At 44.2% G+C, this 61,813-nt stretch overlaps 1 protein-coding gene across 1 annotated transcript; it reads left to right on the top strand.

Annotated features, from left to right (window-relative positions):
• Positions 1-32,977: 32,977 nt before the first annotated feature.
• On the top strand, positions 32,978-60,947 carry LOC146780136 (extracellular calcium-sensing receptor-like). Its single transcript, XM_085637121.1, has 6 exons — positions 32,978-33,273; positions 44,539-44,542; positions 47,681-48,529; positions 48,802-49,029; positions 50,315-50,444; positions 59,656-60,947. The coding sequence occupies exons 1-6, from the start codon at positions 32,978-32,980 to the stop codon at positions 60,600-60,602; spliced, it is 2,454 nt and encodes an 817-aa protein (XP_085493247.1). The 3' UTR covers positions 60,603-60,947.
• Positions 60,948-61,813: the final 866 nt, after the last annotated feature.

Genomic DNA, 61,813 nt, shown 5'->3' with positions numbered 1-61,813 from the left:
TCTCTAAGGATTTCTTCAATAGCTGATTAAATATTGAAGGGCTTTATGTGGAATTCGGCACCAAGCCAAAATACGTTCGCCAAAACGAAACACAGAACATTTGCTGACTGTCATGGTGCAATGGGATGGAAAAGAAAGCATGGCATAGATCAATGACTGTATACCATTCTGCATCATGGGGAATCTGATACAAAATCACAGATGGATTTGGTACAATGGGACAGCAAGATACAACAATTTGGTTTATCTTTCTCAAATCTTGCACTATCCTGAACTTTCCATTAGGCTTTTTCAGTCCAATAATCGGGGAATTACATGAACTACTCATTATTTCCCTCAGAATGCCTTGTTTTATCATCTTTTCAATAACAGGAGTAACTCCTTCAATTATCTCAGGTGTCAATTTATATTGGGGAACATTTGGATAGATTACTCCTTCCTTCACTGTTATTTTTACGGAATCTATATTTCTCATTAGTCCTACATCTTCTCCTGGGAAATCCCAAACTTCTGCTTTTACGGACCATTTCAATTCTTTAGGTAATTCATCAGGGTTAAATACAGCATAAGCTTCAGTATCCTCATTTTCCCTGTTTGCCATAGTCATTTTATACAACACATCTTCATCAGGAGTTTCAATTGCTATCCCATCAGGGGTACAGAATATAGTGCAATTCATTTTACACAGCAAATCCCTACCTAACAAATTCACAGGACTTGTATCGCACATGACAAAGCGGTGCATTTCTGAAAGTTTCCCTATGCTAACTTTCACTGGTTTTGTAAGATAAGTTTTAATCTGTCTGTTGGATACACCAACTACTTGGATTGTTTCATCCGAGAGAGGAAGATTCTTAACATCAGCTGACCTAACAGTTGATCGAGTAGCACCAGTATCGACTAGGAAAGTAATACTTTCATTATTTATTTTCCCATCCACAAATGTGCCTGTCTGGTCTACTTCTAGAGTTGCGCCAAGTACGCACTCTTCTTCCTCCCTTCAACACCGACAATAACCCTCTTCTGAATCGCTCTCATTGCGTTGTAGCCAATACTGCGAAACAGCGCTAGCGCGCGGCAGCTTAGTTACCTGTTCTTCGTTGTAGAATCCTGTCTCATTACTGTATTTCTGTGAGTTTTTGTTTTGTGGAAAAGGCGGTTTTGGCACCTGATTCTGTTGGGTAACAACCTGCTGCTGTCGCTGCGGTTGACCACTCACCTCATTCTGCACCTGTGGATTCAATGATGCATTTTCATTGTTAGTACTTGGGGGAAATTTACACTCGGATTTCCAATGCCCTACTCTACCACAATCATGACATGGGAATTTCTTTTTAGCTTCTTCTATATTAAAATTTCCCTTACCTTTCCCAGGAACTAATTTTTGTCTGGGGCCTGTATTATTCGCTTGTTCCGCTAACTAAGCTTCCTGCCTCTCTGCTACTTTTACTTGTGCCCACATAGCCTTCTCTTTTAATTTACGTTGTTTTGCTTCAATCTCATCACTGAAATATTTTGCATGTCTCAATACTTCATCTATTTTCTTATTTTGCCAATCTACAGTATGTTGTTTGATCATCTCACTAATCTCTGGACGTAGACCATATAAATCTGTTTACAAAATGACTTACATCCTTTTCACCTAAATTTTCATCACCGCTGCACTGTTTAAAGGCCAAAATCAGCCTTTCATAATATGCATGTACCGATTCCTTGCTTTCCTGATGAGTTCAGTCTATTTTTACCCAATCTGTTTCTTTAGGTGGTACTTTATTTTTCAGAAAGGCAAAAACCTGTTCATATTTCCTTCATAACCTCTGGATCAGGGGCTCCTGTCTTTGGATCCCTAGGATATTTATGTGTTGGCCAATTTATCATGAGCTTACACTCTGTCCATAAATCTGCTGGTACTATTATGTCAAATAGGCTATTCAGATCAATCCACAATACTTTAGATAACTTCACAAATCTGTCCACTTGCCTATACCATTTGACAGGCTTTTCGCGTAGTCGAGGGAAATCATTTGTAAATGACAAAATATCTTGTCTAGTCCATGGAACATGTACATATCCTCCGCCTGGAATTTCTTTCATGGGACATTCTGTTACTACCTTTTCCTTTTCTCTCACCGGGAATGCTGCAAATGTTTTATCTGAGGCATCATCTCGTTTTCGGTACCACCTGCTCCTCCATTTATCTACATCTCCCCATTTTACTCAATAAAATAATAATCTCCTTGATCTGATTTATCCGTCCTGTGGTGTTCAAATTTTCAATATCTTTTTCAGTGAAATCTATTCGATATGGTTTTTGTAAAGCCTTCACCTTTTCAATATCTATACCCATTTCATTTGCTACTTCTTCTAGTCTTTCATGCAAAATTTTCGCTCTCCATGTTCCACTTTTGCATAAACATAGTAACTCTTCATCCTGATAAGTTTTTAATTTCTCTGTGGGGATAGTTCCTACTATTAACTCTTCCAGTACCATTTGTAATTTGGCCACATCTATTGATTGGGATTCTTCGTCTTTTCTCTGCAAGCTTCTCAACCATTCACTCAATTCTTCTGAAGATGGACCTACTGGCTTCTCTACATTACTTCGTTCTGAATCCCTTGGTGTCTCTAATATTGACTCCATTGTCATTGTATGTCTTTCTGCTATATTTGGGCCTATAAATGGGTTACTCAAAACATTTGGTTCGATCATACTCATTGTCTGTCTCCATGGATTTTCATTTAGGCTCTGTTTTGGCTTCTCAAACTGTTTATTGCTATTATAAGGAACTGTTAAACAATGTTCACTATGTTTCTGTTTATCAAAAATAGGCATCACAGGACCTATAGTCACTGGAACGGTTACAGCTTCAAAATTTTTAGTTAATTCTCTTATCTTCTCAGTTAATTCTAAAGTTGTTTTTGCTAATTCTGCCGAATTTTCACCACTCATTTTATCTTCTGATTTTTTCTCTATCTCTCTGATGGCATTGTTTTTTCCTAATTCTTGGGGAACTGGTCAGTCTTAATGATTCGCAAAGTTTCTCTCATTGGGGCACTTGGTGTCAACATTTCAGATTCTGGTTGATACGCAGGTGGATTTTTATAAAACATGTCATCAAGAACATCATCCTCCGATTCATTCACTCCATAGCCTCTTGATTCAACATTATGTCTTTTTTCCGTACATTTTCTACCTCCAACTTCTTCAGCAGTTCTTACGGGAAACATACCTTCAGTCATACTCGCATTCTGCCCCCTTCTCATTCTATCATCATGAGTGTCATGCCCATATCTACCAAACATGTACTTATATCTTCCACCACTCCTCTGTCGTCTCTCTCTGTCATGCATTTCATCTTCCCATTCGGTCAATGCTTCAAACTGTTTCGGCCTGGGTCTTGGTTCTAGATTCATCATTCTTTCTCTCAAATTTCTCAAAACTGCTAAATTGAACGAACCATGCTCTGGAAATGCTAAGACTCTGTCGTCTCTAGTGTATTTTACCCAATTGTCTAACCAAATACAAGTGTGATATCCGTATTTCGCAACCATTAAGGATGCAGGGGTTTTCGGTGGAGGAAGTAACTGTCCTTCCCTAGTCACAATCGGTTTGTCCTTTTTAAACCACTTCTTAATTTTCCCAAACCAAGACTTTTTCTCCTTTTCTGGTGGATCGTAATCCATCTTTTCTGTCTTCCGTGTATCGCTAGCCTCTCCTTACGACTGTACTGTTGTTCTTGACCAATCGAAGCGCGACTCACTCTAACGCACCAATACGGAGCGTCTACGACACTTCTGCAATTTTCCAATCTCAGCGTGACTCTCACTAACGCACCAATCCGGAGCATCTACGTCACCCTGTATTTCGCCACTCCTAGCGCGGCGTATACTAACGCACCAATCAGGGGCATCTACGTTTCTAACTGACTGGCCAAACCCAGCGCGGCCTTTCTGACGTCAGCTCTTCTCGCTGTCGCGGCTCCTACTCCTGCTCCCGTTGACCCATCCTTTACAAAATTTTCTCTGTAAGTTCTTTACGTTCTTCAAATTCACAAATCTGTTAGTAACAACATAAAAACACCACCATTGTCCGCTTCGCTAACCAAAGGACACTCAATTACATTTCTCACAAGAATTCCATCTTTCCCGAGAGCAGCGCTTACCTCTGCCCTATTACAGAATCGCTACTTCCATTGATAAAGTAGCACATCCCTCTACCTTACCCTTCTAGCAAGCATTAGCTAACTGTTTCTCCAGAATGAAGACACCTAGTTGGAGACCCAATGATCCTGAGAAATAAAACTAGAGTTTCACAATTAACCTGAATGCCTTTTCATTCACGCACTTTCACACAGAAAAATGTAGTACATTCATACAGAATTCTGTCTTTCCCGAGAACAGCGAACAGTCTGTCCTACTACAGAATTATAACTTTTGTTAACAAAGTAGCACTTCCCTCTACTTTATCCTTGTAACAAGCTTAGGGAACACCTATTACCTTTCCAGTGATAAGCGTTATCAGAGTTCCTTCTGGACTCCTGGTACTTAAGACCAAAATTTCACAGGTGACCTTTGCTACCATACACTTCTTTCATACAAGAGATATTTCTAATGGTAACACACGACAATGTCACCGAACCGAACCCAGACAATGCGTCGTGCAACTTCACTCGTTACACGTTTCCCCTGTGTACCTACAGGGCGACAACAATTCCACTTTTCCCGAGAACAGCGCTTACCTCTGCTCTACTACGGAACCGTTACAAACTTCCGACTTCCTACATCCCAGAAGCCGTGCAAACAACATAGAACCTGACGCAACTCAACATAGAGTGTTAATACATAAATCAATACCAATCAATAATCAATAAGCAATGTACAAGCAATAATCACCAAACCAAAACAATAAAAACCATCATCCTGCTACCAGAAATACTGATGCAGCGTGGAAACCTGGGTAACGGGGATCAAGACAAAAACCCGAACCTAATATCCTCCCTTCGTCACAGACCAGTCGTCACGTTAACACATTCTCTCATTCATTCATTGGTGGGGCCCATATCACCATCATTCATACTTCACATTCACTGGTCTGCACCTACAGGAGGAATGAACGTTCCAAGCTCGGACATGAAAGGAATACCTTATAACCTATAGAGATAGAATTATTTACACTTCTAAACCCTAATACCTTTATCACTGCACATCATGAACCTAAACATTAAGATACTCCTCCCACGTAATCGATGAATCAATTTAGTTGATTTGAGTTTGATGATTTAGTCCAGCTAAAGTATACTCAAAAATCGTAATCTACTCCTTTTCAATAAACAACCAAACAAATTTTCTGGTTAATCAATAAATTTTGTTTATCTAAATAATGCAAGAATTTTAGTTCCATCTAGTAAATTTTTAATCATCACAGTACACCATATTTACGTATTCTGGCTATCGGTCGTCCTCTAAGTCAGCAAATTTAGTCGTCAGCACGCTCCAGTCCCAAAAATCAGGTCAAGGACCAGAGACGTGCAAATATCGATCAGTGCCCATAGATTTTCAGAAATCCATAGTTCATCAAGAGGTAGGGCAGCAGTTCAGTCTGTCAAAGATTCAGGAACACTTCCGTCACGTAGCGTCACCGTTGTCTCCGCCAGCATAAAGGAAGTACGAGAAAGAGTAGAACCCTCCTTTCTATTCTAACATCATTTATATAATAAAATAAGGTTCAAAAGATACAAATGAAAGAATTTGGGCTTATCCCATTGGTCGGTTGGAATCGTCCGGTGAAGTTTCACACAACTCATGAGGTCATATTGTCAGGCATGATCCATCCGGTTCCTTGCATAAGTCCTTTGTGTCAGGCTCACCTGAGGTCTCTGCGGGGCCAGGAAGCAGGAAACAGAAGACTATTCCCCACGTCCCTCCACCACTAGTCCGCCCAACCAGGTCAAAGCAGAATAAGTGGATGGGGGGAAGAGGGGAGATAAGGGAAAGAGAAACAAGGCAGGGTCAGCATACATCCAGCACCTCGAGAGCCCACTGAGATCCGATTGAAGTCCTGCAAACAAAAGGTCACTTTAGCAGACAGACAGTTTAACAGGCAGACTAAAAAATGACTCAACAAGTGTCCCAGGTTCTACCTGTGATTCTCCCCTCTTCCTCGGATGTCCGAACATAGGGTGATAACAACTTAAATGACCAGTGTGGTGCTCCTATATATAAAAGAACAATAAGGTAAGTATACACACCCTATGAACAGTAAACAATTTGTATGGAATGTGTCTCGACACTTCTTACCCTCATGAAGCAAGCGTTGGCAGAGACGGACACGTGAAAGGACTAAACTCCAATGGTTGTTAAAAGCACAACCAGTAATGTCCACTCATATACTCTAATGTAGGTTGTTCATACACAACCAGTAACGTCCACTCATATACTCTAATGTAGGTTGTTCATGCCACAACCATATGGGACTCTAACATCTATTTGAGACTTCTAGTCAGAATAAGTAACATAGTAGAGAAGAATATCTGATCAACAACAAGTATAACTAATACCGCAATTCCTCATGGTACACAGCGAGAATAGGAGGGAGGTGCAGTGCAGCAGCTATAAGGAGAGGCAGATGACCCAACGCCTAACAACAAGCCCCTAGTGCCCACCACGGGAGTTTTGGGAATCAATGAAGGGTAACGGGTTAGCGATATGAGCTCCAATTAAATTGAAGAGCCTCTACCCTTCTACTGCGCGCCAGCGCGTTACCGCTGTAGTGAAACTGCAGTTCCAGCGAAGGACCGGATCGGGGTGATTCTAAGGACTCCGGTTTGTTAACTCCCCTCAATGCTCCATAACCGGCAGAACAGGATTTCAGCTCCACGCGTCTTGTGGACGCGTTAGACGACCCGGAAGTGCAAGGGAATACCCGGAAGTGACGTGGGGGCTCAACAACTAGAACGCGAAGCATCAGGCTGTCCGCTACGGTCCATTTTATGCAGAAGACTGCGGAAGTGCGAATGCGGCCGCTTCCCCTTCGCAAGCACAGTCATGACACTTTGTTTGAACATTTGGCAAGCATCCCATCGTGACCTTGCTAAGGCACATCGTGTCTGGGGTCATGTTGAGGCTACTGGTATGGGTGGTTGGCGCAAGCGCACTTGGTCTGAAACCTCGTGGAATGGTGGCCATCACGTCGAGTATATCAGGCAGCCATCTTGTTTTTAGGCCCAAAGGACTAACTTAAGCTAAACAAACACAAAAAGTAATTAAAACATAGAAATAACGACTAAAATGTTAAACCCTCACTAATTCCCCTATGTGCTCGTAATTATCTAGCATATGGCGACATTTAAATCGTTCATATTCACCCATTGATGTCATCTGGTGCAACATACGATAACGTCACAAAAGCAACATATATCGTACGATATTCTATTTTTCTAGTATTAGTATGCATACATAGGTTAATTACAAATTATTTTAGCCATGCAAAATGCTAATCCCACGTATGTTTCGTACATTAGTAATATTGGTTAAACTTCACACAAACACTATAATAGTATTATAATTAATAGATTAATCTAATTAGAATGAACGTACAGAATGTGGGGGTATACAAAATTTTGTAATACCCGCTCCATCACAATCTTGAAAAGTATCTAAGGAGGTAAAAGACTTTGGAATTACCATGGACACCAAACTGTCAATAAATCTACAAGTGGATAAGGTAGCAAAATCAAACTTTCTCACAATGAAAACACAGTGACGCATGATCCCGCACCTAGGATTCCCACACAAGGTTCAAGCTATCATCTCTCTTGTCATATCAAAACTGAACTATGCTAATGGGCAGTATCATGGCTCAACTTTGTCAACTATAAGACTACAACTGTAAACACCCAAAACGGGTTATCATTCGTACTCTCATGCTAAACGTTTAAATGATTATTCCACAACCCTGTATGTGAGAACTACGAGAGTTATGTACCACTGTATCAATTGCTGTGGTGCTTTATCAAGGTGCCACATTGTGCAAAATCAATAAAATATGTTTTTTTAAAACCTGTAAGACTACAAAGAATTCAGTAAGCTGTAGCTAGACACCTCCTATATATAAAGCTACAAGCGCACATCTCCCCTGCTGTGAGTGTGCTACACTGGGTTCTAGTTGGCATGGCAAATGACCACTCTTCATCAGGAAGAAAATCAACAAATACATGCAACAAAGGAACTTCCGCACAAGGATGGCTCCCCGCCCCTTAATTCCTACATCCAAGGGGGAAAAAACATGCATGGGACATCTTTCTCTGTTCAAGCAGCCAAACTATGGAACTCCCTACCCTCAAATATAAGATACATAGACAACCATCTCCACCTCAGAAGATTAGTCAAGAGCAGGCTTTTTATGGCATGACGACTATACTCATAACCCCAGAATATACCACAACAGTATACACAGACATGACAAACTATACTTCTCACAGTAGGGAAAAGAGATGTCTATATACAAATACAAGTCAATGTACTTTTAACTATGCCTCCTGTTATAAGCAGACACATTTATATAAGCAGAAAACTATATATTACACCAATAATGTCAAAATTGCTGCTTATATGTGCATATATAGAGGGTTATGCTTGCAACTAAAAACTACAATAAGTGCCAATTGTATATTTATGTACTTATAAGTTGATTACATTTATTTGAAACTATAAAAAACTGTACAAGATGAATTTGGACAGCAAACCATATAAATAGCGTCACTTCAATGTACACAAGTATTTATATAGAGAGGTTTAAACAAGTAAACAAAACTTTAGCAATCGTGTATACATACATTATTTACATTTTGCTATAAAGAATACAAAAAAACCTTTGCATCCTTCCCACCTTTCTTCCCTTTGTCTCATCCCAAACCTTTCTGACTACTATGAACTACCAAATATCCTTCTCAAATTTTCACCCCTCCTTTTTAGCCATAAAACTTAATTAACAAGCACACAAGTTTACTAATTACAACAAAAAACGTACTACTTCCCCTTTTCAATGTCATTTCTATAATTCCACTCCTACTTCAACTTCTAGTTTTCAAATCCATTCCGATCATTCAATCCTTACTCCAAGCACTATTAAACGTGCATGAAATAAAGATCACAAAACCTAACACAAGTAATACACAAGGAAAAAGAAAAATGTACCCACCAACAAACTTCAAATCTTGAGTTCCGGAGTAGCATGCTACCCGACAAAAAAAGCTTTAGTGCCTCGTCATGGGTTGTAAACGCTATACAAATACATTTAAAATTGCAATTTACAGTTAAACTTATTCAACAATGATATAGGTGTGTCCTATAATGGTGATCATTCACAGTTATGTAAGAATTTTACATTGCACTTTTTTTCAAAAGCAACTTAACTGGTGTGTTTCAGTAGTTTTTACGGCTCGTAGTGTGCACCCTTCATACGCTTAACCACTGCTGAAATCTGTATATTAAATTAGTGGCAAGGGTGAGCTATGTAGTGTACAGTTTGGTGTTGACTAGTCTGACAATGTAGGTGTCCTTGCTTTTTTAGTATGGGCTACCCCAATATTGTTTTCCTGAAGGAATAAAGCTTCTTTTATGCTCAATTGGTACATGTTAAATACCATTTACACAAATGCAAACCAAACGCAGATTATAAAGAAACCTAGACATCTTAATATTATCAGCTCAAGTACGCAGTTACTGCTTGCATTAATGGGCTGATGGAATGCTAGAATTGTCACCACTAGAGGTAAGGCTACTAGAGGCTTGAGTGGCCAAAAATATCCCATACTGCTGACATTTACCACCTTAATGGTCCAGACACAAAAAGAATTGGAAGACTCAGTGCCAGATGGAGAAAGCCATGGAGGTCAATAGAAAACAGGTTATGGGAGGAAGCATTTGCATACACCTGAGAGCTATCAGCAAGATATGGTTTCCGCTTGGTCCAACTGACAATGCTCCAAAGAGTCTGCTACACAAGGGTTCAGCTGTGGATATTTGGGTGAATTAATACCGACATGTGCCTATGAGGCTATGTCCAAGAGGGTACCTTTATCCACACATTGTGGAGTTACCGAAAGTAAGTTAGTAGGAAGTTGGAGGCAACAATGGGGTTTCCTAACAAAGTCAAACATAGCACAATGATAAGGAAGCGCATCACCACCAGCCATTGAGGAAATGACCCACAATATGGACTGGTGTGTGGCAGCGCACAAGGTGAAATGTAAAGGGAGGGGCTAGCAGAAGATATTTTAAGAAAACTTGGAGGAAATGGGAGGAACATAATGGACCTGGATAAGTGAGAAGAGCAAGACATGGAGAATGGGTAGCAATGTGCCACAGAGCTGCTAGCAAAATGATTACTCATTACAAGAACTCAAAACTACCCTGTAACAAATATATTGTAGAGGAAACCGCTTATAAGTTTACATGTGGATTATCATGCCATTTTGCCTGCATTAGTCCCATATTTGGTCATAACTGCAATATGTACCTCTCGCAAACATTCCACATGTTCATTTAGCAGTATTGTCACAAACGATACCACTTGTTTCAAATGAAAATAAAAAAAATAAAAACCCACTTAATTTATGTAACACCATCCCACTATAAATAAACTTATTTCAAAAAATGTTCCAAAAAGAAGGTGGAATTCCACATATATTCAATATTCAATGAAAAAGACACAGTTAAAAACTGAGTTTTGGTTCTGGTGTTATAATTCTCAATGTACCCCAATTCAGGCCTGGATAGTCACCTAACCTTTCACCTACATTTACCCTGCCATTGTACTACATAACGGTTTTGGTGCTGACCTTTTACCTAGGTAGGTGCGCATAAATGTTGTGTGGTTTTCTCCGAAAACTAGCCTCATTTATTATGCATGAGGATTCTCAGACTCACAGCAGGATTACCATCTTCTGCATAATAACTGTATAAGGTTCATCACTGTCATCTTTGGCCGACATGACACAGCAAGGTAGAATCCCTGAGGGTACCTTTTGGGTATATTAGCATCCTATCTTCGCTGGGCCAGGCAGAGGAGAAAGACTTTCATGTTGACAGGAGACCCTGAGGTCCCTGCACGGAGATACTCCAGCACGCAGTGGTCTGACCTCCCTTGCGGGGTATCCAACTAGAGACAAAGACGTGGTCCTTTATTCTCTCACTTCAGGTAATGGGGTTGGCTCTGTCCTAGAGGGATTCTTGACTATACACCTACATATATGCTAGGTACACTTAGGTACACCTAGTTAGGGTTAGCATCGTAGGAGTACGCATTATTACTGTCATGTATCTATATACCTGCATAAACCGTTTGTTTTAGTGCTATGGTAGAATTCTACCATTAATTTACTCTGCTGGTGCTCATAACCGTATATATATCTATTTCTGTCTTATGGTTGTTGCAGCACACGTATTTTACGCTAGAATGACGCTGGTTTAATAAATGCTTATTGAAAACATCCTATTGTTTATTCTGTGTATCTCTCTGAGACAAAGTGAGCACGAGTGACTGAGCGAAAAGTACTGTACTCTTTCCACAATCCCTGAGGGGTCAGGGTTGTCATGTTCAATAGTTTCCAGAAACTATTTTGTCCTTGGTAAGAGGAGTTCATAGTGGCACTGTGAGCTAGCTGGTATACAGGCGAACATATCCGGTGGGGGTGTCTGGAATCCGTCTGGACACCAATCCCACAGTTTATGTTATCTAAATGGGCAGAACCTATATAGATAGACCTACACAACACTGGCTCAAATGCAGAAAATCACAGCTATTTGCCAGTAATGGTTAAAAATGCACACAACGCACAACTCTTGCCACGCGCCATGTTGTTCTCAGTATAGATCTTTATTTTGTTGTGCTGTGTCTTCAAGACGTGTTGTTTATTCTGAGTGGGCTTAACTGCCGTCCATTACTTATCGATGGTGGGATTTAAAGTCACTCTCAATTGCTTGCTTCCTGCTGGTCAGCTCTGCCGTCAGCACTTTCCTCTTCTTACATGTGCCCCTCCCCTAGAGCATGTCCCAAGTACGTCTGTCCTTACACTGCTTGCGATTTTCCAAACTATTTTTTCTTTTTTTGAGCCACTCTACAGAGAGCATGTTTTGTAGCTGGCTCTGCCATCTGCTCTCTCCGATCATCTGTTTGCTGCTTCCCTCTGTGTCGCCCCTCCTTCTCATTGCTGTGTTGGCCTCCCATCCAGGACACAATAAATAATCCTTGTCCTGTCCTGCTTCACAAAAAGCTTTGACTTGTTTTTGCTGCTGTTTTTAGATAGCACATACTCAACCCCAGGGTAATGGAATGCTTTACCTAAGGAGACATTCATTCAATACAGCTGGCAAGTCTGCAACTGCTGAGACCCCTTCGTCCCACCCTTCATCTCTTTGCACGAACCCCCTTAAGCATCAGACTTCACTCTGATCTTCTTTTCTTCTACACCTTTTTTCAGTTTCCTGGCTTCCACTTATTTATTGAGCATTGTCACCTTCATCACGGATTAATTCGACCCCCAATGTCTCCAAACCAGCCATGCAACGCTCACTGGGCTAAAAGGGATTTAAGAAGTTAATGTCACAAGTGACAAGCTGTTTCCTGTAATCAATATGTAACTGCTAAGTAACTTATTATTTGACCTTTTGTAATAAGCATTGTTCATGTTGCTATATAAGTGGCTGCTTGTGGAGCAGCAAATTGAGATCGGCTGTCTACCCCCGCAGCATAGATCATTGCTCATTTTTTATGAGGTAAGCAGACACCGTGTTGCATAAAGTTCTGCCTATTCATGGGGCGGTTGCAGTCTTTATGGTGACGATAATAGGGACTTTGTTCCATGTTTTGTATCCTATATGACTTGCCTCTTTGGCAATGGTAAATGTGGATGTAAAGTAAATATACGTTTATTGCATGTACCTGTGTTGCACAATATTAAGTTAAAGCGCTGTGGAGTCGGAAGAGTGTTTTTCCAATATAAAGTTGGAAGTGGTCAACGTGGTTGATTTGAAGTTGGGTTTCCAAATATGTGTTCCAATATATTGACTTAGAGGGACAGCTGAAAGGCCAATTTCGCTAAACTTTACCTCCAAGTTCGATCTGAACACTCAAATTACTGTCCTGGACCTAATGTCCAGAAGTCATCCCATGGTCTATGAGACTCACGGTTTGAGGTTTATCCTCTCTTGAGCGTGGAGGGAAGTGGTCAGTTGCTGCCAACATTATTTACAGTTTGGAGTCAAAACAATGGTGATTAATATGTAGAAGTAATTGAAGTGTTCCTATTTTAAATATGTTGACGGTGAATGCATGTAAATTGAAATATGTCCACAGAGTGTTGTTGTGTAAAGTTGTTCACAATGTTATTGTAAACGTATAATGTTTAATACATGACTGAAAAGACAAATTGCTGGATTTCTTGTTTATGAGGACAAGTGTAAAAAATGTTTCTAAAAAGAAATATTGAGTAGACCGATAAAAGTTACATTGCAAAAGTTGCTAGAAATACAGGGGATTATGGAGACTCTCTTAGAGCACATGCAAAAGAACTCTTCAGGTGACCAGAAAAATTACACAAATATTGTCAGGAGTGGTTTAAGGCTACTCAGAAGCTTACGTATCTCTAGCCAAAAGGGCATTTGATGATCAAATATTAGAGCACAATATTACAAACCTTAAGAGTATATACACAGAAGCTAAATTACAGAAGCGAGAAGCTACCTTAGCTTTATAGCAAGGTTTTTGTGAGAAATCTAAGGACTCCTCAAATGTTGATACCCCTAGCCACCCATCTACTTTACCACCTCACTATGACTCAATGACTACTTCCCTTAAGATACCTGGTATGTATCTACTGACACAGCTACAGGGAGTCACATTGGGATTTGAGAATCCTGAAGTTGAGACCCCTTCACAATCCCCAAAGGGACCCCCTAATGTTGCCCCACAGATGTCAAAGCCAAGACACATGAATACTCCCAGACAGCAACTATGGGTGGGTGACTCATAGTTTTCAGGACAGCTAGAAGCACAGCTTACACTGTATTTAGATAAAGCTTCTCCCCAGGAGTGTAGAGGTAAAGTGCAGGAACCAGGAGACAGTAATGATCAGTCACATATTTAATCAGAAACAACAAATCTATTACAGAAAAAAGATGCAATAGGAAGGGTAGTTAGGGAGCAAATGTCTACCCTGCAATGAGAGATGCAGATGACACTAGATGGAATTATTATGTAGACAGGGCTCTTATTATGGCGCGATGGCTAGTATCCCAAGAAAGAGATGAAGATTATAGAAGGACTGAAGATAATCCACCACTTTGGCAGAAGGAGTAGGGGAGTGTAATAGTTTACCCAGAAAGCGTTCGGGAATGGGTATCACAAAGTGCGAATAGAAGGGATGCGAGGGAAGCAAGGACAGAATATTATTGGGATCTTTCAGGACAAATTCAGGGAAGTTTCGGAAGAATGGCAAATAGAGTAGAGTCAATACATAGACATGTAGACAAAATGAGTGAAATACTCTAATCTCCAGATGCTAGGCACTTTTGACTATGCAAAGGGAGCAATGGGATTGCCTAATCGCACCAACACTAGAGGAAGAGAACAGGACATGCTCTCTAAAACAAGGAAACCATGAGCAACTGAGTTAGAGTGGTTGCAGTTTCAGCAAAAACATGGCCAGCCAGACTTCAGGATGGGATCTTGTGAAACTATGGGAGGATTGACACTGCATGTTAGACCAATGAGGCAGATGAGTGTTCAATCAGTTTTATGCAACACAGATCTCACCTTTAGTGAGACAGTTGTTGAACAAGAAAATAGTTGGAACAGTGTTGTACCCTAGATGGATAATTTAGCAGGATGGGTTGAAAGGTTAGCCCCACATATGAGCCCATGGCCACAGGTAGGGTCCTTTGAACCACGTGACATGTAAAATGCTGATGATTGTATTCTTTATGGTGAGGGAAATCTAGACTGGGATTACCCCTACATGGGGAAATGTTTGTGTGTGTGGCAAAAAATATGCCAGACAGCACAACCCCAAAAATTCCATCACTCCGATCTATATGATGTCACTGATACATGAGGGACATGGGTCACCTCATTATGTTCCTTGGCCACAAATGGACAAGGAGAATCTCAAAACGTTGTTAGTGCTACTTATATAGAGAGCAGGGAAATTAACTCACTTTTGAAAAGTAAACTGCAGGCATTACCTTGGCTGCAGGGTACATAAAGAGTTTACTTAGCTCTCTCATAGGAGATGAGACAGATACTGTATTCCATAAGGCTGGAGTGAGAAATGTTACCCTCACTGAGACTAGGTATGATGGATCTCAGTTCAACCTAGTTAGGACAGTAGTTTGGGATCAGCTGAGGAAAATGTATCCTGACATGCCAGACATTGGGTCCCTCATGTCTCAATCAATGCAGTCGCATGAGGACCCCGGTAAGTTTCTTAGCAAGATAAAAGAAAAATGGACGCAGGGTCAGGGTTGGGAAGTAACAGGGAAATGCTGTGCTGTTTAACAATGAAATGAAAAAGGGTTTACCCTCTGATGTACAGGATAAACTAGACAATATACTGCCATTGAAAACCAAACTCTGGAAAGAGTTACAGGCACATATCAAAATTTGAAGAGGAAGAGAAACAAGCAGGAGGTGACAGAGTAAGCAGCAGCCAAGATTGTGTAGCAAAAGTTGGCTAAGAAAGGAGCAGTGGAAGGAGCTGTTGTAGCAGCCACCACTCAGATGACTGCCAAGTCTGTGGGATCGCTCCCAGTGACCAAACAATAGTACCCACAACAGTAGGATAGTAAAATCGCACAAGGAAGTAGCTGATGAGGATGAGCAAGAATAGGAAGGGGCAGGATAGGTTCACAGAGGATGTATCAAACATCTCATTATTGTCATAGATAGGGACATTTCATTAAAGACTGCATGACTAAGGTGGGATGAACAAAATGGAAGAACAGGGGTTTACAGTCAGCCAGGGAATTCAGTTGTGGAACCACAGTCAAACTCACAAATTATATACGTACTTCAGACACCACCACAGAATGTGCAATAACAAGCAAAGCCTCAGGTGCAACAAATGCTGCCACAGCAAAGTTACCAAGCACCCCCAATAGCGACACCATCCCAAAGTGGACAAGGAGGTGAGATTGTCAGAGGAAATCCCTTCCAAACAATTATGTGGGAGTATATACACAATGAAGGTGTCCACAGAGTAGCTGGAGCCCTTGGAGATTGGGTTTCAAACCCTAGGATCGCCCTTGGTGCCTCTGCTGGCATTAACCTCTGGGAGCTGCTGGGAAAAGTGACAGACACTGTGAGGCTTTAAAAGTGAGAAAGAGAGGAGGCTGGAGCAAATAGACATGGCGCAAACAGAAGTCGAGTGAAGGAGAGAGAATGGAATGATTGCAAGAGAGATTATACAAGGAGATGAAGGCGAGAAGCTTGTCTGGGCATTTTTGCCTGGGCTGGTTCCATTTATCCAATCCGGCCCTGGCCGCTGCCATTCATCTTCATTGCCCATGCACACCTCTTCATGGCCTTCCTAGATCAAAAGTCCTGGAGTTGAGCCTGGTTATACCGAGGACCACTGGAACTATGCAATTGTGCGGCTGTGGCAATTTTCGCATAGTTACAGATTTGCAGCATAATCCATCATCTGCCTCATAATCTGCAGATTTTAACACAAACAATTGTTTCTACCTCAAACAGTTCAAAAGTTACTAAAAATGCTGCGAAACTCATTGCAGCACAGTGGAAGGACCTTTACAAAGGTCGACTAGTTACAATTTTGTTGCTTATTGCTATACTTTTGGGTTAAACTGGTACTGAGGTGCAACCAATGCCCAATGTTAACAAGTTTGAAAATGACAAAACAATGACGTAACACTATCACAAAATGTGAAATATAATTTGCCTTTTCTTGCTGCATAATTTACTCAACCTTGCCGCATAATCTAGCCCGCACCTGCAGCATAATTCTAGTGGCCCTGGGTACACCGTATAATTGACAATGATAAAGATAATGACCATGTAACAAATTAAAATCTCTTGACTCACTTACGGCAAATTGATTATTTTTTTTCTGTGTGCAGATTTTTTATAACACGAACTTGACTCGAAGGTATTGGATCGCTTTACATGAGCACCAGTTACGCTACACAAGGACACATTCATTTTTTAGGTCTCGCCTGAGCCAGCGCATGCGCTGTCTCAGGCGAGACATTTTGTATACGGGATTTCAAAGTGCTACCAGCGCTGGCCTAACGCTTGCGTTCACGCAAGCGTGCTTGTGCGCAGCTGGCAATCACTGCTGCGCACGCACAACTCGCGTGCTTACTACACAGCGTGTCCTGTCCTCGCAATCACGATCACTTTCAACTTTGATCGTGATTACTTTCGCCTTCACGGCCACGCGGCCTTTACTTTTACGGCCGCGCGGCCAATGCTTGTTTTTTAATGCACTTCGACTACTGCCTTCAGGCTATAAGCCGGCAGACGCGATGTTTTTGCGCCATATATCTTTAGCCAAAGGCATTCCCTATGTCTCACGAGGTGTGTTGACGATACGTGCCCACTCCAAACAGACCAACAAACAGCCAGCATCACGCTACTTATACATGACCCACAAGCTCTCCCTCATCCTAAACAAGTTTGGGCTGCTATCCAAATCCGAGAAAAGACACTCCGCCCGAACCCACAGACCATCACAAGTCAATTTAGTTCTTCTTCTTTGTCTATGGTTAGCTGATCACGTTTTTGATTGGGCAGCAGTGGGTCTGGTTGTCTAGGTTACGTTTTGTGACTTCCTGGTCTGCTTGTTGTCTGCTTCACTTTATATGTTAGCTAGTGAAACCGTGGAAAGGAAAAAGACCGATCTGTACCATCTGGCGTCGCTGCAGTTTCCTTCACCTCTGAACAATACACGTATTCGTTTATCAAGAGTCCAACATGAACAAAAAGAACTTCCAGAAACAGGCTGAAACCCTGTCCAAAGTAGAGAAACACTGTGAGTGCGGAGTGGCTGTGTGTTTTTGGAAGATATCTTTGCCATTCATTCGTGACTTGAGATTCTGGAAAGTGCAGGAGCCAGTACCCGATCAAGAATTTGCCTGGCATTCTTGTTTACCATTGCAGTTTCACTCACGGTGTATGTTCTAACTACAAGGGGAAAGGGTGTGGTCTCACAGCTAGACTGCCGACCATGGAGCTTGAAAACCAAGGTTGGAGCCTCAGGGTCAACTCCACATCCTGTGATTCTGGCCAAATCACTTAATCTCCCGGTGCCTACCAAAAAAAAGCATTGCCATAGCCAATAGGTCTCGCTTTTGGGACCTTATAAGTATTTAGTTAAGCAGAACAATATCCTTGGTGCAACAACATCAACTGTTGCATGGCTAAACACTTATAAGGTCCCAAAGGCGAGACCTATTGGCTATGCCAATGCTTGTTTTTGGTAGACACAGGGAGATGAAGTGATTTGCCCAGAATCACAGGATGCTGCGCCGACGCCGAGATTCGAACCTGGTTCCCCAGCTCCAAAGTCAAAAGCTCAAGCCATAAGGTTACATCATCTCCCGTACGTTAAGCCAAAAAGAATACGTGAACGATTCCAAGTTCACAAAGCTACTTTTAATAAAAGTATTTTCATGGTATAATCTAATGTACACTTTAGGTCGAGCCCGAGCGCAAGTGCTGCTCTAGCGATCTGTTGTAGATAGAGTACGGAGGAGAAGCCCCGCCAACTACCCACCCATATTTTTCATTGGCTTGTGTCTTTGTCTTTCATAAATGTTGGCATCTGATTCCTTATTAGGCTTGTTAGTCTCTCCTTTGTACGGCCATCTTGTCATTTGTATGCTCCCATGGCTACTGGTCCCTTTACTTTGGTTTTTACACTGTACGTGTTATTTTAGTGTTGTAAGCACTATTTTCTTGATTGAGTTTGTCCTACTTGAGGCACGATGACGTGCTTTGTTTACATTCAGCGCGCAGTGCGCACTTTCACAACTGCCGGGACAGTCGTGACCGCATGTTTTTTTTTATTTTCACTAGCGCGCACACCAAGATGCAGCTCACCCATAGCGCAGCTGCAGCAGGGGGTTCTTTTAGGAGGGGTTGGCGTTAATACAGGGCTGCCTTCCTATGGAGGTGGGTCTGTAATATCTCGCCCGCGCTATCAGCCACGGATCTAATGTACACCAGCCTCGCACACTGGCAGCGTGCCACATCTGGAGCTTCAGCTGCCGGTGCCCTGGAGACACAGCCATGCGGCGGGACCGGTCTTGCGCTTGATGTAATACTGTCGTACTTTGATATTTGGGACCGCGTAGGAGACAGGGCCCTACCCCTGTTTATTCATGTATTAGCAAACCGCGATTGGTCAATGCGGTATTTACAAGCGCTTTGCATAACGTCCCATTGCCAAATGCACTATGTATACGTTATTATACATTGACTCCGTGGGTTCCATCTTGGAGCGGTGGCCATCTTAATAGTTGCCCTCACATAGACAAACACATTATAAGCAAGTACGGGCCTTTAGAATACATGTACTTTCTGCTTGACTTCTCCATGACCTGGGCAGCTGGTCTCCGCTGCCCCAGGTCAGTCCGGTCTCACGAGCTCCCCATCCTCCGGCCACCTGTGATTAGCATCAGGGCATGACACACCATAAAACCTTTTTCATCCCACACAAGCCTCCGGCTAATCTCTTTCACACCTGACTGTTCCTGCTTTATGGCCTGTTTTTCTAAACAGTAGATGCCCGTGTTCAACTAGGGCCTGTTGATATCTGATGTGGGATCTGAGCCTTGCTGGGTAAATAATTGCGGGCTGGCTTAACTGGAATGTGGGATGGTCATCATGACTCTGCTCTTTCGTTTGTAATATATACCTTTGAATGACCATACCATAAACTGAAGAATGTGTGCCTGAAGCACAAGAATCTGCATATAAGGGAGGACTGTTTTTTGTTCTGTAGACTGCCTCATTCAGTTGCTAAGGCTTCTGTGCGACGTAGTCTCACTCATTTGAGTTTAATAAAGATGTCTTTTCATATTTCAGCTTCTGTTGCCAAGTTCTTTGTGATATTATCAAGATATGCAGAATTTTATAATACCACATCAGGAAGTACTCGAAGTCATAGGGTGCTACCCCTAGCACCTCTGGAGTCTCAAAAATTGGAGTACTTCAGTTGGCGCCAAACGTGGGGCCTCATCAGAGAAGTGACTTTCTGTGGGAGTGTTCTTGTCGGGAGACTGAAATCTACTGGAAGGACAGAACGGGATTCTACCAAGAAGGTACTCTGTGCACAGGGATTCTGGAGATTCTTTGATTATGTAGTCCGGTATATTTCTGCTCTTCCTGATTTTGATCCTCCACATGATGTCACTCAAAAGGTGAGAAAAAGAACCCTTTTGGCGTGAGTATTATAAAAGACGTATGGGCATGTAGAACTTGACAATTAGAATCTGGATAACCTTTTGATTATTAAGAATAAGAATTATGTATAAGTGGGTCGCTCCCAGTCCTTTGGTTCTTTGGGTCTTTAATTTGGTTATCGCAATTACCAAAGCCGAGGGGTTGGTTTCTTGGTTTCTGATTTGGTCATTGCAATTACCAAAACCGAGGGTCTCGCATATTTGCGAGTTTATTGGTAGAGATAAACCCTTGAAGTTTGAAGCTAGATTAGTGAGCTATAAGATGCCTGATCTTAGCAAATTTGGAAATGTAGCTTTTGGTTTGTATAGGTTTGGATATGCGAATTGCAATTTGTGTAGGCAGGTAATGAGGAGATATTTCTCCATTTGGTTTTGATTATAATACTTGCGTTTTCCGCAGCATTTTTGGCATGCCTGTTTGTAAACTCACATGGAAAAATGTGTTGCTTTTTGTTTTGAAAGGTACCATAGTGTGGGAAATATCTAAATAGGTTAGATTTAAAAACATATTTCTTCCTTGGTGATTTTGTATCCCCAGGGAATTAAAATATGACATAATACAAAACAAGGATCCTTCGTTCTGCGCAGTTTCACGAATGAAGATATGCACAACGATTTTGTGTGGTGTTCTGCTAGGCAGAGCTAGTGAATTGAGCGCATTCACTACTTCTTGGACATGCATCTGTCTGTGGAGCTGTTTATGCAGCCTTTTGGAACACTATTGAAAAGCGTTGCTTGTAAATATGACCTACAACCAATATTTGCAAATGGTTTGTTTCAGGTATAGTCTGTGAGCTGTTCTTTCTTTCTGTCATGCGTATTGATTTGTAAGTCAACTGTGTGTTTAAATGTCTGTGGTTTTTTTATCATTAGTGCAACTTCTGTAAGTAAATTGCGACGGCGCTATTTATGAAAAATGGCTAAAGCGCGCTGTATTGTCTGTTTAACCCCTTTCTGTTTATGTCTGAAATGAGCTCAATATGTGTTTGTGGGTCTTCTGATGTTTCCAGTCTGTTAAGTAGTTTGCTGGTTAATTAATATCAAGTAGAAACTTAAAACAAAAATCCAGAAATGAACAATGTGATGTGCTACAATAGCTATATGGTGCTCTTTAATTTATAGAATGAGCAATTGTGCACATATACAAAACTGCCGTTAAATACTTAAAGGATAAAATTAGAAACACATTCAATAGATATAAATCAGGCCCCAAAAACGAAATTATCTATTTTTTTTGCAAAAGTAAATACATTTACATCATTTTCCTTAGATGCATTGTATTAGATGTTCACAGGCAAACTTTTCAGCTGCAGTATATTTGATAGGAATGCTCCTTCAGCCAGCACTTTCCCAGTTAAACACGGGTGGAATTTTGCAGAACCGTCCTTTTAAATGAAAGTGGCGCAAAAATGTGACGCGTTTCAAATTGGGCTTATGCGCTTAGGCTTGTGAGTTAAATGTGTCCAAAATGATAGGCAAGGGATGCAGCTTGTTTTTTATACATGGAATTATCACAAAAACGAATAATTGGGAATTTTTAAAAGAAAATTATTAATCATGGGAAAAATTATTTTAAAAAATAAGTGCTTTTCAAAATCGTTTTTTGATATTTATAAAGCTTAATACTCATACTATGACCTCCTAGCATTAAAATTTGATTTAAGTTGTGTTGCATCACTAAAATGACAAGCATTCGCGCGTACAATTTTCCCTTGGCGCAGGCGCAAACAAGCTCATTTTTATAAAGTATAAGTTATTATGCCTGACTCATGGGTTATGTAATAGACATTCTGGTAATGCATATTATGCAAGAAAATTGTAGGATATTCATTTTTTAATGCTTAAAATATCAAAGTCGAATTTGGGTAAAAAAAACTGTTTCAATTGCATTTTCTTTCATTCAGAGTACTGTTTAAAGTGTCTCAGGCTTCAGTAAATGCATACGTTTAGGTTTTGATATATATTTACAGGTTGTGCCTTCTTATGATTCAATGAGTCAATGTGCCAGTACAAAGGCTTGTTTTAATATCAGGGTTGAAGGTTCTAACTTTAGCTGTGTCTGTCACGATACTACTGAACACGCTATGAAAAACAAGACCTTTTTAAAAACTTGGGGAAATTAAATAAAATATGGTGTCGCAACCCGCAACTATTTGATGTTAATAAAAAACGGCCTTAATGGAGTCAGCACCCACATAGAGAAAGAGAAATGGAGAATTATTTTTTGATGAAGGAAATAGAGGATGTTTGTGAGCAGGTACGTGATGAAGTCAGTAATGATAGAGGGGTGGAGAAATGTAGAACTACGGTTATAGGAACTGGGTAATACGTAGGAAGGAGAAGAACAATTGGGAAAATACAATGCCGTGGAGGGAAGAGAGATGATGAAGGGGAGTAATAAAGACATGAAGAGTAGCGTGAGGAAGGTTGTATTGACGAAGGGAATAAAGAGGAATGTGGTACCGGTTTGAGTAAGTAGGAGGGGAAAGATGAGATTGCAGGTCCTAGCAGTAGGGGTGAAAATATTGTAATTACCTGGCGGGAGGCACTGAGTTTCATATGCTAATATGAAAGCGACAAACAGAGCTTGAATAAAGGCAAATGACTAAATGATGAAGAAAATATCAAAACTCATTGCGAATACAATTCACAGTGCCAGTGGACTGGGGCAGAAAGCGGTCTCACTTGCTGGAGTTCAGTCTAACTTTAGCTGGGCCTACTGAGACGTTCATTCATTTAAGGTTGATGAAATGTATACCATTGCATAGGATTGCAACAAGCATTTATTCTAAAAACTGGTATGTGTGTTATTAAGTTTTGTGAATTTTTCACAATACATGTAGTTTAACAATCTGGGAATAGGGATAATTTTTTAGCGCCTAAAAAGGAGAAATTATTTTTCAACATAGAGCGAATTATTGCAAGTTAGGAGGAATTAGGAAGGCCTTCTGGCTTTGACGAATTCAGAGTGTCAGAAGCTGGGGGATGGGAGAGCTGCAGAGGCTGGCTCGGTCACGCTGCTGAGATGCTATCTTTCCCGTAAACAATGGAGTTGACATTTATGACCTTTTAAATTAGGGCCTTGCCTCTGTGGAATGCAGAATGCCCTTGCTACACGGGCCTCTAAAGGTGGGGTTTCTGGTTTCTCCATAGCATCACTAAAACTAAAGAACTTAATTCCACCGGGAAAATATAGCAAAGGGGTTTTCTTTGAAAGTCCAAACATCATGTTAAATGCTTTGCTGATACATTGGTGCTCTAAAAAAGAAAATAGAATGATGCCTGCTATAGTTGCTCTTCTTTAACAGAAAACGAAGTGTTGCATTAAGTCTTAGACAGACAAAAAGATTCTAAAGTTTTTTTAAGGCTACATGCCTCAATGTGAACGAATTGCTATCATGAATTGTTCTTGCTGGTCTTGTATGTTAGAAGAGAAACAGTAGAGTTATATTTGACAGCAGATTTCCATTGCCTGGTGATCTACTGTCAAAAAGGAGGGTAAGTATTTTAAACCTGACAAATTAAACAGGCCCAAATATTGGGTTTTGGGCTGCAGTTTTACAGTGCATAAAGTACATGACATGGTGTTTGTGTGTCACCGCTTATTACATATGCTATTGTTTTGTCTATGCTTTTTGTGCTTGATATACAGCAAGTATATCTGATGGCTTGATGTTTTGTGCGTTTTTAATTTTTTTTGCATGTTTTCATTGTTTTTGTTGCTGCTTTTTATACTATTACAAGTTTACCTGCATTGTGAAGGGGATGGTCATGACGATGCCCATCGCTACGCAACAGTTGGTTGAACTTGTTCTGGTTACTAAATTCCACAGCTAATGATATTTTCATGCTGTGAGCAAGAGAGACAACACTTCATCAGTGCATGTCTAAATTGGCTATAATGGTATTACAGAAAACTAAAAGAGATCTACAGGATCAAAGTGTGTCACCTGTCACCTGTCACGTTACTGCCCTTCCCTTAAAGGAACAGGCAGCCCTACATTTATGTATCCTTGATTGGACCTAAGGATGAAATTATAGATCTGTGACTCAAGGTGGCCTAATTTCTATATTACATTAGGTAATGGTGTCCTGTCTCCTAAGTAGCATATGGCCTTTGCTTCTTAAAAGGAAACTAGGTTTTCATTTTTCCCTGCAGAAGGAACTGGAACATTAGCTAAGATTACCGTATATGGTGTAGTCGCCAGCGGTAGAGTTAAAACGTATGTGACTTTGGCCTTTTGTGTATCACCCGTACTCTTGGTGATGTCACATGCCTGACTACCACCCAAGTGAATTCTTGTCCTTCCTATAGATTTTTATTTTTTATTGCTTTTGTTTCTTCCCTGCCCAATGTCGCATTATGCTTAGTTATTGGGGATTTTAGTTGTGTCCTAGTTCCAATTCCCTTTTCCGTATTCCTTTCACCAGTCAGCCCATTTATTATTGTAGGTGTATTGTTCAGGTACATACTTCCAGACTGCAGTGATGCACCAGGAACCCCCATATTATGTACAATTCCCTTTTGCATGACCAGACTGGTTTCCAAGAATTTTCCTTAGGCCTGCTTCAATGTTTTCCAGCCTGACTGTCAGGGTAGCGATAGCCTGGCTAACTGACTCAATATTATAGTAAGACAAGTTTTCCATACCAATAGGAGATATCTTACGTTTACCCTTTTGAACATGACGAATTTTCAATGTCTATTTTTTAATGTGGCTTTTACCCTTTTGTTCCTGCTGCTTTAATTTTCGGTGGGATCAGAAGTTTCTAATCATGCAAATATCAGGACCCTCTAGTTCTTGTCTTTTGTTTTCATATCTGACTATTAGCCTGTGTATTGCCTAGTGCACCTGATATGAAAGGTTTCTACATGCCTATGATAATCTGTACCATGTGATTTCTCTATTGAAATGTCCTAGATAAGGAATTTAGAAACACTTATATGTAATCATTCAGGAAAAAAAATGTGTTTGCCCTATTAGACAATGCCACCATATGTGAAGACATCCATTTTAGATAGAATTCTCGTGTAGTTATCTACCCTTAGATGATGGAGGCTCTCACACGGAAACCCAATTGAAAAGCTTAGAGGCACTGTTTTGCCTACTGCCTTTTTATTTGTATTGCTTCCTGAGAAAGACAGTGTATTCTGGACCCAAATTGTCCCATGGCGTGTGGCCACTCCTTTGAAGGACCGCAGGCCACCTGTTTACAGTCCCCTTGTTATACAACGAACTGTTTAAAGCATCGCACTTGCTTCATCAGAAGGCGTTCAACATCAGAAAAGAAGGAGGAGCTGGTTTTGCCACAGAACCAGAATTCCAGTGCAAAAGAGCGCCTGTCATGTGCTGGTAACCTCTGACAGTGTGCAGTCCCTTGAGCCCCTGGGCCTGAGTTTTTGGCCACACACACGCCCTCTTTTCCTTTGCCCCAATGGAAGTGCAGTGCACCGGCGGATCCAACATTGACAGAAGGCACTACATTCCAGTGCCCATAGAAGAGCAGCCTGAGCGTCCTCTGACACTGAGTGACGAGTGTTGGAGTCTGAGAATGGTCCCGAATCTGCACGAGATGACCTGTGCCCTTGATCAATGGAGAGCACACTACCTGTAGTGCCTGCCGCAAAGGAAAAATACTGGCGCACTGCCTTGAGACATTGAGACTTTTTTTCGAGTGAGCTGTGGGTGTTTGCCAGGAGGGCACTCCAACTAAGCAGTACTTTTCTCATGAAAGGCTTAAATGAAGAGGCCCAGGCAAAAGAAAACAACAGAAGAAGATTTGATGGACAATAGAAGCCTGCCAGAGAGGCTTTTTGAACGGACTCTGGGCATAGGTGGTTTCACGAGAGGTTTCCGTGTGATTGTATAGACTAGGTGTTAGAAGACTGTTTGTTTTGCTGGCATTGTCTAGTATAAGCAGAATAAAATCAATTTTCTGTGGAAAGGTGCCCCCTTTTCACCTCAGAGCATTGATGAGGGTCACCACTGTTTCACCTGAACATAAAAATTATTATTTCATTTGTAATAGTGGTCGCTACTTTCTCCCGTTGTCTATATATTCTTAATAACGTGTTTTCTAGTGTTTTTTAAACATGACGTTGTCATTTATGGGTGGGATTGATTTTCTCTACTCATTGACTTCTGCACCCTCTGCCCAACTTATGTCTTTTCCCACTACTGTTTCTTTGCACTCTTTTCACCCTTTTCCCGAACATGAGCAGGTTAAAAGATCAGAATTCGTAAGCAATTCTTCTATACAGCTTCTGCATCGACACTAGTTAGTAGTAAACATCACTAATTGTTGGGGGTGTGATCTTATGCCACTTAGATAGAGGTATTCCTTATTTTGTCCTGCCATATGTGGCCTTTGTGCTACTACATGTGTCCCGTGAGAGTCGCTAAGTAATAGGATGATGCTACAGCAACATCTCCATGACTTCATGTCTGTAGACCTGGACTAAGATCAGTATGAGTATAGTGATTGCCTATGTAAGGGCAAAAGGAGGGTCTGTCGTACTTTGATATTTGGGACCGCGTAGGAGACAGGGCCCTACCCCTGTTTATTCATGTATTAGCAAACCGCGATTGGTCAATGCGGTATTTACAAGCGCTTTGCATAACGTCCCATTGCCAAATGCACTATGTATACGTTATTATACATTGACTCCGTGGGTTCCATCTTGGAGCGGTGGCCATCTTAATAGTTGCCCTCACATAGACAAACACATTATAAGCAAGTACGGGCCTTTAGAATACATGTACTTTCTGCTTGACTTCTCCATGACCTGGGCAGCTGGTCTCCGCTGCCCCAGGTCAGTACGGTCTCACGAGCTCCCCATCCTCCGGCCACCTGTGATTAGCATCAGGGCATGACACACCATAAAACCTTTTTCATCCCACACAAGCCTCCGGCTAATCTCTTTCACACCTGACTGTTCCTGCTTTATGGCCTGTTTTTCTAAACAGGAGATGCCCGTGTTCAACTAGGGCCTGTTGATATCTGATGTGGGATCTGAGCCTTGCTGGGTAAATAATTGCGGGCTGGCTTAACTGGAATGTGGGATGGTCATCATGACTCTGCTCTTTCGTTTGTAATATATACCTTTGAATGACCATACCATAAACTGAAGAATGTGTGCCTGAAGCACAAGAATCTGCATATAAGGGAGGACTGTTTTTTGTTCTGCAGACTGCCTCATTCAGTTGCTAAGGCTTCTGTGCGACGTAGTCTCACTCATTTGAGTTTAATAAAGATGTCTTTTCATATTTCAGCTTCTGTTGCCAAGTTCTTTGTGATATTATCAAGATATGCAGAATTTTATAATACCACATCAGGAAGTACTCGAAGTCATAGGGTGCTACCCCTAGCACCTCTGGAGTCTCAAAAATTGGAGTACTTCAATACAAGAGATGCACAGGACGAGTCAGGTCAGCAGCTGCCCGCAATTAAGTCACTAGAATTGAAATCTACAGGAAGGGACACACATTAGGCCCCAGAAAAAACTTGTGGGGCCACCTACAAAGATAGGTAGGTGCATATACACTTACACATACGTAGATATGTATATAAATGCAAAAAGAACTACTGATGGACAGAATGTAGAACAATGTCATACATTCACCCCAGTACAGAGATCTGGCCCTAAATCCATCGTTTTTTTGCTCACCATGCCATTCCAGTTTGGACCCAGCCATATGCAAATAGGTCTTGACCCTGTGCCCAATGGGAACAGTTCAGCCCGAACTGCCAGGCCAGGTCCTCCCTGGACTGAAAACAAGCATCCTAGGAACGGTTTTGGGGTATCACCCCTCTTCAGCCAGGATAGCTTGATTCCAGTGGCATGGAGAGCACGGGCCACACGTCTGAGCATACCCGTCCCACTCGGGGTGACAAATGCAAAAAGAACTATTGATGGACAGAATGCAGAACAATGTCATACATTCACACCAGTACAGAGATCTGGGCCTAAATCCATTGTTTCTTTGCTCACCATGCTATTCCAGTTTGGACCCAGCCATATGCAAATCAGTCTTGACCCTGTGCCCAATGGGAACAGTCCAGCCCGAACTTCTAGGCTAGGTCCTCCCTGGACTGAAAAGAAGCATCCTAGGACCGGTTTCAGGGTTTCACCCCTCTTCAGCCAGGATAGCTTGATTCCAGTGGCATGGAGAGCACGGGACCCACGTCTGAGCATACCCGTCCCACTCGGGGTGACAAATGCAAAAAGAACTATTGATGGGAAGAATGCAGAACAATGTCATACATGCACCCCAGTACAGAGATCTGGGCCTAAATCCATCGTTTTTTTGCTCACCATGCCATTCCCGTTTGGACCCAGCCATATGCAAATCAGTCTTGACCCTGTGCCCAATGGGAACAGTCAAGCCCGAACTGCCAGGTCAGGTCCTCCCTGGACTGAAAACAAGCATCCTAGGACCGGTTTCGGGGTTTCACCCCTCTTCAGCCAGGATAGCTTGATTCCAGTGGCATGGAGAGCGCGGGTCTCACGTCTGAGCATACCCATCCCACTCGGTGTGACAAATGCAAAAAGAACTATTGATGGACAGAATGCAGAACAATGTCATACATTCACCCCAGTACAGAGATCTGGGCCTAAATCGATCGTTTTTTTCCTCACCATGCCATTCCAGTTTGGATCCAGCCATATGCAAATCAGTCTTGACCGTGTGCCCAATGGGAACAGTCCAGCCCGAACTACCAGGCCAGGTCCTCCCTGGACTGAAAACAAGCATCCTAGGACTGGTTTCGGGGTTTCACCCCTCTTCAGCCAGGATAGCTTGATTCCAGTGGCATGAAGAGCACGGAACTCACGTCTAAGCATACCGGTCCCACTCGGGGTGACAAATGCAAAAAGAACTTTTGATGGACAGAATGCAGAACAATGTCATACATTCACCCCAGTACAGAAATCTGGAACTAAATCCATCCTTTTTTTGCTCACCATGCCATTCCAGTTTGGACCCAGCCATATGCAAATCAGTCTTGACCCTGTGCCCATTGGGAACAGTCCAGCCCGAACTGCCAGGCCAGGTCCTCCCTGGACTGAAAACAAGCATCTCGAAACCAGTCCCAGAATGCTTGTTTCCGGTCCAGGGAAGACATGGCTTGGCAGTTCGGGCTGGACTGTTCCCATGTGGCACAGGGTCAGACTGATTTGCATATGGCCATGTGTGAACTGGGGTGGTGGAGTGAGCTAAAGAATGATGATGGATTAAACCCAGATCAGTTGACTGGGGGTGAGTGTTTGATTTGCCCAAACGCTCCGTCCATCATCCCCTTTGGTATTGTTTTGTTCACCCTAAATTGGCAGGGTGTGCCCAGACGTGGGTCCCTTGCTCACTTTGCCACTGGATTCAAGATAGCCTGGCTGATGAGGGTTATGAACCCGAAACCGGTCCCAGGATGCTTGTTTCCGGTCCAGGGAAGACATGGCTTGGCAATTCGGACTGGACTGTTCTCATGCCGCACAGGGTCAGACTGATTAGCATATGGCCATGTCTGAACTTGGGTGGTGGGGTGAGCTAAAGAATGATGATGGATTAAACCCAGATCAGTTAACTGGGGGTGAGTGTTTGATTTGCTCAAACGCTCTGTCCATCATCCCCTTTGGTATAACTTTGTTCGCTCTAAGTTAGCAGGGTATGCCCAGACGTGGGTCCCTTGCTCACTTTGCCACTGGATTCAAGATAGCATGGCTGATGAGGGTTATGAACCCGAAACCGGTCCCAGGATGCTTGTTTCCGGTCCAGGGAAGACATGTTCGGGCTCGACTGTTCCCATGAGGCACAGGGTCAGACTGATTTGCATATGGCCATGTCTGAACTGGGGTGGCGGAGTGAGCTATAGAATGATGATGGATTAAACCCAGATCAGTTGACTGGGGGTGAGTGTTTGATTTGCTCAAACGCTCCATCCATCATTCCCTTTGGTATTGCTTAAAATGTATATATACACACACATATATACATGTATGTATGTGTATACATATATCCACACATTCACTCTGACTTTATATGTGTGTAACATTTTAAGACAATAACTTTGCTCTGCAAAGAAAGCTAGTAGGACAAATGAACGTGGTGGCAAGGTGAAGCGTATTCTGTTTCTGTGTCACTTCCAGGCACCGTCATCAGATGTGGTGGTGGGGCACAAGGGCAGCACAGAACTATCCGCCCCGCTAAAGGCACCACCGGGCGGCCTGCGGGAATGAGCGGCTGAGACAGACTTGACAGGCAAGGACTCACAGCAGATGGCGTACTGAGCCTGCGCAAGTACTTTACCGCACAGCACTGCATCGAAGGACTCCAGACATAACATAAGTAAAAAAACATTGCCATTTACAATGGCAATAGCTCCAACAAATATGGGACCTATTGCATAAGCACAGAACATTGCCAAGCCAATAGCGCCAACTCCAACACATGCGAGACCTATTGCATTTCCTATGCTTGTTTAAAGAGCCCTAATCGAGTTTTCTGCGTGTGACCGGGGACTGAATATCATTTAATCTCGTTCCACTCCCAACTGCCGCGCCACACCCCTCCCCATAATCACCTTTTAACCTTCAGTCCATCCCATCTAGAATCGGCTAACTGTATATTGGCAGGTTAGGGCCGAGACTTCCCGTCACTTTACGGCTCAAATGTAAGTACCATGTCAGTGACTGAAGAAGCTGGGGGGCGTTGGCTCAGGTGATACAAAGTCTGATAGGGACCACTAACTGAGTCGCACCCAGTGGTTACACACCGAAAATGCATGTGCCACTTATTAGTCAATGAGCACCTTGGAGTTCTATGCAACGGAGTAGGATTGGTTGAGGTGCCGTCGATTCTCCTATCTTAGGCCGCTTTATAAATAACGAGGCCCGCATGCTCGCAGATGACTCATGAAGTATGTTCCGTCATGAGATTGGTTGTCATGGGATCACCTGTTTAAATAAAATTAAAAAATCAATAACGGTCAAAGGTTGGTGGAGTGAATTTACGGACGGCTCACGTAAGTAGCCTCCTGTTAGACATGTTATTACATTAAAGTATTTTGTTATGATCACATTTTGTTCTTCTCGGTGTAATTGCAGTTAAGATCACATTGCAAACGAATCAATTATTGTAAAGGGGTGCTGATATTGGGTTGTATTTTATAAGGGTACCCTTTTACAACCTGGTGAGCTATTTTACATGTGCCTTTGATATCCAAAGGGGTCACGTGTTATTGTTTCGAGGGGTTTATGTACTGAATTGAGTTATATTGTTCCAGGATTGGTGCTCGGCTCCCTGTGTGTGGAGGGCCCTGGCTGGTGGCGCCTTGTTAAAAAACGTATCCTTATTGCCTATGCATGAGTGGCGCTTTGGTAAGGATAAGCGCCTGGCATGGCGCTGCATGTGTGTCTGGGCCATTGCTGGTTAAACGCAAATTTGCCAGCCGGTGGAGGACATATTGCTGAGACTCATCCTGGTAAATGCTGGTCGCCTGCACTGTGGATTTAACACCTGAGTGTCCCTGCCACCCCCCGGAGTGAGCTTCAACATTAATGTGGAAATCGAGGCGCGGTGCAAACTGCTTTGGCCTTCTGGTATTGATTATATAGACAACTTTGTGGGGCGACGGTGAGCGTGTCTTATAAGGCTGGACCTGGGCTGCCGTACCATGTCCTCCTGTTGAATCTCTGACAGATGATACCGGTTGCTACGATTGCTATGGGCATTGTTCCCAGCTCTGTGTGTTGTGTCATGCTAGGGTTCTGGCTGACGGCCCTCTTGATGAAACGTGTCCCCCAGCTGCAAGTGGAAAGCTCAACGTAACGGAGCGACACAGGGTCGATATCATAAACAAGACTGTTGATCACAGTTGCAGTGCACAAGGGGGCAGACATGTGCAAAACGCACAGAAATCAGTCTCAACTCACCTTCAAGCTGCGTAAGCCTGGGAAATCACAGCAGAGAGCTACCTTGGTCTCTGAGCATGACGCTCCCTCAGAGAGCCCATCATCACTTGAGACGACGCTCCTTGCAATGCAGAGCAGTCTGCAGTCCATAGATTGCAAAGTTGATGCTTTCAATATCAGGATGGACCAAATGTCTGCAAAATTAGATAAGCATGCCTCCAAACTGGTGGAGGCTGAAAAGCGTATATCTGATGCAGAAGACAACCTACAAAACGTGGTCTTCAAGACCCTTGACATGGAGAAGGTACTCGCCGTCAATCAAGCTAAGAACGAAGACCTGGAGGCCAGGTCTCGACATAACAACCTACGGATTACTGGCCTGCCGGAATCGACCAACAGTGGGAGACTGGAATCTTATGTTGAGGTAATGCTTTGCGAGATCTTTGGAGCCGAGCAGCTGTCTCAGATGCTGATTGTGGAAAGGGCTCACCACTCCTTGGCAGCTCGCCCGTACCCCCAGGGGCCCTACCCAGACCGATTATTGCCCGCCTGTTGAATTACAGGGACCGCAATTCAATATTGCATATGTCCCATGAGAAAGGCACCATAAATTATCAGGGCAATAACTTGGCTTTCTATCAGGACTTCACCGCCGTGGTCCAGGCGACGAGAAGGGAATATCAGCCTGTGAAGAAATTGCTAATAGCAGAGAATGCTCCATATGTTATGCTGTACCCGGCACAGCTGCGTATTGGTACAGAAGGTGAAGCAAAAGTTTTCACCAATCCCAAGTTAGCTTTGAAATATGCAAAATCGATTAAGCGAAGCAGGCGTGATGCTTCTGGCACGCTGGACGAGGAAGAGGACTGGTCGCCATTGACGTATGCGAACTACTGTATCTATAGGGTCCTATAGCATAGCATAGAGATGGTTTTGGTAATGTGGGCAATACACATCCACATGGTCACGCAAATGGGCTGGCTGTTCAATGATTTTGGTGTTTCACCCCAGACCAGCCATTATCCTACTGCTTTCTAAGTACCGTAATGTGTTATTGCCATTAAGAATATGCAAATGTTCCCTTTTTTGCTTAGTTATCCGGCAGATGAGGGAGGCTCCCCTTAGCTGTTCAGCCACCTCCCTTCTCATCTGGGAGGTTTGAATGTGCTCTGGCATCCCCCCATGGGTGTACCCCGCATCTATTTGTGGATTATGTTTGGTAATTGGGGTCTATTTCTTTGTTTCTGGGATGGCTTTAGCAAGTTGGGGGTGCTGAAGTGGGTAGGTGGAGGGGGTGGGTGGCAGGGCATTGTGGAATTGTTTTACGTGGTCATGCAGCAATTCATGGACTCAACTCTTGTTTAATACTTTGCCTTCCCTCATGGATGCAATACATGTGTCACTAGGTTGCTTGCATGAAAATGGTGGATAAAGAACCAATTTCCTGTATGACATGGAATGTCCGTGGGCTGAATTCCCCCAAAACAATTAGACAAGTATTGGCCTACTTGGACAGGCATAACGTTAAGGTCGCCTCCTCCAGGAAACGCACCTCACAAGACAAAATGAAGCAAGGGTGAGCTTACATTGGGCTGGGTACCGCCTAGCGTCTTCATCTTCATCGTATGCAAGAGGGGTAATTACACTCATAAAGAAAGGTCTCCCGTTCACAATGATCAAATCCTGTACAGATGATGGTGGACAATACGCTATGGTTCATGGTAAATTAGCTGGTTCTTTGACAACTCTGGTGTATGTAAACGGGCCCAATACCGATGAGCCAGGGTTCTATGCAGGTATCCTGAACGTGCTGCAGGACTGGCCTGAAGCTGAAATTATATATGGGAAGTGGATCTGAACACACATTTGGACCCCAGCAAAGACAAATCAAGTAAGCAGGGTGGACAGTCAACCAAGGTAGCTCAGGGTATAAACAGTGGGGTGGATGAGCTAGGGTTTGTAGACACATGGCGGCTTCGAAATATTGACAAGCTAGAAGGAACACAGACATCCACAGCACACAGCAGTTAGTCACGGCTGGATTACTGGCTGCTGAGTGAAGGGGCGAAGTCATGGTTAACTGCAATAGGCGCGTTACCTAGAACTCTACCAGATCACAACCCTGTCAGGCTCACTCTACATATCCCCGTGTGCGCCCCACGAGAGGCCATAGTCCAATACTTTGGAGTAAACAAGGGGCCGGTGAGTAGCACCGCTACACTCTGGGAGGCCTTTAAGGACACTATTAGGGGCACATGCATTAGCACAATGGCAGGCATACTAAAAGATATTCATGGTCAGTTCTCTAGAGTGGAAGCGGCGCTGACGCAGCTTGAGTGGGATTTTAAGGTCCTCCCATGCGCACACACTGGCTCAAATTAAAGACCTAATTCTAGAATACAATGAGTTGGCGGCAGGGGAGGTGCGCTGTCTAAGAGACATGATGCTCGCGCATACGGCAAAGGAGGTAGACCAGGGCACAATCTGGTTTTCAAGATAAAGTCTAGAATTGATCACCATGTCATAACAAAAATCACAGATGACACAGAGAAGGACCACTATTCCCCGCAGGCAATAGTTTCGCAGTTTCACGCCTGCTACGCTGAACTGTACACCTCATAAGGGGAAACTGATCTCAGTGAATTAGATGACTATTTAGCAGACATTACAAGCGCCTGGCTGTCAACTGGGTAGCGGGAGTTCTTATGTCAGCTGATTGAGGCTGCCGATATACGTGAGGCAATTCTCTCTCTGCCAAACAAAAAAGCACTGGGACCGGACGACCTCATGTGCAAATTCTACAAGGAGTTCGCGAATGAGTTGATCCCGCACATGTTAGACATGTATGAAGAGGCTTACGAGTCGGGCAGGCTGCCGCCAATGCTCAGAGAAGCTTTGATAATTACACTTTTGAAAAAAGACAAAGCGGCTTCCGGCTGTGAGTCGTACCACCCATTGTCACTTATTAACATAGATGCAAAGATTTTGACAAAAATCCTGGATACTAGACTTCAGCCTTTAATGCCGATGCTGGTCCTGCCTGACCAATCTAGGTTCATCCCAGAAAGGTCCACGTCACATAAGCTATGTGTGATTTTTGCTATGTTTCATATCCTTAACCCCGATCTCCAAGCCACTGCAGTTATGCTGGATGCAGCCAAAGCATTTGATTCTATTGAATGGAGCTATATGTTTTGAATCTTGCAGCGCATTGGGATCCCTGACTTTTATAGTAGATGGGTGCGGTTGCTGTATACTGACCCCACGGCACGTGTCTGGATAGACTGGCTCACATCTGATCCAATTCGGATCTGAAGGGGGACTAGGCAGGGGTGCCCTTTATTACCGCTTCTTTTTTCATTATTGCTAGAGCCGCTGGCGTGCATTATTAGACAACGCCATAGGGAGGCAGCTCTGCGCTTTGCACATCGGCCTGTAGGCATATCGCTTTATGCCGATGACATGGTGCTTTTCGTCAGGGAGCCCCAGACATACCTAGTGCCAATTCTACATGAGTACATTCGATTTGGGTTTCTCCTGGGGATCAGTATAAACTAGGGATAAATCACTAGTGGTGCCCCTGGCCGAGAATACTGTTTCCCACGTTCTGGAGTTTCTTCTCGTGTGGTCTGCCGACCCTGTTAAATACCTAGGTATATGGGTTTACCGTGATCTGGAACTAGTTGTAAGAGAAAACTACGGCACTGCCTGTACCACGTTGGAACAACAGGTTGCTAAATGGATGGGGATGCCGCTATCACTAGCGGATCGCATAGCCCTCATTAAGATGGTTGTTCTATCTTGATTCCTGTACCTGTTCAGCAACATACCCACAAAACTGACCCATCAATTCTTTAAAAATGTACGCTTGTTGCTGGTGAAGTTGGTATCGGGAGGGAAACAACCCAGTATGAGCTGGGACATACTTACCCTCGATTACAATAAAGGAGGCTTTAGCATACCAGACATGCATTTATACTATCTTGTGCGCAAGCGCAATACGCATATTACTGGCACAGCCACCATGAATTTATTCCTCATGTGGCGGTGGAAGATGGTGATGCCCACCCAATCCCATTACGATACATACTGTCGCACTCTCAAAGGGGGCCTCCCGAGCAGGAAATTAACACTAATGACACTACAATCGCGGCCTGGCAGACCATAGGTGAATTGGCAGAGAAGCTTCCATTATATTCCCCTTTGCTCCCACTAGCAAATCATGCAGCATTATCTGTCACACGTGAGGCGGGGGCTATGCACACCCTGAGACTAGTAGGTATAGATAAAATGCAGGACTTGTACCTGAATGGCAGCTTTTTCACGGAAGAGGGGCTGCAATATATCCACAATAAGTAGCCGCTATTCCTGTTCAAATTCCATAGGCTCAAGAAGGTGATACAGGCACACTATCACACTTTTCCTGAGGAGCCGCAGACATTGCAAACTCTGCAGTTGCTTCTGGTCAGCCCTACACGGCACAAATTAATCACCAAGCTATATTGAGCGGCAAGGGACGAAAAGGTGGCTACTGAGGATAGGAGCCTTGCTCGATGGAATGCTAGACTTCCACCTCAAATCACACAGAAGGAATGGGATTATGGTTGCTATCCTAATAGCGTATTCACCTTGAATGGCAATTTGTGCATCATTCACTTCCAATACCTCCATCAAGTATACTATATACCAGTCAGATTATATAAATATGGCCATCGGGAAAATAATGCATGCAAGAGATGTGGAGTTCAGGGAGCGGATTTCTTGAACTTGGCTTGGGAATGTGGGGGGTTTTCTGAGTTCTGGGCGGAGGAAACACACCGGCTTCAGATTATGACTGCTGTAACCCTACATTGTAGCCCATAAATCTGTCTTTTGAGACTCACGCCGCACCTGAAGGGTGCAACTGGTAAATGTATTAGAATTGCGCTGCTGTTAGCAAAGAGGAGGGTAGCAACGAACTGGGAAAGCACAGCGCTCCAATACCAGAACACTAGCTAAAAGATCTGGGGGATGGTAAGGAGAACCTAGAACTTTATGCGGAGGACCTGCAAGCCCCTTCTAGACCCAAAGATATTTGGGCACCGCTAGTGCATTATCTACGTACAAGAGATCATGCTGCGCCAATTGAATGGGATGACGGATAAACACCATATATGTATAAGTCTAAATGTGACACATGTAAAGGTTAAAATAATTGTACCTGAGGGCACATGGGTAATAAGGACAGCAGGCCACATGTTGTTTGTTTTACCCTGTTCTTGTTATGGATGCTATTTTGTCTTTGTATACAATGTGAAAAAACAATGAAAATGTTTTAAAAAGTCTAATTTTCTCCAATTTAGGAGCTCAAAGGAGGTTCAGGAATAAATTCAATTTTCTGCCAACAGCTGAAGGTCTATGATCCCTACAAGAAAAACTCAATACCACAGGGAGAGATATATTAACAAGGAAAAGTAGGACTGTCACTGGAGATCCCAAAAATAAAGAAAACAAAGAATGTGAAGCGGGTCATTTTCTGCTGAAGCCCCAGGTTATGGACACAGGTCCCAGAGTATACAAAAACCATTCCAAAACTCCTTATTTTCCATAAATGTTCAAAACCACCTTTTCTGGTCTCTCTACTGCGGTATTCTCCCATTTTGTAGCTAACTTCAAGTTACGATGATTCCCCCAGAATGCATATGGAAGTTGACGTTATGAACATTTTGCATGGTAACTAAATTGTGATATGTAAAGTGCCCACTGCTCCTATGGCTATAATTGTGTTCTATAAACACCATAAATAAATCTCTATGACATAATTCCTTTTCAGAGCTTAAAATTCAAACATAACTGCAATCCAAATTATGAGCCCAATATTGTCAATCAATGTGGACAATATTGTTATAAGAGTAAGATCCCATATGAGCATAGTGAAGTATGACCACTTGAAAGGATTCTTATTACATTTTTACTTGAGGTTTAAATCACTCCTCTAGACCTATCAGCATGGACAGTGATCTAGCTGCTTTCCAGTAGGTGGTGTCTCCACTTGTCGAACTTTAGGCCATGGTGTCTCAAGTTGGTAGAGCTGGACAGCCTGAATTTTGAGGCATGTATATATAATGTGAAGAAAAACAAGGGCATATAAAGTGACAAAAACAGAGGAGGGATGCTCTTCACTAGTGATTCCCGTTGTTCTACATCAAAGGGCTCTAACATAACTTGGCTAAGTCTAGATCTGTGCCACAATGTCAGGCTAACCAAGGACTATGTAACGGAGTTCTATGCAGATAGATTAATTGCATACATCTTTATGCTGCCTAAATAGCTTTCATCTTCTCTCATACATCAGACTTCTTGGTCTTATGATGCACACCAATTCCCTACAGCCAATCCCAGGTTAGGTGACAGACTAGCTGTGGCACTGTTTGACATTGGTAGAGAAACCGGTGGCCAGTTGGCTATGATCCTCCTCGATGCCGAAAACGCACTTGATCGGGTGGCATGGGAGTATTTATGGGGAGCCCTGGCAGCCAAAGGGTTCGGCCCTAGAGTGATCACGGCTGTCAAGGCAATGTATGCAGATCCTTATGCCAGACTTCAGCTAATGGGCAAAGAATTAGACACCATAATACTGGCCAGAGGAACTAGGTAGGGGTGCCCGTGTTCCCCCATTTTATTTGCTCTTTACATTGATCCCTTTATTGAGCACATATTACAAAACCAAGTAATCACTCCGGCTATCACATACGGCTATGAAACCACAGTATTAGCATACGCGGATGATATTGCCATGATAACATCTAACCCTGAGACTACTATAAAAGAATTAGTTTGTATGCGTCTGGAGGGGGATATCCTGGACCCAGGCTATACCCTGGATGGCGTGCGTGTGCAGTGGAAAGTGGACACTTTCCGATATCTAGGAGTCCAGATATACCGCCAGCCGGCGGACCTCGTTGAGGGCAATTTGGGCAGGGCTGTGACGGCGATTAGGTCCCAAATGCGTTTTTGGAGCACGCTCCCACTCACGGTCACCGGCAGGGTAGCCCTGTCCAAGATGGTGATACTCCCCCGTCTTCTGTATTATTTTGCCAATCTGCCAACATATATCCCAGCGGCCTTCTTCGCCGCGCTTACGAGGTCACTCCGGGATTTTATTTGGGGTAGCTCGCGGCATAGGATGGCTTTGCCCAAGCTCTACTTACCTACCGACCAGGGAGGCCTGGCTGCGCCGTGCTTTGAACATTATTACTTGGCAGCGCAGCTTCAATGGATAGCCCGCTGGTTAGCAGGTAGGGGCCTAGATGACACTGCAACAACAATACCTCCCCTGTCTCTAGCAGACATTACCAGACATTATCAAGCCCCAACGCTGACACCACTCCTCATGGTAGTAGCCTACAAATGCTACCGCCGCAGTCTATACCTCACTAGAACCCTGGTTCCTTATGCTCCGGCCATTCCACTGGAGGGTTCCCCTAGCGGGCTGGGGGTGCTCACCGCCCCTGAGCTAGCGGAGTGGCATGCAGCGGACATACAGACCTTGGGTGACCTCTATCAGGACGGCACTCTCATGGACTACAAATCCCTGGTCGATGAGGCGGGCCTGCCACCTGGGCAATTCCTCAGACACCGTTCCCTGGTCGCGACATTGACTGCTAGGTGGGGGGACATGGCGGTGGAACTGAGCCAACACCTCACCATACAGTATCTACATGTGATGGGGTGGGGTAGGAACCTAGTACGGTGGTTTGCGGCCTCCCTAGGCACGCACGCGGTGATCAGCCTAGAACTGCTTCGCCGCAAATGGGAGATAGACCTAGGGAGGCCACTGTACGACAGGGAATGAGGCAAGATACTGCAGAGCCCAATACGCGTACACCGCAACATGCGGTTCCGCCAGATACAGCTGTTTATACTTCACAGGGCGTACCTCACACCCGAAATGATTAATAGATACTTCCACCGCACCAATGCGGCTTTCCCCCGCTGTGCGGAGTTGGGAACTGGGCTGGTGCACATGCTGTGGAGTTGCCGCAAGCTGCGCTCCTGTTGGGAGTCAGTCCACAAGGCGCTGCATATATGCACAGGCCACACCATACCATTTGAGTGGCCCGTCTACCTACTACACCTATTCCGCAGAACACCAGCCATGAAAGTCACCTCCCGTTTCCTTGACTTGGGGTTGGTGGTGGCTAAACGGCTACTCACCAAATACTGGAAGGCACCGGACCCGCCACACACACGGGCATGGTGGTTCTCACTCCAGGCATGGGCCAACGCGGAAGGCATAGCTCTCCTGAGGGAGGAAACACTGGGGCTTCGGAGGACACCTATCACAACACAGTGGGAAGGTCTCTTACAGGCCTTGACGCGGATTGAGGGGGACACGGTGGAGAGACACACTGCCCAGGAGGGAGGGGTGTCCCCGGAGATGGTTGAGCGAGTGCATGCGGTCAGTTAGCCTGCCAGGTAGTCAGCAGCGTAATGACTGATGCCCAGGGTGGACAATATCAGGTTTCCGATGTGGGACTGCTCATTTGGGGGGTGCTTGGGGCTGGGGGGGTGGAGGGGCTGGGGAAATAATGTGAAATATATGTTTGCAGGTCGGACTCTGCTGCTGTTCTTGGTTGCTGGGGGTTCTGGACGTTCTGCCTCCTGTTTATGTTCCATTTTATTATCTGTACCCGCATGTATCCTGACGGATTTGTGTAAACTCTGTGCACTATACCACTGGACCTATCATACCAAAGCATGACATTGTGTATCGTACTGGGGTTCGTATTATTACCACTTGGTCATTGAAACCATTGACTGTCGGGTGAGAGGTCCCCATGTTTCACGGTACGGCTCCTCTGGTCTAGCCTACTGCTTTATGATATGGTCAATGTTAATTGAGTCCTGGTACCTGTCTGTACGCTGTAAAACTTGCAAAACAATAAACAGATTTTTCAACAAATAAAAAAAGAATTAGAAAGCATGGCTGAAATATATGGCCGTAATTTAGGGTATATATTGCATGAAACAAAGACACAGATAGTATGTAAAGACAATATTTTCTTTCAGGACATTCAGCGAGTGGCCACAGGTACATATTTGGGAGTAAAGATAAATCTAAAGGTAAAGACGATCGTCCAGATCAATGTCAACCCGCTGATCTGCAAAATGTCATCCTATCTGAGGTGTATGAATGCACTACACCTGAATATCATCGGCAGGATGTATGTCCTTAAGATGGTAATGCTACCTAACTATATTTGCTTAGGCCCAAGCCCATAGAAATTGAAGGATCTATATTGAAGACATTGATTCTATCTTTATTAATTTCATCTGGCAGCATAGCAAGATCCTTGAAATTTCTTACTCTCCCTCAAACGCAAAGTTTACGTTATACTACTGGGCCGCATTACTACAACAAATGAATATAGTTTTTTTTTTTAAGAGGCTCCAGCGAGCGTTTTGAAGAGATCGCGGATCTCCCAACTATCTATGAACTTGCCGTGGGAGAAGCTGCAGGAGCACTGCTACTCCGCCAACTAGAACCCAGTTATTTCAAGAAAGTTTGATTCAAAATTATCATCCATGCCTGGAAAATCTGGGGGAGAATCCGAAAGTTAATAAAGATTGAAAAATATTCCAGCTACACACCACTTCGGCACTCAGCACTTTTCGCCCGATCTTCTATATGATGGGGAAACAATAGGAGCAGCTTGGCCTTACAAAAAATTGGGGACATCTACTTAATAGACCAACTGTGCTCCTTTTCTGAATTACAGAGGGATTATGATGACATACCCGACAGGTCTTATTTCAAATATCTTCTTTTAAAGGGTTTCTATAATAAATGCAGACTGGCGGTATCTCTGGCCAAGATCCCCCTGCTTGAAGCACTTGGTAAAATGGACTGTAAGATAAAACATCTATATGGTATATTGCTGGATCGACTGCCAGACGATATAGAGCCGCCTCCACCACCATAGCCCCGAGCTACGAAGAACCATCAACGCCACCTTCGAAACCAGCGCATTCCTCAAAAACTGGAAATACGCAGAAGTCAAACCCCTCCTCAAGAAACCCTCTGCAGACCCGACAGACCTGAAAAACTACCGACCCATCTCTATTCTCCCATTCATGGCCCATCGTCAACGACAAGCTGACAAACTTCATCGAGGAGAACGCCATTCTTGACCCTTCCCAATCCGGATTCCGTAGCAACCACAGAGCCAAGACCACCCTCCTCGCCACCACAGATGACATCCGCACGCTGCTCAACCAAAGCCACACCGCGACCCTCACCCAACTAGACCTCTCCGCAGCCTTTGACACTGTCTCCCAACACACTCTCACAGCCAGACTCCAGGACGCCAGCATACAGGGAACTGCCCTCGACGGGCTCCGCTCCTTGCTCGCCGGCAGAACCCAAAGGATCAGATTCCCTCCCTTCCTCTACGAACCCACAGAGATCAACTGCGGAGTACCCCAAGGATCATCGCTCAGTCCCACGCTCTTCAACATCTACATTGCCACCCTCGCCGCCATCGTCAGACAGGATGGACTCAGCATAGTATCCTACGCCGACGATACCTAGGTCATCCTCTCCCTCATGAAGGAAACCAACGCCACCAGACTCAGCTTCCAGGAAGTAATGAAAGACGTTGCATCCTTGATGACCAGCAGCTGTCTGAAGTTCAACTCTGAGATGACAGAATTCCTCGTCCTCTGACTCACCCACTCAGCCTAGCACAACACCTGGTGGCCCACCACCCTTGGCAATCCTCCCACCCCAACGAAGCAAGCCCGGAACCTCTGCATCATACTTGACTCCTCCCTCTCCATGACCCGCCAACTCAACGCCGTCACCTCCAACTGCTTCAACACCCTCCACATCCTGTGTAAGACCTTCAAATGGATCCCCTCCGAATCCAGAAAGACCGTCCATCACCCACACACTCATAAGAAGCAGACTTGACTACGGAAACGCCTTCTATACTGGAATCACGAAAACCCAAGTTTTATTTTACATTTGGCAGCACTGACCCAGCCTTGTTAGGAGGGGCGGGTCTTAGGCATGGGAGGGGGGATGAGGAGTGCTATGTGCACTCCACTCCCTAAGTGCGCATATGTGTTTTGTCCGGCCGCACTTAGGTTTTCTCCTGCCCAGCTGCATTGAGCAGCTGGGCTGGAGAAACCTCACAGACTCCCTGGTTTGAGTAGGGCGTCTTTCCTGCTTGCTCAAATCAATCACCAAGCTGCTCTGCAACGTGGGGAATGGACAGGGAGTCTGCCCCAGGTGCTGTTGGGACCAGCATGCAGAAACAAGAGAGGCAGTTCGACGAGACGTGACGCTGGAGGCAACCAGAGGCAAAAGGTACGTGTTTTTTCTCAAATATACGCCACCCGCCCCATCACCCGTTGTTTATGTCAGCCCTCGCTACCCGACACAGCTTTCTCAACTTGAAAAGCATGTCAATTAAACAAAAAGAAAAAGTTTGTTAAAGCTAAGAAGTAAATCTCAGCATTATAGTTTGTTATTTTTTGTGAATTAGGGTCAAAGTTTTAAAATCGACATTCTCAAATATAATTAAATTGATCTATGTCTTTACAATTCATAGTGCCGAATTTCCAACCGAAAAATATTCTCAAAAACACGACGTGGTGCACAGTTTTGTTAAGGGTTCACTTGGTAAAATCTGGAGTTTGTGATTTGTATGTCATACGTGTGAAAGTAATTCTTGTCTAATGGCCCCTTTTTAGGTCTCGCCTGATCCAGCGCATGCGCTGGTATGGCCGAGACATTTTGAATGCAGGTTTTCCAAGTGCTGCCTGTGGCCTAAAGCCTGCGTGCATGTGAGCGTGCATGCGCGCAGCCGCCATGTGTACCTCTGCCATGCTTGATCGCGTCCGCGATCACTTTCACTTTTGCAGGCACTTTTTGTAATACTGAAGCAATCTCTTTCTTTGGGGTCGTACTCAGATATCTAGTGTGTGAGGTATCAATTTCTTGGTGTGGTGATGGTGCATTGTACTGGAATGACCAAAAGGCTAGCCTGAATGCATCAATATTTAAGTTAAAGCCTAGGAGCATGAATCCTTCTTGGCTGTATGGTCTAATTTGCTCCAACATGTATACACCTGAACTGTAAATTCCTCCTCATTGTAAGGCAGGTAAGTGTTAGTGTGTGAGCCTTGTTTTTGGAAAAGAAAACAGTACCTTGTTTAAGAGAAAACCTTTGTGAAGCTCACAGTAAAATATTTATGCTTTTAAAAATGTAGATTTTCTGAAATTTAACAATTCTGCTGCTAGAAATATTTAAGGGCCACCTCCGTCCTCTCCCTTACTAGTACAGTGTTAATTATTCGTGCAGCCTCACAAATAGATATTGGAATGTTTGTAGGAGCTGCGGTGTTTGTCTTTTCATAGACACACCACCCTTCTTCCTATTACACTTACAATTCACCTTTCTCAAACATAACAAGCAGGACAAACTTCCTGACATCCTTTCAATCTAGCAGGAAAGCCTTACAGAGAGCCCCTTGCTGCAAATTCGACAGCACTGTTCCTGCACCATTACAGCCTATCCTAGAACTAGTTATATAAACTAAGATAAACATATCATAAATCGATTCATACAGCACTCGTCATAGCTTTTTACCTGGCACACAATACTGCATAGGTCAAGCGGTGGCTAACCAACCACCCAACCCAAAGTAAAATGGCTGAGTCTTTCAGCATTCCTATCCCTGCACAGAGCGCACAGCCAAGATTAAACTCACTGTATTTTCACATTAACATGAGCGATTACTGAACTGGCCTCTTAAGAAATCTCCATTAACTAACTATAGACAACACAAAAAATCACAATCAGTAAAAAGCCCAGTACCGTAACAAAAACATGCCCAGATTAGGTAGGTACTAGGACTGGACTACGGTAACACCCTCTACCCCGGAACCACAGCCAAACTACAGAAAAGACTCCAACGCATCCAGAACGCCTCCGCACGACTCATCCTGGACATCCCCCGACACAGCCACATCTCCGGACACCTGAGAGACCTGCACTGGCTCCCCGTCAGCAAGAGAATCACGTTCCGACTCCTCACCCACGCACACAAGGCCGTCCACGACCTGGGCCCCAGGTACCTCAACAACCGCATGACCTTCTACACTCCCACCCGCCAGCTACGATCGTCCAGCTACGACCTCACCGCCGCTCCACGCATTCGAAGAGCCACCGTGGGAGGAAGATCCTTCTCCTACCTGGCAGCCAAGACTTGGAACTCCCTCCCCATCCACCTCCATCTGACCCAAGACCACCTCTCCTTCAGGAAGCAACTCAAGACCTGGCTGTTCGAGCAGTAGCACAACCCCCCTACCCCTAGCGCCTTGAGACCCTCCGGGTGAGTAGCGCGCTTTACAAATTTCTTGATTGATTGATTGATGCAATAGTAATTTTAGAAGGCACTAACAGAATACTGATGGCATAATGTATGGCTGTATCTGCTGTAACGCTGTGAAAACACAAAAACCTACTTTTTCCGTGGCCTCTACATTATCTTTCTTTGCTTAGAAATTATACGCCCTATTCAAAAATAGAGACATAGAAGCACAGGCAAAGATTTAGATCTCCGCTCGAGCATACTTGGAGGGTTTTTGAAATTCACAAACATCACCAGAAGTCTGTCTGGAAACCTGGGCCGTGTTTTGCATACAGGAGAACTGCACAGGGAAAAGTGGATCCTCCTGTGCAAATGTACATTTTTTCCTTTGGTTGGAAAACATTTTACTCTGTGGATAAAGCCCTTTCGCTAGGCTCACAGCAGATCTTGGGGTGATCCCGTCCCCTTTTCATCTGCATTCCCGAACTTTCAAGGCTAGCGCCTAGGAGCGCCTACTTTCCATCCCGTGAGTGGCATTTACTGCTTCTGATTTCTCCACTATCCTGGTAGAGAAATCTGCGGTGGTAAATTGATTTATGCCCAACCTGTACCACTTTATAGATTCCTAGCTGGTGTAGAAAAAATAACAAGCATTGGCATAGCCAATAGGTCTTGCTTTTGGGACCTTATAAGTGTTTAGCCATGCAACAGTTGCATAACTAAATACTTATAAGGTCCCAAAAGCGAGACCTATTGGCTATGCCAATGCTTGTTTTAGTTACTGGAGTAATCTGTTGCACTTCATGCAATACTGAGCTAGGATGAAACCTGTAGAGGCCAGCTTGGCAACCCAATTTTAAGTTACTACTTCCTGATACACTCTGTACTCCCTGCTCCTAATGAGCTGGGTGGAGCCTATGGAGACTGCCTGGACTCTACTATTTTCAGCTAGTAGGATCTGTGCCCTCTGTATTCCCTGTGTCTGCTGAGTTGGGTGAGAGGCTGGCTGTGCTCTAGTTTCAACGAGTAGACTCTGCTGCCCTCTGTAGTCCCTGCTCCTCCTGAGCTGGGTGGGAGCCTGTAGACGCTAGCCGGGCTCCACTATTTACAATCAGGAGTCGCTGCTGGGCTCTGTAGTCCCTGCTCCTACTGAGCCGAGTGAAAGTCTGAAGAGGCTAGCCCGGCTCTACTATTTTCAACCCGGAGTCGCTGCTGAACTCTGTAGTCCCTGTTACTACTGAGCTGGGTGGGAGTCTGTATACCTGATGGGCTCTATTTTCAAACAGTAGACCCAGGTGCAGTCTGTAGTTTATGTGCCTATTGAGCTAGGTGTTTGCCTGCAGAGGCCAGGAGGGCTCCATTTTTACACAGTTAATGCCTACTTCATGTGTCTACTGAGCTGGGGGCGAGCCTGTAGAGGTCAGCAGGGCTCCCTTTTTACACAACTTAGCCTACATACTGTGACTACTGAGTTGGATGGATGTCTTGAGCAGCGAGCTGGGAGTTTCCTTTAACATCCAATAGATCTTGCTACACTTTATTCTCCCTGTGTCTACTAAGCTGAGAGGGATCCTGTAAACAGCTCCCCTTTTTACAACCTCTATTCCCAGTCGCATTCTATGCTTCCTGTGCCCACAAAATTGGAGGGAGCATGGAGCAGCAATCTGGGCTCCCCTGCTCAACTCTGCACTTCCTGATGCTAGTGAGCTCTGTGAAAGCGAGAAGAGGTCAACTGGACGTCCTTGTTTTCAAGCAGCAGCCCATGACGCACTCTGAGCTACCTGTGCCTACGGAGCTGGGTGGGAACTACAGGGAAAATTAGATGAGTTACATAATAGAGCAAGTTTCTTCAGGCCTAAAACTCAACGCAATGTCTTTTACGAGCACTGGGTGCTAACATGTCACTATTGACCTCTTTTTCCACAGATCAGTTATGCTGCAGTGGTCCCCATTCTGAGTGATAAAATCCAGTTTCCATCGTTCTTCAGGACCATCCCAAGTGGGTATGACATGGCTTTCTGCATCACCGAACTGGTCCTTCACTTCGGATGGACGTGGGTTGGGATACTGGAAATAGAGAATGACTACGGTCAGCAGGGGAGCCAGATCATCCAGAGTGAGCTGACCAGGCATGGAAGGTGTGTGGCATTTTCTGAGGTCCTGCCCCTAGTCTACTCCCAAGAAAAGATCCAGCACATTGTCCAGACCATCAGGATGTCCTCAGCTAAGGTCATTGTGGTCTTCTGCTCAGAGTCCCTGCTCATCCAAGTGATGGAGGAAGTATCCCGACAAGGAATTACCGGAAGAGTCTGGGTAGCCAACCATAGTTGGTCCAGCTCCCGATCCTTCTCCGGAAGGGAGTTTGCCATGACCTTGGGAGGCACCATTGGAGTGGCCATCCGAAGAGGAGTAATGACCGAATTCAGAGATTATCTCTTCCAGCTTCAGCCAGCTGAAAACCTGGATGACCCCATCACAATTGCCTTCTGGGAGCAGGCCTTCAGGTGCAGGTTGCCAATGCATGTGGAGGGCAATGGGACAATCGCAACGGGCAGTCAATTGGCCATGGAGTCACCTGTCTGCACCGGCCACGAAAATCCAAGATCTCTAGATGAAACTATCCTTGATGTGGACAACTTCAGGTTCACCTACAATGTTTACAACTCTGTCTATGCCATCGCTCATGCCTTACACAACCTCATCCACTGCAAGCCAGGTGAGGGACCGTTCGCACAGGGTGCCTGCTCCCACCTTCAAGAACTGAAGCCCTGGCAGGTAAAGAGAAAATGAGAATTTTTATTTTTCATTTTCCAAAAAGTGTTTACTGAACCTATGCAAGACCTCCAAAGATGTTTTAAGAAAGACAAAACATTGATTGTCAAGTCAAACTATGTAAATTAAAATATCATGACATGTTGCTTCTATTACAATGCATTTGATGAGATAAAGAATATTTCTTTATGGATAATCACTTGTAGGTGCACGCTGCTCCATAGAAAATTCTGATATTTTCAGGGTTTTTTGACTCAATGTTTGTTCTCCAACAGCTTTTCCATTACCTGAAGAAAGGGCGATTCCAAAACAAAGATGGGGAACAAGTCTACTTTGACATGCATGGTGACCCACCTCCTGTCTTCGACATCCTGAACTGGCAGCTGGACGCAGATGGGAATGTCCACTACATAAAAGTGGGAAGCTTCGATCTGACCGCCCCCAAAGGGCAGGACTTTAAAATAAATGAGACAGCTATTGTGTGGCATGGAGGGCAGCAGCAGGTGAGATGGATTGAGCATTGGATGAGAGGGAAGGTACTCAAAAGATTGGAGCCATGCTAGCAGTTTGGGGCATAACTGCCTAACAGGAGTACAGTAAAACAATGAGGGGCACTTTTTTTTGTTTTTGTTTTTTTACAGAGCCTCCTAATATTGGGACGTTTATGGAGAGAACTATATGATTTCTGACCGCTGTGGCAATCTGTTTATTCACATAGACATCTGCATTTTATTTCAAGACAGAATTTTGGACTTCGAATTTGCAAGTGTTAATCAAAAAAATAATACCCAATATGAATGAAACTGCATTAAAAATGTTGGGAATCTAAACAATCTGTATCCCAAATTTCTCCCAAACTTCCCAACACCTTGGTTTGAAGGAAGTGAATCAATTTTACACTGAAAGCAGAAATGGAGAATACTTTGTATTGTCTCCGTTCACAAGAAGCTTATCCTGGCAGTCATAGGGGGTTCTACTCAGAGATCACCAATTCCATGAGTGCTTCATCTTGATTCTATCTAGTGTCTCCATCTTCCGCCCCCGTACACACCCAACATTGTAATGCCTCTCCTGCAGGTTCGGTTTCATCCATGACTTCTCTCTTTGTCACTGTTTTCATATCTGACTCCTGCTCCTACTTTCTTCCTTTTCCTCCTTTCCCTCTCTTACACTAGGTCTACGTCAGATATGAATATTATGTACTGGTCTGTAGTGTCCCGGCTTCCAACTTATATGGGCGGCACATCATGGCAAAGGGAGGAACCACCCCTGTGGTCTGGAAGTGAGAATAGGTCGGAGGAAGGCGGGATGAGTAGAAAAGAGCAGGTGCAAAGCAGAGAGGGGGCAACAAGAGGTCCCTGATCCCAAAGATGAAGGGGTCCTGCCTTAATTAAACATCTAACATGATTGTTCTCTTGTCCACTGCAAGTAACTCTAAATAAAGATAGGATACTTCAAGTCATCTGAGCTGCCTGTGGTCCATACAAAGTCCTGAGAATGAGTTCCAGTGACCCGCGACTTAAAGCCAGTGGCAAACAAATACTGGATTTCCCTACCTCCCCGGTGTGAGAGCGATCGCTTTTTCATGAGGGCTTTCTTTCTATATGCTTGAAGATACCTCTTGCCTGTAGGAATGTAATGTCTTTGTTTTCTATTCCTAACTGGTTCTTGTTAGCTCTCACTGCTAGATATGCCTCTAACCAAGGGATCACTCCTCAGGAGTTACTCTGCTTTACAGTTACCCTCCAGCTTCTCTTGTTTACAGCTTTTTCTGTTTTCTCCTGCAAGGTTCCTCACTCAGCCTGCAGCAGCAGTTGTGTCCCCGGATTCCGGCAAGCTGTGCGCCCTGGGGCCCCGAGATGCTGCTTTGACTGTGTCCCATGTTCGCCAGGAGAGATCACAAATCAAACGGGTAAGTGCCACTCCCAGCTCAGGGCACTAGCTACCTGGATGTGGTCTAATAGCAGTATAACCTCAGTCCATAATCATCATGGCAGGATCTCCGAAAAATCTGGAGCTAGATTTCGAGGTAAGGACTAGTTCTCACAGGAGTTCTGCTGTATGATTTGCCCGTTTCTCCTGATGATACTTCTGTTTCTCAGACTTTGCCTAAGCACCTATACAGTTAATCACAACAAAATACCTAGCCTTGTAATCATGATTACCAAAAAAATATTTTCGTGAGTGTAAGAAATTGGGTGATTGATTGAAGGGGAAGAAGCCCCACTCAGGCAACAACTACAATTCTTGTCAGGGTGAACCACAAAAGTCACTAAATTAACCTGTGCTTAACCCTTTGGTAGCTTGGCAGAAAAGTAGTCAGGCTTAACTTAGAGGCAATGTGTCGAATTATTATGCAGCGCGAAGGCAGTAATAAAGCAAAGACACAACACACTAAAAATCCCAAACATATTTTGAAAAATTGAGTAGATATTAATAAATAAAATGATTCCGGAACAGCAAAAATCCAGTCACTAGAACCAGAGATATTCAGTTTAAAAGTTTTAAGTGAAAACAGCACCTAAAAGCACAAAGTGCCATCTGTGGAAATCTGGTCAGACTAAAGCTGGGGAAAATCATAATTTCAGGTTGACCGTGATTGAGAACGGTCAAGATGCAGGGACCTCGCTAGCCCTGCTAAAATGCTACTTTCTACATCCGGCACAAAGAGTTCTATTCCTGCTGGAGGATGCCTCATGGTGCAGCAAAAGTGTTGCAGATGGTCATCTCTGAACCACATACAGCATTCCTGGCCTGACGGATGGTCGTCACTGAAGTGCAAAGAGCCGGTCCAGCGTCTAGGACAGTCACTTCTGGAGCTTCGCATTGACGGTCACTGCAAGCTGTTATTGCTGTAGCATGTAGTGTAGCTCTCACACTGCTGGTCATCGCTGGCAGTCACTGTCGGCACAAAGAGCAGGTCTTACTGGATCTTCACGTTGGCAGTCATTGCGGGTGGCAGAGTCTTGGTGCAAAAAGGCCAGTTCATGGTCATGAGGAGCCCAAACCTCAGGATTTTCACCTTTTCTTTAGAAGTACACTCTGATGCCAGCCAAGGGTCCAGGAACTGAGGAGGCACCACTTGGGGATCAGGGACTCACTCCAGCCAAAGCCAGCAGGTCCATTTGCAGCAGGTCAGCTGGGCAGTTGCAGAAAGGACTCTGAAGCTTGTTGTGTCCATGTAGCTCACAGAGGAGGTCAGCCAAATGCTCAGTGGATCACTCAGGTCTGCCTGAGATGAAGGCAAACAGGTACATTCTTCCTTCTAGACAGCAAGGTAGTTCTTCAAGCAGTAGGGCAGTGTTCTGGCAGAAGGGCACTCCTTCTTCTGTAACTTCCACAGGTCCAGGAGTACTGATGAGTGCCTCTGGAGGTCCAATATTTACACCTGGGCTAGCCTTTGTGTAGGGTGGGCTTCCTGTCCTACCCCACATCTGATTCTGGAAATTTCTTCACCTGTCAAGGCTCCAACTGCCTGGGGTGACAAAATGCAGGTCTGGCGCCAAATTCCTTTGTGTAATTAGGGCTGGGTACATACCCTCTCCACTCATCCTGTTAGGATGGCCCATCCTGTCCACACCTAAACCCCCTTTGTGTTACTGTCTGGAAGAAATACACAAACAACTAACAACAGAGCTATTCGTAGTCAAGTGACCCAGGACACTGGCAGAAGGCACAGATGGTTGGGTCAAGAACATGCCAACTTTCAAAAAGTGGAATTTTCAGAATTGTAACTTAAGATCTGACTTCACCATCAAAGAAGAGGGGTTTAAATTACAATTCATTTTGAGTGGAAACAGCATATCTCTATCTGCTGCCAATCTAAAGTTAGCACTTATTAAATGTAATAGGGTAACAGGGTAACCCAGTGTTAGTCAATGGGAGAGATAGGCCTTACAACAGTGAAAAACAGCTTTAGGAGTTTTACCCTGCCAGGACATGTAAAACTTAAACACACGTCCTACATTTTAAATACAACACACCCTGCACTATAAGCCTTTGGAGCCTACCTTAGTGGTGACTTTTAGGTATTAAAAAGGAAGGTTTAGGCCCGGCAAAACATTTGTTTTGCCAGGTCGAAATGGCACTTTAAGACTACACTACAGTCTGCAGTTACGGACATGAGACAACTTTTAGAAGGCTACATTAGTGGATGGCACAATGAGTGCTGCTGCCCACTGCTGTCATTTAATTTATAGGCCCTGGGTACATGAAGTGCCATTTACTAGGAAATTGCAGGCAAACTAAATTTGCCAATTAGGGGTAGGCGTAGGTCAATTTTACCATGCTTGAATGAGGGAGCACAAGCACTTTAGCACTGCCAAGCAGTGGTAAAGAGTCCTAAAAGCAAAAAAAACAAGCATTTGCAATGCAATAGGTCTCGCATTACTTAAAGTTTTTGCTTTTGGCGTTGCATTATTATTAGCAATGTCAATAGCTCAAACTTCCAGTAATGCGAGACATATTGCATTCCAAATGCTTTTGTTTTTACTTACAGCCATGTTGCACAGTGGGCGTGCTGCTATGCAATATGGCAAAAAAACCTTGACAAAGCCAATAGATCTTGTAGAGACGAGACCAATTGGCTTTGCTAATGCTTGTTTTTGCATACAGTTGCCTGGATTACTATGCAGCTCTATCTCTCAGTCATAAAGAAGACAATTTAAATAACACAGACCACAAACTGAATTATTTATTTGCGCTGTACTTAAGTCATTTTCGACCGCTATTGCACCAATATTAAATTATATCACATAAATAGCAAACATTCTGAACTAAACCGTCTTTCATTAATGTTCGTACCCAATTCGATGTGTTGATTAACAACCTGTGAAAGAATGTGAAGTGAAGCAGTACAACAAAAAACAGATCAATGAGCATGACACACACAAATCACTGTAGCAATCATATCAACCCACTGGGCTAGCCTACGGGCTTTCCTTTTACCTCTGATACACCATTGCTGTCGGAGACTTTAATGCCGAGTTACTAACGGTAACGGCATGAAATAATGCACATCTGGCTTCCTGTATGGGGAAATCATTCATGTGCGTAACAGAAACCACAAAATCTTGTAAATTTTGTTGGGGAGGGGCATGCTTCTCCTTCAGGTGGGTGGGTTAGTTCTGAAGGCTCAGGCAGTTCTGTAGGCCCGGAAGCAGAGTATGCCCTCACAGCAACCAAGACGCATAATTTAGGTAATAACTAAGCTTCTCATACGAGACACAGCAGAGCTGTGGACGCTGTGACACCTGATCACGTAGCTCCTTTGTGAATGAGGTTATATGCCCCCAGCAATGAAAATGGCACTCTGTTAAAATGGACAGCTTCACCAAAAAATACGGACGGAAAGAGAACTTGTGAAGCTTTGGTAAACATAAAAGCGGACGCCCTGAGGTGCCCATGTTTCAAACATTAAAGTGGTAACTCCTCCTACGTGAAAGAGGTTGTATGAGCCTAGCAATGCAAACACCACTGTGGTAAAAGGGATAGCTTTGATTTAAAAAAAATACGGGCGTGGAAGTGAACATTAGAAGCCTTGACAAACATAACTGCAGGCGCCGTGTTGCAAACAGGAAAGCAGTAACTCTCCCTGCTCCTGTGTAAAGGGGTTTCTAAACACTCAGCAATGCAAAGGTGACTGTGGTGTAAGAGATAACTTCGCCAAAATATATGGCCGGGTAAGTGAACATGAGAAGCCTTAGTAAATATACGGGGGGGGGCTGAACTTTAAGCAATAGGAGTGGAGCTGCAGGGGCTCTTAGAATGGGGTGAAAAAACAGCGAGGCCTCATTAACATGCAAATGGTCTTTTAAAGACCTGTGAAGTGCTCGGGTGCGGCTGCTTTTTTGCCCAGGAATGTGTCTCATCCCGGGCTGCCACACACGACGGGGGGGGGGGCTGAAGCCCTTTGAGTCCAATGGGTGTTGCGCGCCTGCTGTAAGATAAAGCGCGGCGCCCGTGGCGTCCGTGTACACATGGTGAATGACTAGCATGAATTAAAACAAGTAGTCCCTTAAGGAACATATAACCCTGTACAGTGAAAATAAATTGTAGTTGGTCGGCGCTGCTCGACATACAACGGAAATGATGTATAGGGAGCACCAACCAATAGGAGGCAGGTAAAAAAAGCAACACAGCAGTGAACCAATAGCAAACAGCAGGTGGGATTAAACTCGGTACAGTGATTACACCAGGTCTTCCAGACAGCGCATGCGCGCTGCCTATGCTCGACGTGAAAATGGGTTCATCAAACGAAGAGAGTGAAGTCAAAGGGTTTGAGGAGACCCTGCAGAGAGAGCCAGATCCAGCAGTAAGCACCTTGTGAATATTCAGAAACGTGTACTCTCATAGTTCTAGAAGTAAGAAAGAGGTGGTTAGGGGCTCTGTCCATGGAAATTTCCTGGGTTGTGGTTCCAGAGTCAGTATTGACACCACCAAGCAGGAATTTTCTGCTAGTTTCCGCTCTGCACATCCACTAGTTGAAGTGACCAGTGTTCTTTCAAAGACTTCAACTGTGACAATACATAGTAGAGATCCTTCAAAATACACTTGGCATACATACATACCTAAAACATAAACAAATACCTAAGCACAGATGTAGAAAACATAAACCAACTGGAATGAGGAGCCATTCTTATTAGTTACATAAACAATTCTCCATTTATAGGAGACAAGAGCGGAAAGGTATACTTTCTAGAAGTGAGCCATGTTCACTATATATATATAGCATATAGAGCAAGACAAGAGTGGTCGAAACGCGTTGGTTAGTTAAGGGAATCTGATGGTGCTTGGGCTGTTTTGAAAAACTGGAAGTAAAGAAGCTTTTGAATTGATCTCCTGGAGTGCAAGTATTTCCTTTTTTTTTGGTGAAAAAAAAAAATATATATATATATATATCCGCAACAAACAATTCGCGAAGAAACCCAAGCCTCTTGCAGCAGTGGGCTGTGGCGGGGACGCGAACCCCAAATCTCCAACACAATCTTTATTTTTATCGTTCCGAAAAAAACAATGCCACAGCCACATATTCCTTTTCCATAGCGTCTTTATTTTATCTTATTCGGCCAGTCACTCATATATATATATATATACACAATCATACAAATTGGCAAATGTTGGTTACAGCATGACTTTTTGGTTAATGTTGCCAACCGCAAGTGCTCTTCACTGAATAATTACTGGTCAGTAAATAGGGGCCCTTGTCCTTCACCTGCTCCTTCTGTACATAAATTGAGGGATACATTAGAGGCTATTGTAACACAATCTCAGATTTCTGTTATAGTTTCTAAGGGCACATTCACTGCCGCCTTGGTAAAATTACTTCTTTCCTAAATCATGGTGGTCAAAGACTAGCCCCAAGGGGTTCTAAACATGGCTATAATACTTCATCTATTTGAGCATCCCCAGGTATAAGCTGCTAGGCATACAATCCGTGGACAATCAAACTATCTGTATGATTGCTAATGGCCCTTGCTTCAGCCATGCAACCCTCCTTCTTACATTCCTCCACTGGCTACTGAATTCTACTCAAGATGAAATGCAGCTCCGAGGAAGCGCTGTCTTGGAAACCCCAGTGCACAGAAATGCTGACACTGCACGGTGTCAGCAAGTAGATGTAACCGAGGTTATCCTGAGTCACTGAAGAGACTTGCACCACCTCCAGATGGAGAAGCCATTTGTCATCCACGAGGCATCAGTGGCTGAGTTTGTCCACTCTGGCATTCAGTGAGACAGCCAGATGTTGTACGACCAGGAATAACTCCTGACACTCCAGCCATGTCCAGAGATGCAGGGCCTCTTGACACAGGCTCTGTTTGTTGCATTACCAAAAGGCAAATGGTGACGTTTGCGAACACTTTAACAGGATTCCTTTGGTGGAAGGAAGAAAGGCTTTCAATGTTAGGCGAATCGCTCTCAACACCAACAGGTTTATGTGGAGCGGTGATTCAACTGTAGACGAGAGTTGGCCTCCACCTCTTCCAGATGGCCACCCCAAACCTGGAGTGATGCATCTGGGTGGGGAAGGGAGAGGGGTCTGCTGCTGACCCACTCATGGTTCATCAGCCACCAATTTAGATCTTTTGCAGTTCCCTCTGTTATCAGGAACAGAATGGAGATACTCCCCTGACTCTGTGCCCACTGTAACTCGAGGTCCCACTGCAGAGTCTGCATTTGCCAGTGTGCAGGCTGCTCTGCTGTAGTCAGGATGTGTGAGATGACTGACTGGACAAGTCGTCTAGGTAGGGGGAAGACTGGAACCCCTGACCTTCACAGATGAGCCGCAACCACAGCCATCACCTTTGTGAATAATCAAAGAGGGCTGGTAATGCTAAAGGGAAGCACAACAAACTGAAAGTACTCGTGGCTCATCGTGAACCACAGGTAACATATTTGGGCCCGTGGGACAGGTATGTGAAAATAGGTACCCTGCATGTCCAATGCTACCAGCCAGTATCTAGGGCAGACAAAACCTGAGCCAACATGAGCATTTTGAATTCCTCATTCTTCAGGAAGTAGCTGAGAGGGCACAGGTCTCATATAGAGTGGAGACCTCTGTCATTCTACAGGCCCTATGAATGTAGCAGCAATAACAACCTATTCTGACTTTGGCATCCTATTTATGGCTCCTTTGGCCAAAAGAGCCTGCACTTCCTGACGCAGCAGGGAGAGGTGGTCCTCTGTCAGCTGGTCTGAGGATGGTGGTATGGGCAACGAGGTTTATGTGAATGGGAGGGCATAACCCCTCAGGGACAATCTGACACAACCATTGTCCAAGGTTCTGGACCACCATGAGGCAGGTGGTGCATGTTCCTGCCGCCGACTGATTGAGGTGCATGTTGTCCACGGTGGCTGGGTGGGAATGGAGGTGGTTGGTGGTCCCTACCATAGCCACAGAGGGGTGAAAGGCAGAGTGGAGTTGGAGCAGGCCGTGGAGAGTCACAGTAACCAGTCGGTGGCCCTGCTGCCTTTGAGGTGCTCAAGCCCTGAATCTGCTATATCACCAAACAGGTTGGGTCCCAACGAAGGGCATGTTCATAAAAGATGCCTGGACATCCCCCAAAAACTCAGTAGACCTCAGCCAGGCATGGCTCTGGAGTGCCACTGGCGAAGCAATTGATCTGCCTAGCGAGTCAGTCATATCCAGTCCACAGACTATACTGAGCTCTGCTGCATCCCTCGCATCAGCGATATCATGGGACAAGATGGTTCAGGCCTCCTCCTAGCTCTAGGGCTGCACTTGTGCAACGAATCCCAAACTGTGTGGGAATACCAGCCTGAGAGGCATGTGGTGTTCACTGACCACAGTGCAAGACTGGTGGAAAAGAAAATCTTCTTACCAAAGGTGTCCAGCCTCTTGGATTCCCTAACTGGTGGAGTGGTGGGAAAGGGGCCAGTGTTGACTGCACCTTAGTCAAGACGTCCATCTTGACTGCCATTGAGGGCAGCATAAGGTCCAGGACCTCAGCCGCCCTTCTCAATCACCATGGCAAATGAAGCCCCTTCCTGCGTAGCCACACTAGGAGGAGAAATTAGGCCACTGTCTGGAGAGGTGTCTAGACCACTGGCATCTGCCAGTTCCTCACATCAGATACCCCCAAGTTCTTCCAGGGGGGTCAGAATAACCATATGGATCCTCAGATCCGTCCCAATCGTATTCCCTACAGGGTTTATCAGAAAAGGCAGATGCAGTTTCCTGCACAGAGGGTCGTGTTCTGGTCGGCACTGAAGTCAACATCGGGCGATGCTACTATGGCTCCATATGGGATTTGGGCATAAAGAAGGGGTCAGATCCACCGAGGGGCATCAGCAGTGCTGAGAATGGCACCACTGAAATGGTCTCCGGGGAAGATTGAAGGCTCACGACTAGAGGCGATCCAGATTCAGGAATGAATCCAAAGGGTCCGACTGGCGCAAAGGGCGAACCCTAAGGTGGGAATCCATTTGGGGCACCTGCCCAAATAAGATGTGCATTGCCTCATAATTTGTTTTAGCTGGCTGGGATTGCTCCGGTTGTGGGAAATTCTAGGAGGCATGGAGCAGTCCTGAACTCAGGCTCTGCAGCTAACGTGTGGTAGCGGGGTCTAGATCTGTGGCGTCGTTCCTCCACCTTGTCCGAAGACTTAGATCAGAGCAGTGAAATTGAAGACCACTTCAACTTCTTGGATTTTTTGTGGGCCTTAACCGAAGAGGCCTTGGAACGTGAGCTTCAGAGCGTGCCCCCAGACAGCCTCAGGAATTATTGCTCAACAGTTGGGGCAGGCCATGGATTTGTGGCCCGGCTCAAGACACCAAAGGCAAACCAGGTGGGAGTGTGTCACAGATATCTGTCTGTGACAGGATCCACAGGGTTTAAATCCTACAGGTTTTTTAGGGGACATCTCTACAGCACAGTGGGAGCTAAGCTGAAAAGAATTTTGACAAAACTTTGAAAAATAGACCAAAAATGGACTGAGATAGCTCTCTCTGGATCCACGATGATGGTGTGGAAAGAAAAGAACTGATGTCAGTGCGCTGGGGTGGCCCCTATATCGGCACTGCACATGTCACTTTCAGCATGGATGCCACCGACGAAGAGCCGATTGCAGTCACTGACGCAGAGACAATCGTCACCACCTACCAGCATGTAGAGGTACTGATGAAGATTTTCTAGATCCAGTCTGACACATGGGAAATATTCTAAGGTAAGGAATCTGCGTCTAGAAGTCTCTATCAGATTGGAGCCTTTAACGGTTTTGAATTGGGTGGTTTGTACAAAGCTAACATGTTTGTACCAATAATCTCACAGTTTTCTGGTATATGCAATTGTTCAAAGTCTCTTTACAGTTTTAAGGTTTCTCACAATGAATATTTCATTGAAAGCTCCTAATCACCATGTTTACATGGTAAGGAGGATTTAGACCTGAACTCTTGTTTAAAATCCCCCAGAGGTTTGCTCCTTAATACGTTCATCTACATAGTCAAGATACTTATTTCTAGAATCACCCCACATGTAGAAAGAGTGGATACCAATAGCATTGTCAGTTAATGGAACAGTCGTGCTAATTACAATGTTTGAGGAATATTTAAAGAACACATTTGTGAGCCTTGCATGGATTTTGATCTTACTTCGTGTTTTCTCATTTCAGACTCTAGGGAGTGCTTCAAGTGCCCTGAAAGCCAATGGTCCAATGAGAGACAAGACCAGTGTGTCCCCAAAACTCTGGAGTTCCTTCATCTTGATGAAGCCTTGGGGATCACACTAAGCAGCGTTGCCAGCATGGGTTTCTTAATCACCCTCTTCATCCTCTCCATTTTCATCAGATACCGGAACACCCCGATTGTGAAGGCCAACAACCGATCCCTAAGTTACATCCTCCTCTTGGCTCTTATGCTCTGCTTCTTTTCCTGTGCTGGGTTCCTCGGCCAGCCCCACACCCTGACTTGTATGTTCCGTCAGGTAGCCTTCGGTACTGTTTTCACAGTCTGTGTCTCATGCATCCTAGCCAAGACACTCACTGTGGTCATTGTGTTCAACGCTGCAAAGCCAGGCAGTAAGATGAGAGTACTGGTGGGACATAGGCTGCCAAACTCCATAGCGATAACATGCCCCTCAGTCCAAATCCTCCTGTGTAGCATTTGGTTGGGTAAATCTCCTCCGTATCCACAGATCAACATGAAATTTAGCCATGAGAAAATGCTGCTTGAATGCAACGAAGGTTCACCTACTGCCTTTTGGCTCATGTTGGGATATCTTGGGATCCTGGCTTGCGTCAGTTTTGTCATGGCCTTCCTGGCAAGGAAACTTCCAGATAGCTTCAATGAGACCAAGTACATCACCTTCAGCATGCTGCTCTTTGTGGCTGTTTGGCTGTCTTTTATCCCAGCTTATTTAAGCACTCAAGGGAAATACATGGTGGCGGTGGAGGTCTTTGCCATCCTCACCTCCAGTCTGGGCTTGCTAACTTGCATATTCTTCCCAAAGTGCTTTGTGATTTTGTTTCGGCCTCATATGAACTCCAAAGGATTCCTTATGGGGAGGAGGCCCGCAGCTGCTGCCATGAACATAAACCATGCTGGCAATGAAAAAGCATGATTACGACGCAGCTGAGCAGACAATTATGGACAATATGAAACCATTTCTTGACTGGAAAAAGCAAACTGCTGTGGCTTATCAACATTTTTTGCTATGCGCCAGATGACCAATGCAAATTTACAGTTTAGGTTGCTTAACAACCCCATCCTCAATGCTTAACTACTGCTTAGCATCAAGTAACAGGTCTTTACCAGGTTAATATCACCAGGCTACCCGAAGCAATGACTAAAGGTCACCTTTAAGTGCTGTCTGACAAATGGTATCTTGCAGCAACAGTCATCAGAAGGATTTACATCATCTGCTAGCATCTCTGTGGACTCACAATCATTGCTCCTATCATCTGTATGTAACCACATCACAATCAGCACCATCTTTCAGCCTGGATGACCAATCGCCTCATTATCTTCACCAATTGGTGGGACAATCACATTAGTGAGTTGTTTCAAATAACAATTGGAGAATGTAATCCGCTGCACCAACACATTTCCATCTGTCGACATCACATTGTCTGAACAGTTAATGAAGACAAGAGTATGAGAACTAAAGTGATATCTATAATGAGTGACAATGACAGACACATATCTAATAAGCAATCAAATATAATTTGATTCCAGGCACAAATATCACAAAGGTCAGCAAATTCCATATGAATAGAGAAAAAGATCTAGATGATAAAGTCACCTGATTTTCTCTTGAAAACTTGTTTGGTAAGAACAGGCTGAGTAACTCTTCAGCGTCAGCTGTGACCACTAGCTGTGGGCCAGCAAGTGGTCCACACGTACATACACTATATTGATTTGCATTATGTCATCAAGGTAAGCAGATGGAGAGTTGTAATAGTAAATCTAAACTTCCCTATGTATGCTTACCTTGATGAAACAGCGCAAAACAATATTGTGGAGTTGATAAATGTGCAGGGTGATAATTCAGTTTTCAGTTATTTGAGGGACAGTTGTGGGATGGCAGTCATGAAAAGGTATATTGTGTAGAACCATAAGAAAGCCCAAGGCCTTCTCAGTGCCCATGTTATTCTGCCTGAAATAAATGATATGAACCACTCCTATTAAATCATGGTATCAGAATCTTAAATCATTCTTTGCATTTTTGTAGAACTTCAGGTAAGGCAATATCAATTTTTAGTATCTCAAATGGCCCATGGCAGATAAGAACTATGTTACTAGTAATATTCCTGAGAATGAAAATTATTGTTG

This window comes from Triturus cristatus, chromosome 12 (assembly GCF_964204655.1).
Source record: "Triturus cristatus chromosome 12, aTriCri1.1, whole genome shotgun sequence".
NCBI classification, from domain to species: domain Eukaryota; kingdom Metazoa; phylum Chordata; class Amphibia; order Caudata; family Salamandridae; genus Triturus; species Triturus cristatus.
The sequence above is the reverse complement of the archived record's forward strand: the minus strand, read 5'-3'. Positions and strand labels throughout refer to the sequence as shown.

Coding starts and splice junctions, on each gene's coding strand:
- LOC146780136 (XM_085637121.1), top strand. CDS start 32,978: ATGTCCCATGAGAAAGGCACCATAAATTATCAGGGCAATAACTTGGCT. Junction 48,530..48,801: donor AAGAACTGAAGCCCTGGCAG/GTAAAGAGAAAA, acceptor GTTCTCCAACAG/CTTTTCCATTACCTGAAGAA. Junction 50,445..59,655: donor CACAAATCAAACGGGTAAGT/GCCACTCCCAGC, acceptor TTCTCATTTCAG/ACTCTAGGGAGTGCTTCAAG.